Source organism: Poromitra crassiceps (genome assembly GCF_964638095.1).
Source record: "Poromitra crassiceps genome assembly, chromosome: 27".
Taxonomy (NCBI): domain Eukaryota; kingdom Metazoa; phylum Chordata; class Actinopteri; order Beryciformes; family Melamphaidae; genus Poromitra; species Poromitra crassiceps.
The window spans coordinates 11,114,990-11,175,937 of record NC_139650.1 but is presented as its reverse complement, the minus strand read 5'-3'; the positions used below and the strand labels follow the sequence as shown (position 1 = coordinate 11,175,937).

The following is a 60,948-nucleotide window of genomic DNA, read 5'->3' as shown; positions in this document are numbered from 1 at the left end:
TGAAATATTAGGGGAGGTCCGGACCTCCCCGTCCTCATAGCTAGCTACGGCCATGGGCCTAGTGGCTCTGCTCCTTCCAGAAACACTCAATGAAAGGCTGCCAGAGACCATTGGGGACGTTGAACATCCAAGGTGAACATTTAATTTAAAGAATTTGAAGGAATGGGAAGACTCAGCAAGCTATTTTCTTCTTCTATTCTCTCTCTCTCTCTCTCTCTCTCTCTCTCTCTCTCTCTCTCTCTCTATATATATATATTTTTTATATATAGTCTGGGGCCAACTGTATTTGGCACTTTATTAAATTGAAAGATTGAGCAGCCAATACACATAATTAATGCAGATATAGTATGGCAAATAAATTATCCAAATTCATGTCCTTTTACATAATTTCAGAAGAAATCACATCTCTTCTCACCCCACGGAGAAGGCAGATGTTATGCTGGGATCAGAGAACGCAACAGCCATACATCGGTGATACATCTTTGGTCTCCCTCAGAAATCCCTCCATAACTCCAACTGGTCCAGAACTCAGCCGCCCGCATCATCTCCAAAACCCCCTCTTTCCATCACATTAGCCCTGTCCTACAGCAACTCCACTGGCTCCCGGTTAAATTCCGCATAGATTTCAAAATCCTCCTGCATGTATTCAAGGCCATCCACAACCTCGCCCCTCCTTATCTGTCTGACCTCCTCCACACTGCCACCTCTACCTGCTCCCCTGAGATCCTCCTCCTCCATCCACCTCACTGTCCCTTCTGCCCGGCTCACCAGCATGGGGAGCAGAGCTTTCAGACGCTCTGCTCCCAAACTCTGGAACTCACTCCCACCTGACATCCGCAATATTGACTCCCTCCCCTCTGTTCAAATCCAGCCTCAAAACTCACCTCTTCAAGATTGCATACTCCCTGTCATTACAATGGTGTTTTCTTTGTTTACTGTTTAGTTTTTATCTTGTTTCTCTTGCACTCTTCTTTTATTTTATACTGTTTTGCTTTTATCTGTTGTTTTGCATCTGATTTTAACTCTGTAAAATAAATTATTATTATTATTATTATAGATGTTTTTGTGCTGATGGATGTACCTCTTGGCTTGCCTTTGTTCATGGTAGCAACATACTAGATGTTGTGAGCAGAGTGTGGAGTAGCCAACCTCATTCTGTAAATGCATGTAGCATTGAAACATGATTTCTTTTGAAAGCCTATTGTAAATCAGGGTCAAAAACGTTGATATGTGTTGGTGTGGTAGGTAAACATCAAGATACTCTATGATGTAAATTTGAAGGCAATTTATTGTTTGGAAGCAGATGATGTCATAGACTTTGTGACATCGTCAGTGACATCACAATTGCTCGAGTGTAACCAAAAACGTGACCAAAATCGCAGAACCCACTTAACTCCCTTTTATATAAAGGATATAACGTTTGTCAGTAAATAGTTCAGGAGGAAACGTTCGTGTCACTGTGTGAAAATGAAAATGTCCAGAAGCTGCACAGAGAAGGCTTGTCTCCGGAGATCCAACAGCTGAGGCAGAGCCTCTAGCCAGCAGCTCAACTGAACAGATGAAAACAGAAGCTGGTGGAGAAGACTGGAGTATCAGAACCAGCCAAGAACTTAGATCCAGCTAGTAGTTTACAACCAGCAGCTAGTGATGACAATAATTCAGACTCTTCTGAACCTGAGACTGAAGACCGTGATGAAGAATGGATGGAAACTAGTGAACCTCAGTCAGGTTTAGACTCACAGAGAAACAGTGAAGTTCTTCAGAAGAAACACTTGAATTGCTCAGTTTGAACAAACAAAAGATCACTGAGGTCCTCTCCCATTAGCTGCTCCTGTCGAAATGTGTAATTTAGAACGTTATATCTTCTGTAATGTGCTTTTGTCTTTGTATTTCCCCCCCGTTTTAATTGTTTTCCATGTTGTATGTATTGTCTTTATCACGCCCTGATGTGTGATTTTTGCTGCCTTCTTGGCCAAGTCAGCATTGTGAAAGAGATTTATATCTCAATTGCTTTTTATCTGGTTAAATAAACAGATGAAATAAATACAATTGTTACTAGTGTCCGAATCCTCAACTCTTAATTTGATTCACTAATATGAGTGAACCATTCTGAACACAGCTAATATGGGATAATATGCGATAAGATGTAGCCTATATAACCTGGTAGTGTATACAAAATATCAAATGTCTTCTTGTTTAGTTTTTAAATTATGCCTATAATACATTTTGTTAATACAGGGTAATGAGAGGAAAATGAACTGACCCAATATTGACCCCATGTCATTGACTCTATATATTGTATCCTCTCTCTCTCTCTCTCTCTCTCTCTCACACACACACACACACACACTCACACACAAACATTGAGGATGATTACACTCACCTGTGGCTTCGTTAAGATGCCTGCTGCTGTTCAACACTCATGCATGCATGTTTGAACAATAGGCAGTCAGTAGGCCCCAAGGCGTAGGCTAGTTCTAGTACCATGGGAGACCCTCTGTAGCTTGAGGGTTCCTATCACCTTTTTTACTCAATTGCCAATTTGACTATTGCAGTATTTGTCTAATGTGTAATCTATTCACCTGTGTACCTTTTATAGGGTATGATTAACCCTGTTAGCCAAAGGCAAAGCAAAATAAACAAGACTAACCTCCTGCAGTCGGGTCGATAGGATGCCTATAGATGCAGGCTTTTCAAGAGACAACCTTGTGCAACACTGAAGCATTTTAGGATTTCTTATTCACCCTGTTTGAATAAGACCCACAATCAATTTTGATTGATTAATTGATTGGTGGACAGGTGAGTCATTTCAGATTATTCCCTTATGCCTCTTAGGTCAGCCACACTTATTGCAGGGTTTGTTGTATGAAGCAAGTATTATTCTGTTTTGCAGAATTCTTGAGGATGAAGTTTGAGAATATTCTGGAGGAAGTTGGTGGTTTTGGGCCTTTTCAAATAGTCATCGTCATAATACTCTGCGTCCCTAAAATAGTTCTGCCGGGTCACTTCCTGCTGAATAACTTTATCGGTGCTGTGCCTCCTCACCGCTGTGACATCAGCAAACTGGACACTGGGGAACTTTTCAGAAATTTAACTTGGGAGGAGAAGCTGGCCGTCAGCCTTCCGCTACAAAAAGATGGGAGTCCAAAGTCCTGTGAGATGTTTGCAGAGCCGCAGTTCCAGCTCCTATCCAATGTTTCCAATGAAGCCTACAGTTCAGTGCCAGCCCAGAGCGGATGGGTTTATGCTAACTCCACCTTCAGGTCTACCTTGGCAACAGAGGTACAGTGAAATGACTGAGATATTGTATTAAGTGGTAAATTTTTTGTGCAAGTAGTAGTCAAATCTACAAATGTTAGCTTAATTAGTAACTAATAAAATCATAGTGAGGATAAAATTGGAATGATAATTAATCTTGACTCGCAACAAAAGATTTTGTTTTACTGGCTGCAGATATATGACATTTTCTTTTGATGTGTTAACAAACTCAAATGATATAGTCTAACAAATGATTGAAAAGTCATGGATGAGCTTTTTATAGATCAGCATATGAAAGTAACCAAAAAAGGCTAAAAAAAAGAAACCCAACTAATCTGAATCAAAAGTAATCCCATCACAGATAACATTTATTTTTCAAGGAAGGAAATTTAAGACAACTTGCTTTAAATGTCTGTCAGGTTTCTGGACCAAATAGCGACCAATATTACAACAACAAATAAGATATGTATTTGGTTTATTTATGCACTACCTGTTTTGGAACAAATATTTGCATGACAAGCTAAAAGAATAGCATTAACAAGATTCAATACTTCATTGCCATGTCAACAGAGTTGATAGGAATTTGCCTCAGTGCAGCTCTTAAAAACAGACATAACAAAGAAATAAGGACAGCAAAAACAGTTATCCCATTTATACATTCATACATAATATCGTTCGAACCGCTCTAAAGTGCATTCTGCTACGACATTTGTTTGAGGAGCATGTTGCTTTGTGCTGCTGCCGTCTACATTCAAAGTCAAAGTGCATGTCAAAAGTGCGTCAGAGTCCAAGGGTCGAACAGCCTGAGCCTCAGGATAAGTACTATTCCTGAGGTGAGATGTCCTATACACTTAAGAGACTGTAGTTTTTGTTTTGTTTCATATTACATGAAAAATGCAGCCCGTAAGTTAATTTTTCTTCTGTGCTGCTCTTCTTTCCTAGTGGGATCTTGTCTGTGATAGAAAAAGCATGAATAAAGCCACAGGCACAATCTTCTTTATTGGAGTGATGTTTGGTGCAATAGCTTTTGGAGCCATCAGTGATAAGTATGTGCGAGTCTCTTACAAACTGTAACATCACTTATATATATATATATGTGCGTATATATGTGTGTGTGTGTTCTGATATTTTTTTATGTTTTTTTAAATTCAATACTAATGAGGGTTCCAACTTCCAATCATGGAAGTTGGAAACCCTCATTACTTTTTTGCTTGCACCTGTGTTTACCCTGCCTTTTCGACACAAAATGGCCCCTGTGAAAAGGGTCTATTGCATAGATATGTCACTCACAAATCTCCATCTTCCTGTTGATTTATTGACCATTACTCTCTTCCAGGTTTGGCAGGAGAAGAGCTCTCTTGGCCTCTTACATGATGACACTTGTGTTTGCCTTCTCCAGCGCGTTCGCAAACTCCTACTCCCTGTTTGCAGCGTTGAGGTTCCTCACTGGTTTTGGAATTTCAGGATTCAACCTAACCATATACGTGCTCAGTAAGTAGCTTCACATGCCAAGCTACATTATGTTCCCCCACAATTACATCTCCTCCTGAGTCCTGAGCTATACTGTGTTCTCATAAGGACTCAAGTAGTCCCGTCAATGAACCTAAGCTTCGTCCACATTTGATTGATGGCCACCATTACCAATGAGCGATGTGACCGTGACACGAGTAAAATCTACATCTTTTGATACCGTTTCCCCCCCTTACTCCCCATCAAGGCATCGAGTGGGTCGACGTTCCCCATCGGTCACTCATAGGTGTGGGTGGTGGCCTGGCCTGGTCTATAGGTAACATGCTGCTGGCAGGTTTTGCCTATCTGGTGACTGACTGGCGGATGCTGACCATGACTGTGACCGCCCCCTTGGTTTTTGCAGTTTTGACTTGGTGGTAAGAGAAGCAACTTTCATAATCTCCGTGTAGCTTATAGGATGATTGACCAATGTCAATTCATATTTTGCCCTTTAGAGCATATTAGGCCTTAGCATTTCCTTTCAAAATGCTCTGTCCCAATTGGACTTTTTAAATGTCTTTTCTAATGAAGAAGCATGACGATAAAGCACATGATTTACTGCTAAGTTATGTCATCTTAAGCTCTCTGATGAAAAAATAGTTTGCTTTTTTGACAGATTCATTTAATGTAGTGTACAATTTTTCCAAAATCAGGATGTAGCAATTTGAAATGAAACTCCATTTGTAGGATTTTCTAAAAAAAGTAAAAAATACATAAATTAGTCTAGCTTGCAAGACTCTCCCAGTGAAGGGGCGGGGAGAGTCTGGCTGGGAACGCTTTCACTGTGGACTAGAGGGGAAAAAGGCTGTTTACAGCCATCCACCGAACGTACCATGCATGCTGGCTTTATTGCATAATCCACATCAATCGTTTTCAGCGTGTAGCAACGAGCTAGCGGATAGCACTGCTGCTGTTATTGTTTCAAAGACGGCATCGCAGGCATTTGAGCTCGACACGTACAGCAGCAGAGGCATACAGATTCGACACGGGGGCGTGGAAAGGAAATCCAAATATGGTCGCAGCCGCAGTCAGAGCCAATTGCACAGCTTGCAGGGAGCGGAATGGGATTTCCATCCGGCCCGACTGAAATCGTCTGCACCAATGGGAGAGCTTATCCCGCTTCAACCCAGGCAGACTATAAATAAATAAATAAATAAATAAATGAATAAATAAATAAATAAATAAATAAATAAATAAATAATGTCTGTCTGTGTCATTATATTGATTCATTGTAGGTGGATTCCAGAATCTGCCCGGTGGCTTTTAGCCAATGATCAAGTGGAACGGGCACAGTTTTACCTTGATAAATGTGCTCGATTCAACAAGAGACAAAGATTTTCCCCTAAATTGGAGGTAAGTTACAGTCTGAGAATTTACTTCATTTGAAGCAATATTTTCAATGCTATCAAGTTGGTTAGCTACTTAGCTTGGTAAGCCTGCAGAATGCCACATAATGGTTATGGTCTCATTTATGCGTATGGTCATTTTGTACTATGGGGAAGTAATCTTAATTGTAACTTACATACAATTCAGACTGTACTGTGACTTTGACTGTAATGAGATGTAGGCTACATATCTAACTTGATTTCTCTCCCAAAACACAGACATTGTCCAATATAGAGATCTTGGAAAACCAGGAGAAAAACTACTCTTACCTTGATCTGATCAAGACCCCAAAGATGAGAAAATTAGCTCTGCTGACTGGGATTGTGTGGTGCGTACCCCCCTCTAAAAACACCTATAAGCATAAATATACAATTACAAAATATACAAATACTATCACTCAATCAATCACTTCTGCTGGCTTCAAGGATATCCTAAGCTTCATTGTTCATGGTATTTGCTTGATAAATTAGAAAAACAATATGGTTTGTGTTCATTTGACCTCTACTGTAGGGTTTTAAATAGGCACTGACTGCACGAGTATCAAGAGTACAGCCAGGCTACAGGACAATGACGTGCATAGTGCAGTGGTTCCCAAACCTTTTCATGTCAAAGACCCCTAAACTGACACAAGTTACCACAGACCTATAGCCTGGTGTCCAGCCCCTACTAATCTCATTTGCATAGCGATTCATATGGGTCTGGACGTATATCTACTGGCAGTTAGTTTGCACAGATATCTGGGATGATACAGATACTACTATAAGATTGTTAGCTGACTAGCTAGCTTTGTGAACTTCTTTTGTTGCCCTGGAACCCCGTTAAGGACGCTTGGGGGGGTCCCCGGACCCCACTTTGATAACCACTGATATAGTGGATGTCCTGGTTTTTACAGCCGTCTTACTTTGCAGGTATGGGGTAACCTCAACATACTATGGAATCAGCATGAACATAACTGGATTTAGCTTGGACATCTACCTCACCCACTTCATCTATTCTGCCATTGAAGTGCCTGCCAAGATTATCACCTATTTCCTTGTCAACATCATTGGACGGAGAAAGTGCCAAGCAGGCACACTTTTATTTGCAGGAACCAGCATTGCTATAAACATCTTTGTTCCAGAAGGTTATATTACATGTCTTAAATTAAGCCTATTGTGTATTAAATCTGCCATCAATACTATGAAATCCTTCAGTGAATATGTGCTGTTTTGTGCCATACACACAAGTGGTAATTTTCGACATCTATCTTCATTATTTTCATTTAAAATTAATTGTAATGTTTTGATGGTCTAAACAAATCTTTACATCTTCTTTCTATATGTAACTATCTTGTAGGTTTGTGGCATGTTCGTTCTGTTGTGGCCATTCTTGGGAAAGGACTATCAGAAGCTTCCTTCACCACTATCTTCCTCTACACAACTGAACTTTACCCCACAGTTGTAAGGTCAGTCACTGAAGTCACTCATTTAATTTGGCACCATACATACACTAAATCCACCATCTAGATTTGTATTTAATTTTCGGCAAAGGATCCTCTGTTAAATTGTAGCCTAACTGGTTCAAGGAAAGGCAAGTTTATTTATACAGTATGGTACACAGTATACCAGTAGTATACAGTAAGTTTACAGTAAGTATACAGTAAGTTTACATTACAGCAACGAGGCAATTCAAAGTGTAGTGTACAGTATGTCACTTCCAACAGGTGTGTTGTGCCAAGTCCTATCTGGTCCACAGTCTTATGATGCTGGGACTAATGAAATAGATTTGCTGCATTATTCCATAGGAGTTTAATGTGAGACAGGCAGGGCTATCATGCAGATATTATATATATATATATATATAGATGTGTATATATAGGTGTGTGTGTGTGTGTGTGTACTGTATATATATATATCTATATATATATAGATATATATATATATATATATATATATAGATGTGTGTAATATTTGCAACGCTCATGTATGTTTGACATGGAACACCGTTGGTTAGAAAAACGGACTGCCTTTAAGCTATGACGTGATTGATTCCTGATAGAGTAAAACACTTCTTCCTAAAGTATATCATGGCAATTCCTCTGATTTACTGTTTTCCCAGGCAAAATGGGATGGGCTACACCAATTTCATGGGTCGTCTTGGTGTGTCAATAGCACCACTCGTTCTTCTGTTGGATGATGTGTGGAAACATCTTCCAGAGGTCATCATCTGCTCTCTTGCCATTATATCAGGCCTAGTGGCTCTGCTCCTTCCAGAAACACTCAATGAAAGGCTGCCAGAGACCATTGAGGACGTTGAACATCCAAGGTGAACATTTGATTTAAAGAATTTGAAGCTATTTTAGGTCATGTTAGTACTGGTTTGAATAGCTTGGCTTAAAGAACCTGTCTGTAATGAAAATATGCTGCTGGCTGTAATGAAACAGTCACCCCACAGTTGACATTGTTTACATTGGGCTGGATAAGAAAAGGAAAAACATTAATTGCTTGATTTAAATGTAAGCTAAACATTTTGAGGTTGCAAAAGTTATATTTGTATTGCGCGCATATATATGTAATGTGTGTGTCTCGTTTGACAAAAAATTAAAAATAAACCACTACCCGGTAACTAGATTGATTGACCAGCTAATACACAGAATGAATGCAGATATAGTATGGCAAATAAAATGATCCAAATTCATGTCCTTTTACATAATTTCAGAAGAAATCACATCTCTTCTCAGCCCATGGAGAAGACAGATGTTATGCTGGAAGAGCACACAACAGCCATACATCAGTGAGGAGATGTTTCTGTGCTGATGGATGTGCCATGGCTTGCCTTTGTGCATGGTAGCAACAGATACTAGATGATGTGAGCAGAGTGTGGAGTAGGCAGCCAACCTCATTCTGTGCATTTAGCATTGAGAGATGATTACTCATGGAGGAAACCCTATTGGACCCCCCCCCCAAAAAAAAACAACAACATTTATTTGATTTGATTTATTTATTTTTCACATGTAAAAAGAAATGCTGAAACTAAAGAAATAGTAATAGCAAAACATATTCAAAGCTCTGGATAGAGTCGGAGGGGAAGAACCAGAGAGCAAAGTGCTGGAGCTTTTTACACATTTATTGTGATGATCCTCCAGAGAGCGACAGCAGACAGCCTGTATTCCTGCCATTCTCCTGGCTAGCTTTTCTCTACTTGGTGTTAAATGTCAATAGTATACAGAGAAAATGTGTAGCAGGACTCTTATGAGGCTGACGGGCTCTTTCCAGAACACTTCTTCAGTTTCCTCATTAAAAACTCTCTCTCAACATTGTCTGTAAAACTCTATTTGTTGATGTTCCTAGATACTTAAAACAGCCAAGTGTGTCCACAGACTGCTTAGTTTTGTCAACATTGATTAGCAAGCAGCTGCATTTACTTATTACATATTTATTTTATGTTCCAACTTGGAAACCTGGGCAAAGTCATCAATCGTCCTTATAGAATAGAGCGACTAAAGCCATGTCATCAGCATATTGATAAAGCTTAACATTACTATCCTGCAGTTTTCTCCTTGGGTACACGGAATGACACCATGCATATAAGATGCCATACATTCTAAAGCCAGCAAACTGGAAATGGACAGGATTCCATTGTCAAGATGTATCTAGAGATGCTCCGCCTTGGCTACTGTTCTCTGGGAACAAACTTCAGCTTTATTGGCTGTTTGGGCTGGAACATCATATTCAACTCCAAAGGAATCTAAGGGGGGGGGATATATAAAATAAGTCACAATGATAAAATGTGTGTGTGTGTGTGTGTGTGTGTGTGTGTGTGTGTGTGTGCGCGTGCGCGTGCGTGCGTGCGTGCGTGCGTGCGTGCGTGCCGTTAGGCTTACCACAGTCTCTTTGCAGGTTTCCACATTGTAACGCTGCAGGAGATGGACCAGAACCATCTTCATGACCATGAGAGCAAAGCGCATCCCAACACAGTTACGAGGACCAAGTCCAAACGGCATGTACACATACGGGTTCACTTCCTCCCCACTGTCCTTACAGAACCTGCACAGACAGACAGACACAGACACAGACCACATGAACACACTATTAGACAGACACTCTTAAGTGGAAGTAACACTGGTGCAAGCAAGACATTAACGAGGGCCCCGGCACTGGATCACCTGAATGGATTGGAAGTTGGAAACCCTCATTCATGTTTTGCTTGCACCTGTGTTACGTCCTGCCTTGTACACACAAAATGGGTGAATTGGGTGGGAAGTGAAAAAGGAAAATGGGCTCCCATCCAAGGACTAACCAGAGTCAGCCCTGTATTAGCTTCCCCCAACAAGCCATGGATGTAATGCAGGAGCCTTCTAGAGGCCATCTCACTAAGCGTTACATGATGCCCTCAGCTGCGTTGTGGGAAAAACAATGCAGTATGTTGTATTGATACCTCTCTGGCCGGAAGACCTCAGGCTCACTCCAGTAGTGTGGGTCTTTGTGCAGCAGGTACACAGGGACTCCAACCAGGGTTCCTTCAGGGATGGTGATGCCGTTGATATGGACCGTTTTTTTGCACACCCTCTCGAGCCGAGGTGAAAGGGGAGTTAAACGCATCGATTCAGATATCACCGTGTCCAGGTACTCTAGGCCCATCAGACCCTCGTATGAAACGGGAGCCTAGAGGCAAATGGTAGAGTAGGCATCAAACACAAACCCAAGCAGATAAGTATAAAAACCTATCAAATAATATACTTGCTGTGCTACTGTATGTATAATATCGTTCAATTGTAAAAGCTGTTTGATGAACCTGGGACCAAGCTGAACTATTGATATTGCATTGTAAACTCTACAAAATACACACATTTGTCAACCAAGCTGAACTATTGATAATGTATTGTAAACTGTATAAAATACACACATTTGTCACAAGTCATTTGGACTGTCTACAAGGGGTTTAGGAAGAAATTCTCCAGATATACACTCAGATATGAGTAATTCTGCTAGCAAGCTGCAGTAATTAGTACCGGTACTTTGCATTCCTCCAACTAAGTAAATAATTTTGAGCCTGCACAATTCTCATTGACAGAGACACACACTTACATGAGTGTAGTTTGCCCTCTAGCGGTACTATACTGCCTAGACATTACATCGTTCACAACGCCACATGCACACACATAATATGAATGTATGTGTGTGCGTGCATATATATATATAGAGAGAGGGGGGGGGGGGGCTGAGGAGAGAGAGAGGAGAGGGAGAGAGAAGGGGGAGAGACTGAGGGGGGGGAGAGAGGGAGACATTGTGCACATGCCAATAGGGCAGGCAAGGCCACACAGCAGCCAAGCTGTGGATGTGAGCTACCAAAATTAATTTATTCGAAGAACAACTTTAATATTTATCATGCTTTATGGTCTAATTGTTCATGTATATTGTTTACAATTAGTACTTTGAAGAAGTTCACCTGACCTCTGACCATGTAACCACAGCTGTAACCCATCCTGCATGATTGCATTGTATTTGTATCATGTGACCTCAATGTATGTATTTAAGATGGCATCTCACAGTCCTTTTGCCAGTCTGATGAAGAGCTTTGATGCTCGAAATGTCACTTTTTGGGTGTTAAAATAAAAAACACTGAAACGGGAGTCCATGCAGTGTGCGGGCTTTTTATTCATTTTGTACTACTTGTTCACCTTGGAGCTCGGCACCTGCCCAATCTGGTTTTGGATGTGCGTGGTTTCTCTTTGATAACGTGAGCTGCAGGGCCAGCTCAGCGAGCCGCAGGACAGGATCGGCGAGGCCGTGCAGCGGGCGAGCCTAGGAATCGAGCGTGCGAGATGCCTAGTACTATAAAGAACCGAATTAACTTCAGCTATAGAAGGTGGCCCCATATAGATAGAGCAGGAACACAATGACACAAACAGCAGCAAATAACATGCAGAATTACTTCTCTTGGTAGGTTGGCATCTATTTCTTCCATCAAGGTCTGCAATGCGTCAGGGTTGATTGCCAGATTATAAAGGATATAGCTCAGAGTGACACTGGTGGTCTCATAGCCACCGAAGATGAACATAAAGGCCTGGGAAAGGATCTCATGATCAGTCATACCTGCAACACAAATAAAACAGTCAGTAAAGCAAAGGTAAAAAAAAAACCCATTTTGGACCAAATTCAACATGGCGGAAAAATGATGGGCAGAACTGGGAGTGGCCTATATGGATAGGAAAGGAATCCAGCAATCAAGGAATTGTGTTCCTATGATCTACAGTACAGACACTGAAGCTATAGCCTTTTAAATATTTCAAATTTTAATTTAAAGACCCCGTAAAGTAAAAAAAATATTTCTTTCTTCTTATTCCTACAGGTGGATGTTTGAGCTTCACTGCGCAGAATGATGTCTGTGCAGAGTTTGACACGAGGAGGCTGAAAGTGGACAGTTGACCAAACTTTGGAAGTCAATTATATGAAATACATTTGTCATTTGTATCTGTTGCCTGTTACTTGTATCTGTTGCCTGTTTTTGTTCCCTGTTGCTTGTCTCTTGTTCTCTGTTAAGCGTCTTTGGGTCTGGAAAAGCGCTATATAAAATAAATGAATTATTATTATTATGTTCCCTGTCTCCTTGCACGGTTCCTCTGTGGGAGGGACTAAGACGCAAGGAAAAGATGCAAGTGAGGTATGTCTCCGTTCTTCCACTGAAGCAAGACTGAAGCAAGATTCAAAATCATGAACATGATGATGATGATGAAAGTGTCATACCTTTACTTGGCTGCTCAGCATTTTGCATCTCTGGGATCTCGTTCTGAATCATCACCTGAAGGAAGTCTGCTCGACTCTAGATCGCACAGTCGGATTCATTCGAAGGTGTGAGTAAAGATCAGATTTTTGTGGCTGTAGCTTGCAATTCATTGCTTGTTCTGTCATGTCTATGCAGTTGGAATAGATGAAAAGCTTACGGATTCATCTGCACAATGCTGTTCTTTAAACCCCTTAATAATGTCGTAGAAGAAATCCACACTGGCTCGGGCGAGCATTTGATAGTCCAAGAGCTTAAACAGACGGCTCAGGAAGGGGAGAAAGACTGAAAGGAGAATAAAGTGTTATTTGAGTTTTTATCGACCAAATGCACATTTACTAGTGGTACCAAAATGCTGCCTTGAATAATCAAGAATACATACATAATACCATAAAAGGCCACATTCTGAAATTGAAAATCTTCTTGAGATGAACAATGAGAGGATCATCGGGATTGTTCACGGAGTCCGCGTCAACGCTGAAGGATGCGCTGGTCACCACATCTAAACTGTAGGGCGCCACGAACCTACGACAAAATGATTTGATGATCATTTCTTGACCTGACGAACAATGTCATCATACGGTTGTGTGTAACAGGCTGGCTACGTACACTTTAATATCGACAGATTCCTCCAAGTTTCTTTGTCCTAGGCTCCTAATGAGTCGGTTTGCACAGCGCTCTACAATGGGAAAGACCTGTAAAAAAAAAAGGGGGGGGGGGGGCGTTGTACTTTAACGTCACGTGTGATATTAAATTAAACATGTACTTTGCTACGATGAGGGTCTCCGCAATTTGTGTATGTACGTGCCAAAGTGATGCAGTTTTGTTGTCTATTGAGCTCCAGATACCGGTATGATGAGTACCTGTTTCATCCTGCCGCTGGTGAAGCACGGAGATACAGTACTGCGAATTCTTTTCCACTTTTCGTCTTTAACATTTGTAATTGCATCTGCCATAGGCCCTGCCAGGGCAATAAAATCCTCCTGTGAACATGAGTACAATGAAGGGTGAAAGACCACTGACTGAATGTTAGATTGCCAGTTCAGCCGACGAGCCAGCGGGGGGCGCTATGCCCGGAGCATGCTCAATTTCTAGTAACTATAAACAGAGCATTAAATAATTGTAACTCAGGCTTGGTTTAAACAGTGAAGACACAAAACGCACCCTGCGGTGATACTGATCCCTCTTCAAATTCCCATTTTGATAAATAGTATTTATGTAAAGCAATTGCGTGTAACTAGTCCCAAAACATCTGCTTCTCTAGTATCATCTTTAACTTGCGTGTCTTTTTAATTTCCTTCACCATCTATGTGTGCTGCACGTGACGTGACCCCCCCAACGTTTGTTTCTGGGCTGCATAAAAGTAACTATAAATGTATAAATGTAACTTGCACTCAAGCCGCAAATAAGCAGTGTATTACACAACAATAACTAAATAGCAAACACATTGTGACATTTTAGAAGAAAACAGATTATATTCTATATATTATTTTGCAAATATTCACGGTACTGAATATGATACCTTGCAATGTTTCAAATACCCTGCAATATGTATGTAATGTAATATCAGGACACTAGCCTAGTCCACAACACAAGCACACAGCACATACTTTACTGGCATGTGATGGCTCTCTTACCCTGCGGTTGGTAAACACTGAGTAGCACTCCTTCACCATAATGTCTTTAATCATCTCAGGGTCTGCCACGAATAAGACTGGTTTACGTCCCTCAAACACTCTGCACATAAAGACAAAGATGTCACAGAATAAAATATCACCCACTGATTAAAAAATAGAATGAGATGAAAAGATCTCAACTCAAAACACTGGATTTGGTTCGACATTGAACCTATTTTTCTGCCCTTGCATCCAGAGCTCTGTCAACCATTTCAGAGGAGAGAAAATGTCCTTCGGCTTTCTGTGGCGCAAATAACTCTTCACAGTCACACACATGCCATCATGTTTAATGATGGCCTATAAACTCCTAAGAACCAAGACATTGACCGGTGCAAGTAAACTCCCCGGCTCATTTTTGGGGGGGGAAAGAGAAAGAGAGAGCAGAAAGTCAGGGTAGTCGCGCCAAGGCAGCCAAGTAGGCCAAGCCGGGAAGCGCCAAGCTAAATTCTAATGTACCAAGATCGAAGGCCCGACCGAGTTGGGAGCGCCGGCCGCAAATAGCCGTTAGCCGCTAAAAGGTCGAAGGCCGGAAAAGTACAATAGCGAAGCGCCAAGGCGGCCAGGTAGGCTAAGCTGGGAAGCGCTATCGCGAGGTGCCCGACCGAGTTGGGAGCGCCAGCCGCAAATAGCTGTAAGTCGCTAAAAAGGTCGAAGGCAGGAAAAGTACAATCGTGAAGCGCCAAGGCGGCCAGGTAGGCTAAGCTGGGAAGCGCTATCGCGAGGTGCCCGACCGAGTTGGGAGCGCCAGCCGCAAATAGCTGTAAGTCGCTAAAAAGGTTGAAGGCAGGAAAAGCAAGATCGAAGGCCCGACCAAGTTGGGAGCGCCAGCCGCAAATAGCTGTAAGTCGCTAAAAAGGTCGAAGGCAGGAAAAGTACAATCGTGAAGCGCCAAGGCGGCCAGGTAGGCTAAGCTGGGAAGCGCTATCGCGAGGTGCCCGACCGAGTTGGGAGCGCCAGCCGCAAATAGCTCTAAGTCGCTAAAAAGGTCGAAGGCAGGAAAAGCAAGATCGAAGGCCCGACCAAGTTGGGAGCGCCAGCCGCAAATAGCTGTAAGTCGCTAAAAAAGGTCGAAGGCCGGAAAGTACGATCGCGAAGCGCCAAGGCGGCCAGGTAGGCCAAGCTGGGAAGCGCTATCGCGAGGTGCCCGACCGAGTTGGGAGCGCCAGCCGCAAATAGCTGTAAGTCGCTAAAAAGGTCGAAGGCCGGAATAGTGCAATCAACTACTGGCGCCTGCAGATCTCAATTAACCTCCGGTAATCAGATCTTCCTTTTGGGGGATCTCCTAGCCCATGCAGGCGCCCTCCTCTGCCTCAAGAGCAGCGCCACTGGCCAATGGAGTCAAGCGCCAAAGCATTTGCCATGCACGCCGATTGCTAAATAAAGTTTGTCTAATCCTACCAACTGGCCTCTCCTGATTGAAGTGAGGTCTCCAGACCATAGTTCAAGCAGAAGGCCACTCACGCGTAATCCGATCTCAACGTGGTCAAAAAATCCTAGTATGACGTCTGCTATGACGTCAAACATGACGTCAGTTAATCCTCATATATATAGCAAGGGTTCTACGTCACCTCTCTCTCTCTGGCCGATCATAGCAGCAGCAGCCCACGGCAGTCCATCTCCCTTGAAGCCGGCCTCCGAAGCGTTGTTTTGCCCCACCCACCTCCCCAGTCCACCACCAACGAGTCTTGACTCCCGATCCCCCACGGGGGGGGGATCTCCTAGCCCATGCAGGCGCCCTCCTCTGCCTCAAGAGCAGCGCCACTGGCCAATGGAGTCGGATTATAGTCTTCGTGACAGAAAGAACAGGACACCCGATGGATTAATGTTACATGGATGCGAGTTTTACTGCCGAGTGCGACTTTCTGCTTGACTGCATGTAACGTTAAACTTTTATCGTCCATGAATTCCTGGGAGTGCTTATTCTTTTCGTGAATGGATTATTTTACGTCGCTGGATTTGGAAGGGAAAGCAGGTTGCACTACATTTCAGCTGTTGCCGCCAGAATGAACCGTTCGCCCCATGGACCTTTCGGTCTGCCCAGAGTGCCCGAGATGCCACGGCGCTCCGGCTTCAGCGCTTCTCCAAGCCGCTTCCCGTCAATCACCGTGAATCTGCCCGGCGGCCTGGAGGTCAGTGCGACCAGGAAGTACGTGGCGTCTCGCGGCGGCCCCGCGGCCTGCATTTCCCCAGCGGCTCCCGGCTCTCGGGGCGGCTGCCTCTACTGGTCTTCGCCCGCGGCCTCTCGCACGTCCGCGCCGATCGGCCTCTCCCTCCGGCACGCTCGCACGCGTTCTTGGGCGTCCGCGGCGCGGCGCTTCGTCTTCTGCTCTCCTACCGGGGCCGTCGCAGTGGCGCGCGGGGGGCTATGCTGGCAGCCTGTGGTCCGGTCGCTTCGCCAACGTCTTCGTCAGACACCTCGGAAGGCAAGTACGCTCCGTGGCCGGTCCGGGACAGGGGACCGATGACTGAACTCGACATGCCAGGAATGGGAATATCCACGGGTAGAGAAGGCTTGTGGGTGCTGATTCGGTCTGCGGATCTGGTGCAAAACAACGCTTCGGAGGCCGGCTTCAAGGGAGATGGACTGCCGTGGGCTGCTGCTGCTATGATCGGCCAGAGAGAGAGAGGTGACGTAGAACCCTTGCTATATATATGAGGATTAACTGACGTCATGTTTGGCGTCATAGCAGACGTCATACTAGGATTTTTTGACCACGTTGAGATCGGATTACGCGTGAGTGGCCTTAATTCTGCTTGAACTATGGTCTGGAGACCTCACTTGTGATCTCAAATGTGATCTTAACAGAGATATGAGTTGATAAAGGTAACTTATTTCTCAAATTGATTGTCAGAGCTCTTGATCAAATGTATAAAACAGTATGCTTGGTGATTAGTTCGTTTTTTTTATGACCAATGAATTTACTGCAGTGCACTTTGAATTGATAAATTGGTTCTTGGCCTTTATAGCAGTAAAATTATATTAGCAGTGGAATGATCTTTAATTTAATTATAAGGACTTTTCCTTTTATAGTATATGACTGGATGACTCAAGGAACATCACCATCAGTAGTTCACCCAGAAGCCAGAATTAAGCGACAACTTACCCCCAGACGTCACCATACTTGCTTTGGCAATCATAGTCAAAGCGGAGTCCCTACAAGGAATTTCAGAAACAGTGTCAAAGGCTACAGTGACGTAAAACCAAACCAACAGTTATTAAGCTACATTGTAGATAACAGGGCCTTATAACGGGGACTGACTGTGTGTACAGTAAAAGGAATGTTTTCTTTCACTTTACGTCTCCATATCAGTTGAGTAAGGATGGACTTCTGTCCTAATGAGGAAAAACCTTATAATCCTAAACCAGAAAATCTTAACATCCTCAGATCTCAAAACATCCGCAGCCTTGGTGCAAATAATGCTCTTATTTTTGATGGATTTAAAAAAGAGGAAACATCATACAAACATCAGACATCTCTCCTCATCAGGGTGGTAAGAAGAAAGAACAATTGGGTAATAATTACAGGAGGAGGAAACACAGGTGGACCCTAAACACACTAGTGTGACTCTATGCCACATCTCAAAGTCAATGTCACCTCAATGTCAAAAATGAAACAGACCTCATCATGAAATAGCTGACATTTGGGATTAACGAGGCGCCTGTAATTGAACAGCTATACCTAACAAATGTGACTGTTTTAAAGTGAAGTGCTACTTCAAGTTGTGTGAGCCAGCCTAACTGACGGATGTGTCTCCCAATATTTTACTGTCCAACCGCGCACACAAACAGGCAACACTGATATTTGGGAGTAGAATATGGGGAGGAATTAAGGAGACCCAAAACAAATGAGATTTATGATCACTTACTTTGCGTACACTATGCAGTATATTTCCCACAAACGGTAGTGGTCTTGGTCCAGGAATTCCCAGCTTTTTGAAGAAGTTATATGGCCAAATGCCATACCTATATGACAAAAAGAAGGAATTACCCTTGTTGATGTATATATATATATATATATATATATATATATATATATATATATATATATATATATATGGCAGAAACACACTATCTCCAGTTAAATTATATGGACAATGAACCACAGGCTATGTATGTATGTATTGTGTACACACACACACACACACACACACACACACACACACACACACACACACACTAAACTTATAAAATACCAACGGAAAAGACGTAGGAGAGGTGGCATACTCGCCCGCCTAAGAAGGCGCGCCAACAAGCCCCCGTTACCCAGCGTCTTACTGGCAAATGTCCAATCTTTGGAGAATAAGCTATGTGAATTAAGAGCGCGAGCACAATTCCAAAAAGACATAGCGCGATGTAACGTTTTATGTCTGACTGAAACCTGGCTCACCCCTGATACAACGGATCATTCTATCACTCTACCAGGATTCAATGTATTCAGAGCAGACAGAGATGAACGATCCGGGAAAATGAAAGGCGGAGGCGTCTGTCTAATGATTAATGAAAACTGGTGTATAAACACCACAGACATTGGGAAACACTGCTCAGCAGATCTTGAATATGTAATGGTACAATGCGTGCCGTTCTGGAGTCCGAGGGAATTCACGTCAGTCACCATCATGGGTGTATACGTTCCTCCACAAGCGAACGTGACTGTCGCACTGAAAGAGCTGCAACGCGCCATCAGCGCACAGGAGACAAAACAACCCGAAATGGCCCTGGTGGTGACTGGGGATTTTAACAGGGCAAACCTGAGAGGTAGAATGCACACGTTGTACCAGCACATTCACTTCCCCACGCGAGGCAGTAACACACTGGACAAATGTTACTCAAATATCCGACATGGCTACAAAGCCGTCCCTCGCCCCCCCTTTCGGCAAATCGGACCACGCCTCCATTCTACTAGTACCCAGGTACCAACAAAAACTAAAAAAACAACCCCCAGCATTCCGAACCGCCCACTGCTGGTCAGACCAATCAGACGACATCCTGAGGGACTGCTTTGACCAAGTGGTGTGGGAGGAGTTCAAAGCCCTGGGTCAACAGCGACGTCAGGGCTGCCCTTCACGACAGGACCACCGCCTTCAGCTCTGGCACAACAGACCAATACAAGCAGGCACAATATGCCCTCCGGACCGCTATAAAAATAGCACGGAGAGATTATGGAAGGCAGCTGGAGTCAAAATTGGACACTAACAACCCCAAACACCTGTGGAGAGGGCTCCATGCTGCCACAGACTTCAAAGAGGTGAAACGACAGAACCCCAGCACGTCACCCACCCTACCGGACGAACTCAACGCATTCTACGCTAGGTTCGACCCCTCTGCCAGAGCGCCTCCCCTCCTCCCCTCCTCCTCTCCCACCCCTCTCCCCCTCTCCTCCCCCACATCACCCCCCCCTCCCTCCTCCTCCCCTCCCCACCCTCCTCTCCTCCCCCCCACCTCTCCCCCCCCCATCACCTCTCCTCCTCTCCCCCCCCCCCCCATCACCCCTCCCCCTCTCCGACCCCCCACCACCCCTCCTCCTCTCCCCCCCCCCTTCCTCCCCCCCACCCCTCAGCACCCCCACCCCCCCCCATTCCCACCTCCCCCCGGACCACGACCCGCTACAATTTGCATACCGCCCCAACAGGAGCACAGCGGATGCAGTAGCACACGTGCTCCACACCGCCCTGTCCCACCTGGAGGGGAAGGACACCTATGTAAGAATGCTGTTCGTGGACTACAGCTCAGCATTCAACACCATAGTACCCTCCAGGCTGGTACACAAACTCAAGGATCTGGGACTAAACACAGCAATGTGCGACTGGATCCTGGATTTCCTGACAGACCGCCGCCAGGTGGTGAGGGTGGGCAACCTCACCTCCTCACCACTGACCATCAGCATAGGAGCGCCCCAGGGGTGCGTCTCCAGCCCCTTCTGGTACGACCTCTACACCCACGACTGCGTGGCGACTCAAACTTCGAACACCATCGTGAAGTTTGCAGACGACACAGCGGTCGTGGGGCTGATCTCGGGGTGCGACGAGACGGCCTACAGAGAGGAGGTGGGGGCCCTGGAACAATGGTGCCAGGACAACCACCTCTCTCTGAACGTCTCCAAGACAAAGGAGATCATTGTAGACTACAGGAGGGGGGGGGGGGGGGGGCACACACCCCCCAATCACCATCAACGGCAGTGGTGGAAAGGGTGGACAGCTTCAAGTACCTGGGAGTCAACATCCACCAGGACCTGACTTGGGCCGGCCACACCGCCACTGTTGTCAAAAAGGCCCAACAGCGAATACATGGACTCAGGCGCCTGAAGAAATTTGGGCTAAGGCCAGAAATCCTCACGGACTTCTACAGAGGCACCATTGAAAGCCTGCTGACTGGCTGCTTCACCACCTGGTACGGGAACTGTACCACCATGGACCGCAGGGCGCTACGGAGAGTGAGACGCGTGGCCCAGCACGTAACAGGATGTGAGTTGCCAGATCTGCATGAACTGTATAAACAGCGGTGCCTCAGGAGGTCCCTGAAGATCATCAAAGACACAAACCATCCCCACAACAGCCTGTTCTCCCTGCAACCCTCAGAGAGAAGATACAGGGTTCCAAAAGCACGCACAAATCGCTTGAGGAACAGTTTCTTCCCGCAGGCCACGAGACTCCTTAACATACACAAATAGTGTAGTAGCCGTACTGTAGCTGCTACCATTACGTATGTCTAACGTTTAATTGTATGTTTAATAAGGAATATGCTATTTGCACCCGTATGTCAAATACGCCGAATTTAAAACGCAGAGTTTAATTGTATGTTTAATAAGGAATATGCTATTTGCACCTATATGTCAAATACGCCGAATTTAAAATGTTTAAGCACGGCTAAAGTATGCACAGGACATGTGCACCTATGTGCAGTGAATATGCCACTGTCTCTGACTTGTCTTATCACTATACTGCCTTATTGCTTGTTGTGTCTCTTGTTGTTTTTGCACTCATATGCCTACATTTGTACTATGTTGTAAACGGAGTCCACAGCACAAGAATTTCACACGTGATACTTGTACCATGGAGTGACAATAAAAATCTTGAATCTTGAACACACACACACACACACACACACACACACACACACACACACACACACACACACACACACACACACACACACACACACACACACATATATACATAGACAAACACATATGAAGTACATGCCCTAAAATGACTGTTTTGAAGCTCAATCTCCTTTATTTTCCATTATGAAAATGATGTGCTCAGTAGGTAACGTCTAACGTAACGGCTTGAGAGACAAATATGAATATGACAGATACAGTAAGACACAGCTTATAGTGAACAAAGATGAATGAAATAGACAACCTAGTAGCTTATGAGAAGTGTAAGAAACTGCCAATTAAAGTATGACTACTCACAACTTTGAGAAGTGTCAGAGAAACTGCCAATTAAATGATGAAATAAACTATACTCACACTAACAGTAGAGAGAGACAGAGAACCAGGAGAGTCCAGGTGGCTGCTGAAAAAAGAGACAAGAAAAACATTCTGGTTTTGGTGTTGTGCCGATCTTGAGGAAATCATTGAGAACAAGGCAAGCAGTTTCGTCTCAACACCCGGGGGTGGGAGGGGAGACCTGTGTTCTGTGAGCGAATATAAGAGCTAGCGAATATAAGAAGTTCCGGTGAGATTTTTCAAAAAATTTCAAAGTAAAAGAACGATTCTGCACAATTATAGAGCAGACAGGGGCGATTGAAAAATCATTATTTTCCACATTAAACTAATAAACTAAGCATTTAAATGAAGCTATATAATACAAATGATGTTTATGTATGACAATAACTGTTTCAATAACATTGAGAACGTTCTTCTCATTATCTTAATAGATAAAAGCTGTTCACTGGAGTGCATAGCCTTTACAAATTGGACACTGGACAGGTTTGTGTTCAAAGTGGGAGCTTGCCAAACATATACGCGCTCTGATAGACCTCCTCTGTGACATCACACTGTCAGCTAACCTGGGGAGGGGTAAAAACAACCATGCCAGGCCGTCAAACCCACCCAGAGCCCAGAGGTCACTCATATTGTCATTTCTGGACTATTATTGAACACTGTACACCCCTAGTGGCAGCACAAACGATGTATGCACGCGCTCTGATAGACCTCCTCTGTGACATCACACTGTCAGCTAACCTGGGGAGGGGTAAAAACAACCATGCCAGGCCGTCAAACCCATCCAGAGCCCAGAGGTCACTCATATTGTCATTTCTGGACTATTATTGAACACTGTACACCCCTAGTGGCAGCACAAACGATGTATGCACGCGCTCTGATAGACCTCCTCTGTGACATCACACTGTCAGCTAACCTGGGGAGGGGTAAAAACAACCATGCCAGGCCGTCAAACCCACCCAGAGCCCAGAGGTCACTCATATTGTCATTTCTGGACTATTATTGAACACTGTACACCCCTAGTGGCAGCACAAACGATGTATGCACGCGCTCTGATAGACCTCCTCTGTGACATCACAGTGTCAGCTAACCTGGGGAGGGGTAAAAACAACCATGCCAGGCCGTCAAACCCACCCAGAGCCCAGAGGTCACTCATATTGTCATTTCTGGACTATTATTGAACACTGTACACCCCTAGTGGCAGCACAAACGATGTATGCACGCGCTCTGATAGACCTCCTCTGTGACATCACACTGTCAGCTAACCTGGGGAGGGGTAAAAACAACCATGCCAGGCCGTCAAACCCACCCAGAGCCCAGAGGTCACTCATATTGTCATTTCTGGACTATTATTGAACACTGTACACCCCTAGTGGCAGCACAAACGATGTATGCACGCGCTCTGATAGACCTCCTCTGTGACATCACACTGTCAGCTAACCTGGGGAGGGGTAAAAACAACCATGCCAGGCCGTCAAACCCACCCAGAGCCCAGAGGTCACTCATATTGTCATTTCTGGACTATTATTGAACACTGTACACCCCTAGTGGCAGCACAAACGATGTATGCACGCGCTCTGATAGACCTCCTCTGTGACATCACACTGTCAGCTAACCTGGGGAGGGGTAAAAACAACCATGCCAGGCCGTCAAACCCACCCAGAGCCCAGAGGTCACTCATATTGTCATTTCTGGACTATTATTGAACACTGTACACCCCTAGTGGCAGCACAAACGATGTATGCACGCGCTCTGATAGACCTCCTCTGTGACATCACACTGTCAGCTAACCTGGGGAGGGGTAAAAACAACCATGCCAGGCCGTCAAACCCACCCAGAGCCCAGAGGTCACTCATATTGTCATTTCTGGACTATTATTGAACACTGTACACCCCTAGTGGCAGCACAAACGATGTATGCACGCGCTCTGATAGACCTCCTCTGTGACATCACACTGTCAGCTAACCTGGGGAGGGGTAAAAACAACCATGCCAGGCCGTCAAACCCACCCAGAAGCTATTGCCTATGTATATGCACAGAAAATATACATTTCTATTTGAAACAGAAAGATTTAATCAATTAAAAATAAATAGCACAGTCAAATGAATACAAAATAAAACAAACTCTGTTTTCTATATACCAACAGACAGGGTTGTGATAATGCAGTGCATACTCTGAATCATATTCCTGATCTGATTTGTTGAATTTTCTGATATGTACAATTTCACAAGTACCGGTATACAGATATTGTATTGATACTGTTTTGCTATGACACATGGTGTGGGCTATAGGCAGCCTATTAACTGAGTGACATGCAAAAGAGCATAATATATCAATAGACAGGGTTATGTGAATGAAGTGGATACTCAATGTATCACATTATTATACATAGAGTAATGCAAAAATACTGACATATCAATAATGAAAGAAACACATTACTGTAAAAGTTCAAAGCATCTGAATAAACAAAAGAGCAATTCAAAAATGTGCAAGGATCAGTCTACAGCAAAGATCCTATTAACTAATGAAAAATACATATGTCCAAAATATACAAAGACTTAAAAAAAAAAATCCAAAGTAAAAAGTAAACAAAGCCAAAATGACGTTCCCTCCTGGTGTCTTTTGAAAATGTCGGTTGGGGTCCCTTGCATCCTCCATTTGTGCCGTTCTCCTACAACATAGACACAACAGAGCCTTTTAGGTAGTTTGTCCAAGGTAAGCCAGTACATGCTTAAACTATGTACTCCGAGAAGTAACTTTCCCTCTGACAACTCATACATAAAACACTCTCGCTTTCCACTCTCGCTTTCGAAAGTGTTGAGGCTCACATCAAACAGAACGGCTTTGGAAAACAAACAAGTGAAAATACCACAGCTGTTGCCATCATTTTGTGGTATGAAGTTGGGACATCTGTGATAACATTCATATCTAAATGTGATACCCGTACTTCTACCGTGCAATGCAAAGTACTGTAAGGCTTCAGGTGTTGTTGGTACTCCAGGCATATGTCCTTATCCTCAACATCAAACCGACGGAGGGGGAAGTCCAGAACAAAGACCTATAAAACAAAAACAAAAATAAAATATATATAAATAATATATATATATATATATATATATATATATATATATATATATACCATGTATATTGATTGTTTAGACACTAGGATTTTCTTTTATTTCTGTATTTGATATGTACTATGTGCGGCGCAGGGACTACAGATGCAAATTAGCTCTTAGCTATCTCTGGTGCAATATGTTTATTGTGTACTGTCCCTGCTCAAATAAACAATAAAGAGATATATATATATATATATATATATAACAGTCTGCACAGAAAGAGACGTTATGTATGTGGTCACATTTCAGTAGATGTGATTGTATACCTTTGGCCACTTGTACAAAGCTGTGCGAAGAAGACCCTCGAACGCTTTGGCAGCATGGGTCGATTGTGAGACTTGACGTCAGGTTGTTGCTTGGTGCCAGGATGCAGACAACATCAGGTGGGCAAGGCAGGTCTCTAGCATGGCATATCTCCTTTCTGAGGTCATCAGCATCTCCAGATGGAGTTGACATGAAGCCAAACGTCAGCCTGCCGGATGGCATGTCCACAACACCATCGACCAGAGAGCGTAGGTGGGAGTCTCCAATCACCAGGACGAACTGTGCACAAAAAAAAACAGTCAAGACCCATTTTGAATGCAACGACACAGGGGTGTACAGTGTTCAATATTTGTCCAGAAATGACAATATGAGTGGCACACAACACATCATCACATCATTCAGGAGAGGATTTGTGACTCTTGCTGTTGACAACTGTATAAAGACATGTTATAATGACAATAACAATAATAACATTGAAACAACACATTGAAAGTAAGTTCAAGTCAGACCCATATTAGCATTTTTTAACTTTCAAATATTGAAATTGACTATTGTTAATTTTCCTAGCCATGCCTATGAGACCAAATATCCCACCTCTTTCTCCTTGATCACATCCTCCGATGGAATGAGTGTCCGATGACACTTGCCTGTGATCTTTGACCGTGGCCACTGCTGGACTTTGTGACGCTTTCCGTAAGATGCCATCACTGTGAAAAATAAGAAGAAATAAGAAGAAATATGAATATTTGAGTGGCCCCACTAACAAAAGTTGCTGCTGGAAACCTGCTTATTGATGATGGTCATTGGACGGTGTTATCGCCACACACACAAGAAACATTAGTAAAAAGTACAAAATGTCTATAAAGCATTATGAGCAAATTCATAAGGCTTTATAACAATAACAAGTCTTATAAAGCCTTATAAATGCATTATAATGCCTTGTGATAATGGCTTATAGACATGCCCTTCATAGAAAGTGTTACCGTAATGACATCTGAAACCTAAATGTTAATCTAAATGTAATATTTTTCTCTTTTCTGAAACAAAAATAAATAATGTATGTGCATAACCAATGGTTGCTATGTGTTAGAATGTGAGAAATATATAAACAAAAAAGTATTATTGTGTTTCACCTTTCTCCATAGCACAGAAATTAGACATTTGCTGTAGGCCAGTTTCTGACATGAGCAGAATATCTGTACTGTTAGCCAACATGCAAATTGAATGAAGAAATACCTGACACCAAAATATGCCAGTATGTTTGATAGATACAACAGATTTTGGCAATGGTAGTCACACACAAGAAAGCCACAAATGTCTTACCTTACTCCAGGAGATCTGACCTGAATGTGGCAAAGTAAACTCATTTTAAGCAAACTGGATGACACACCTTGTTCCTGTGAGGGCGAATCAGAGCTGGGCAATGCTAATTTGAATCATTTACAGGTCACTTCATCCCTGGCAGAGAAGACAAAAACAGCCCATCACTTATGTAGAGACAATAGTAGCCTAAATTAGGCAACTGTTGTCACCTGGTCACGGGGCCAGGTGTAGAAGAGGGGGTAATGTTATACTCCCTCTGATAAAGGTTACACTTTATAAGAACGTTCATCTACTATAAGCCATTTATAAGCAGTTAGTTAAAGGGAAATATTCCATAGATCAAATGAGAATAGTGTTTAAAAGTGTTTTAAAGTGTGTTAAATGTGGGTGATTGGAGTCAGTCTCATGCTCAGTGTTTGAGAGATGCCAGCCACCTATAATAGTGGCAACTATTCTGGATGTGTCTGGAAACAGCATAATTGTGGCTCTCACTAACCCAGTCAAGAGCTGCACTCGATATACGTCCAGTCTCAGGGCACATTGGCTTAAAAGCCTGCATATGAATTTATTTTAATGTTTCTTTATTTGACCAGTTGTTTTTTAAAGTGAAATGTATATTTTTTATGTTATTTGTGTGTATCTATGTATTTATGTATGTATGTTTTTTCTATGGACCATGAGTCTGCAATAAAGCAATCAATCAATCATCAGGTTTCTTTATTTTTTCCAAATATCTTTTATTGAATAGTCTTATGTACAAACAAGTGAACATAATACATAGATAGACGAGGCAGTGTCAGAGGGGAAGCCTATAGGCAGTCACTCAATAAGACTAAACACATGACTATGTATGACAGTCATAGCTTGCACTTCATGTACAGTGTCAGACACATACAAATACCTGGACAGTACAAACAAGTAGTTATTCAATCAAACAAACAAACCAAAGCGCACACCCACACACACACACACACACACACACACACACACACACACACACACACACACACACACACACACACACACACACACATACATACATACATACATACACACACACACACACACACACACACACACACACACACACACACACACACACACAGAGACAAAACCAAAAAGGTATTATATAAAAAAATATGAGAAACAGTCTGTACAGAAATTGCATAGGCCTATATACAGAATGGCAGAACTCACAATCTAGTTTAGAGTTAATTTAATGACGCACAGCAGTATAATACAGATGTTTCAGCCTAATGAGGCTTTCTTCTGGGAAGATCAGTTATATATGGTCAGTTATATTTCTTGATCAAATGAGAATAGTGTTTAAAAGTGTTTTAAAGTGTGTTAAATGTGGGTGATTGGAGTCAGTCGCATGCTCAGTGTTTGAGAGATGCCAGCCACCTATAATAGTGGCAACTATTCTAAGCTATTGGGATGAGCAATGATGGTATTAACATACATAGTGGCATTAATTAGGGAGAGTAAGCCGCAAGTGAATGCAGGTCAAAGTAGCACTAAGGCCACCGTTCTCACATCATGACCTTAAACATGGTCATGAGGCAGGTGAGAGGGGGAAGCTAACACTTTTTCATTTAAAGGAACACTCCGCCCATTTTCAACCAGCTTTGTATCATTAGAACATCAGTAGTATATCAGAAAACTGTAAACTGTTTTGAAGTCTGTCATCATTGGCTCTTCAGCCGAACACCTCAAATATGCCAGTCTGAGAACAGCTCCTCTTCTCTCTTTATGCTTTACTGGGTTTATGGTCCATGGCCTGTTGCCTGACTCAATGCTTTCTGTCTTATTAGTAGGAGAGAGAGAGCCAGCACACAAAAATGTCCTTTCGTTTAGTTTATTCCAGCTTGACACCAGGTACAGCACACACGCGGACGTTTCAGCCTAACGGCCTTCTTCAGCGTGTCAATTCTGTCTTATTAGTACCTGTTGTCAAGGACAAAAGTGGAAAAATAAGTAGCCTAGATAACTACAGGCCTATAGCTCTTGCTAGCATCCTATCTAAAGTCCTTGAATTAATTATCTTGGATAAAATCAATGAGTGTATCCACTCCACAGATAACCAGTTTGGTTTTAAAGCCAAACATGGCACTGACCTGTGTGTTTATGCACTGAAGGAGATTGTGAACAAATACAAAGGCCTGAAGTCATCTGTGTTTATATGTTTTATTGATGCTTCCAAAGCCTTTGATCGGGTTAACCACTGTAAACTATTTACAAAGTTGAGAGAAAGAGGTGTGCCTGGATACTTGGTAAGGATTCTAGTGTACTGGTATGCCAACCAAACTATGCAGGTGAAATGGGGAGATAGTGTATCTGGCCCATTTAGGGTAAGCAATGGGGTCAGGCAGGGAGGGATTTTGTCCCCTGTTCTGTTCAATCTTTATGTTGACGACCTGTCCAAGAGACTGAACGCCTGTAAGACTGGGTGCATGATTGGCGTTACATTGGTGAACCATCTGATGTACGCAGATGACTTGGCCGTCCTCAGCCCGAGTAGCGCTGGTCTTCAGCAGCTCCTTGCAATATGCACCGAGTATGGCTTGGAAAATGATATAAAATACAATGCGCACACACACACACACACACACACACACACACACACACACACACACACACACACACACACACACACACACACACACACACACACACACACACACACACACACACACACATATATATATCGTTTGTGCTGCCACTTTCGACACAGGGGTGTACAGTGTCCAATTTGTAAAGGCTAGCACTCCAGTGAACAGGTTTTATCCATTTACATACTGAGAAGAGCGTTCTCAATGTTATTAAAACAGTTGGTGTTAAACAGAAACATAATGTGTATTGTATACCTTCGTTTAGATGCTTTGTTTATTGTTTTAATCTGCCAACTAACCATTTTTCTATGAATTTTAAAAACATGATTACGCCGCTTTTACTCTGAAGGTAACCGGAGGTCTTATATTCGCTAGCTCCGCAAACCGGAAGTAAACCGGAAGTTTTATATTCGTTCATAGAACGGAGCTGGTCAACAAGCACACCACTTCTTTCTTCCCCTTTTGCTTCTTCTTCTTTTAGGTTTTATGGCAGTTGGCATCCATGTGTTGCATTACCGCCACCTACTGTATTATAAAAGCGTCACATTTCAAACTACTACAGTATGGCAATACTGTATCAAGAATGCCAGCTTCCAATTTGTCTTTTCATGTTTGGTTAGACCTTTTTCTTGAATCCGTGTATGACTGTCTGTTGAGGTCTTGAGTGCTGAGGTACATAAAAAACGTTGTTTGTTTTACGTGGGTGTCTTGCCTTCAGAAACGGTGGCACAGCTGATTCAAATAACATCCCACTGTGCCACCCTGACTGACAATATATTCACAAACCATTATGGAAAACAACACTGAGTGGATTATTAATGAACGACATCAGCGATCACCTGCCTGTCTTTTCAATTCATGAATGTGATTATAGGAAGAAGTTTAATTAAGGAAATAAAATACAAGAGAAGCAGAACTGACAAATCTATAGTTGCATTTAGAAATGATTTAATGATTTATAACTGGAATGGTGTATGTGAAGAATCTGACTTTGACAAAGGATAATAGGTTTATTTCTAGACATATTCAATTTCCATTAAAACAGTATAGCAACAAGGATATTTACGCACTAGTAGGGACAGCGATATGGAGACACTAGTAAAGACAGCGATATGGAGACATATGGAGACACTAGGACAGCGATATGGATACATTTGACCTTAATTATGATCGGTAAGCTGAAGTCATTCTGGAAACTGCGGGCAGCAAGTTCACCTGTTATTGCTTGGCAACTCCTGGTAGTGCACTCCTAAGGGAACTATTTTTTATTGGCGGAGACAAATAACACAGAAAGCATCTGTTGTCTCAAATTACTTTAAAATGTGATTATTTCTTGATGAATAGCTTTGTTTTAGGGATGTCAACGGTTAACCGTTAATCGATTAACCGTCGCTAACGTCGTTGTTCGGTTATTGCTGTCGGTCTATCAGTTAATATTTAAAAAAAAAAAAAAAAAAAAAAAATTTTTTTTTTTTTTTTTTTTTGGTCTATTTACTCAATGAGCTCATGCCCAAACAAGGCGTGTCTATTTAGATGCTGAAATGTTAATGCTTTTTGTGTTAGAATTTCTAACACAAAAAGCATTAACATTTCAGCATCTAAATAGACACGCCTTGTTTGGGCATGAGTTCATTGAGTAAATAGACACACACAAAAAAAAAAAAAAAAAAAAATCATTTTTTTTTTTTTTTTTTTTAATATTAAAAAATTATGAATTAACCGATAGGTTAATCGATTATTAGCGTCGGTTAATCGAAAGTGAAATTAACCGAAAATTGACATCCCTACTTTGTTTACATCTGTACAACTGTTGTATAAAAGCAATATCACACTCGAGGTCGTGCTGTTTGTACTCTAACATCGTCACGGCTGTGATTATCTTCGGCACTCAGGCTGCGCCCTCGTGCCTACGAACGAATCGTAGCCGTGACGATATCACTGTACAACAGCCCTCCCTCTCGTGTGATAGTGCTTAAAGGGACAGCTCACCCTAAAATCCAAAATGACATGTTTTTCCTCTTACATGTAGTGCTATTTATCCATCGACATCGTTTTGGTGTGAGTTGCTGAGTTTTGGAGATATCAGGCGTAGAGAGTTCTGCCTTTTCTACAATACAATGGAACTGGATTGCACTCGGCTTGTGCTGCTCAAAATGGCAAAAACATACATTTGAAAAACTCAACAGCAATGTCTCTTTCCAGAAATAATGACCCGGTTATCCAAGATAACACAGACCTAGTTGTGAGCAGTTTCATGTAGGAACTAACTACGTAGTAGGGCTGTGGCGATTCACTTATCTCCCGATTCGATACTATCACGATTCTTGGGTGCCGATTCGATTTATATTGCGATTCTTAAGTATTGCGATTCTACGATTATTGCGATTCGATATTACGATTTATTGCGATTTGTTTATTTTTTTCTTTTCTTTTTTCAGTTTGTTTGCTTTTTTACACTAGATTAGAACATGGGAAAAGTTGAATCATACACTAGAGACTGTATATTATATATCATGAGTAGGGCTGGGCGATATAGTTAAAAACAGGGGCGGACTGGGATCATAATTCAGGCCGGGCATTAGATACCAAGCAGGCCAGGCCGATATGGGCCAACGCGCGTGAAATTTGGGCCGTTTGAAGCCAGATTTGGGCCGTTTGAAGTCCAATTTTACAATGAGATGCACCCACTTTAACCCTGAAGTGTAATTATTACTTCAGACTAACTAATAAAGTAATAAAACCACTAGGGATGTCAATTTTCGGTTAATTTCACTTTCGATTAACCGACGCTAATAATCGATTAACCTATCGGTACCCTGCTAACCCGATAATCCTTAAACGTCTGCTGGTCCATGTACATGGACCTTGATATTAATTCTTATTTTTGATAGTCTTAATTAATTATTTTTTTATTTTTTATTGATTCTTATCCATTGGTAACTTCATCTCTCATACCTCATATCAACATTTCATGCTCACTGAATTTTAACCCCTCAAATGCCAGTTTACTGTATTTTCTGTACAATAAAATTTTCAGTAGAAAACACAAAATATTATTTTTTTCCCTTCCCATGAATGCCACCTGGTGGCGCTGTGGTGGGATTATCATAGCTATGGATTGATGACATTTTTGGCGGAGGAATTACTTTATCCCAGCTTCCATCTTTTGAGAATTGCAAATTTGCATTTTTTTAACTTTCATGGATCTTGATATTAGTACTTGTTTTTTATATTTATAAGTAAGTATTTTCTTATTTTTTATCGATCCATATCCGTTCCTGATTCCATTCCTCCCACCTCATATGCGTAGTTGAACATCCTGCTCAAAACACACGCTTGAGCGACACCATTTAGGCCATGAGTGAGGGAGCACAGAACTGGCCTCCATGGATGACGCTCTGACCGCCTCCGCCGCCCAAGGCGCTCCTTCGTGGGCATCGGATGTTACTGTGGCCCGCTGCGCCTCGCAGCTTTTGCCTGTCTCAACGCGGAAGTCATTGAAACCTCTTAGAACGGCAATGATCGCGACAAGATTACACATCTAGAGTCACTTTTTGATGCCGATTCCGAAAATGCTCGTCATGAGTCTCTATAACGAACGGGCGCGGAGATACGATGTAGTTTCAACTAAGGTAAGTTTTACAAAAAAAAACATGAAACTGCCCATTTTCGACTTCCAGCTATTTTCACAAGAAACGCAAATGAGCTTCATCCTATGGAATCAAATAAGGGCCAAGCTTCAAATAATTAGTTTGCACCGGAAAATCCGCGTTCCCAGGTCATATGACCATTTTTCCATGATTGATAACTGCAGGGTACTTTTCATGTAAATCTCCATGTAATTGGTTGCTGTGCTGTGCTGTGTGATGTGCTGGGGAAATAGCGGGGGGGGGCAAACACAATAGAAACTACAAATTTGATGTCTTGAGTCGAACTGAGAGGTGTAAGATCAGAAAAATAATTATTTTTGGGGAAAGTGGCTGGGAGTCGATTTTTTTTTTTTTTTTTTTTGCAAAATTAACATTGAAGTCAATGGGAAAACTATGCAATGGAATTGAAGCCTTGTAACTCAACCAAATGTTCAATAAACCCGAAGGTTAGATATTAAGGTCAAATTTCAAGGTATTTGGTACAGGATGCCCGCTGAAAAAAATTAAATACATTAATTTTGTAAGAATTTCCTGGAGGTCTCAAAAAGGCGGTTTTAATGGGAGTCAATGGGCGTGCCGGTGGACCCCAGCAGACGTTTAAGGAGTATTTGAGTTTCTGGGTGCCACGACGATGTTTTTCTAATTTTTTCAACGTGAATTACCATAATAAACCATAAAAACAACCTGTGCTTAATCTTACACTTTTCGCTCCAGGATTTTCCAAATTACACTTACGCGATTATTGCTTCGCACCGGCTGGGTGGACCAGCAGGGTACAAGGGTTTCATAATTTTTTAATATTAAAAAAAAAAAAAAAAAAAATTGTCTATTTACTCAATGAGCTCATGCCCAAACAAGGCGTGTCTATTTAGATGCTGAAATGTTAATGCTTTTTGTGTTAGAATTATGCCTTTATTTTTTGTTGGCTTTGCTGAAATTTATAAGTTTATTGCCACATTTTGATCAGGTAATCATTCCAAAATCATTCTGGCTCTTATATGGATGACATGGAAATATATTTTTGAGAGCTTTATTTCCTGTTTATGTAAACATTACAACAACAACAATCTGTTATTTCTTTTGATTTTTTCACATTAGGCCTACTGTCTTTTGCAGCATAAAAACTTAAACAAAATATAGCCTATTTCGATTTGCTGCCAACAATTGAACAAAATTTGAACAAAATAGTTGCATGATGCAAAACACTGTGCAAAATCTGCAAGGAAACTAAAAAAAAAAAAAAAAAAAAAAAAAAAAAATATTAACTCATTGAATGCCATGGACGTCCTTCGACGTCCAATTAAATAGTGACGTAGAATGCCACGGACGTCCTTCGACGTCCAATGCGTTTTTTGACGGTGGGACGTCGATCAAAGCCTTCCGCAGCTCCTGTACAACTATAGTAGCTATTGGAGGTGTATAACCTATTTTACGGACTCATTAGGTGGCGACAGTGCTTGCTCGGTGCAGTCCAGATTAGAGACAGGTCCGAGAAACAGCCTAAAAGCCGTGGATCAAAGACAACCCGATGCATGCTCCCAGAGCCATTTGCTCTGTCGCGGGAGCTGACATTGGCTCCGAACAGGAGTCAATCCGCGCTCACAACTGAGCCCCTCTGTCCCTGTCTGTCTGTCTGTCTGTCTGTATAGTTTCTCCAACCGATTAGCAGCCAGGAAAGCAGCCCCTGACGCCAAACCATTCAGCAATCCGGGTTGGCTCTTCCCTGCTGTGGCGCTGAGAGCCGACAGCAGCACACAAACGCACACTCCGAAAATATAATGGTTGCGTGAGGCTGTGTGCAGTGTGGGGAGGAGTTTACGGGGGGAGGGGGGGAGGGGGGTGGTGCACGCAGGGCATCACACAACAACTACGTCACTACATCAGAAAATATTATCTTCAGACTCAGTGAATGTGCTTGAAATGCTGCATTTCACAAAAGGCGGATTATCTCAGCTAATAATTTGAAAAGCCTGAAAACGCTGAAAACAACCTATCTTCTCCGGCTCATAACTAAAGAACGGAAAATGGTATCAATAAACTTTTTTTTGCTGATGATACAATAGAGCCAGCTCGTTCTTGTGCGTGTTCGGTGTTTACATAGTAATATCACACAATATTCTGTGGGCCTCGAGAAATCACTGAAAACGCTCTGAAAACTCTGGCACTGGGAGCATCCGTTCTCCAAAAGTGGCTGGCACTGAATGAGTTAACGACGTTAGCGACGGTTAATCGATTAACGGTTAACCGTTGACATCCCTAAAAACCACTAGTAAACCAGTAGGCGGCGCCTGGCCTGCTGTTCAGTGAGTGGCCTGACTGCAAGCACCCAAAAAAAAAAAAAAAAAAAAAAAAAAAAATTTAATTTGCGATTATCGATTCTGGAATAAAAAGATCGATCCAAAAAATCGTGACATTAAAAATCGCGATACTTAGGTGAATCGATTTTTTCCCCCACCCCTACTAACTAGTAGCTAGTGGGTGTAGTTCGGTCTAAAGAAAATAGTTCCTACATGAAACTGCATACAACAAGGTTTGTGGATTATCTTGAATAACCGGGTCATGATTTCTGTTAACACATTGAGTGCCAGCGACGCCATATGGCGTCATTAGAAATTTACCGTAGAGTGCCAGCGACGCCAGATGGCGTCAGTAACTCCAAATTGTTTTTTTGACGGGGGGGTGTCGATCTAAGCTTCTTACGTCGCCTCTAACAATATTGTAGCTATTGGAGGTCGATAACCTATTTTACAAACCCATTAGGTGGCGACAGCACTCTCCTGATCAGAGAAAAAGGAGCCAAACACACAGAAATAGTCACTGGGGAAAAGGAGGAAATCGCATCGCATCCGTCCGTATGCATCGACGTGCATGAAGCACAACGAGCACAACGCCAGCTGTGCCCCGAGCAGCAGCATCCGCTGTCACAACTGAGCACCTCCGTGTACGCTGCAACAGCACATTCGCATAATCAGCCTTATTATTCCGAACTGGAAGCATGCGAGCCCGTGACAAACACACACGGAACCAAAAGGCTGGATGTCGCGCACCATTCACTGTGTGTGCGCAGCAAACTCAGCAGAGACTGAGAGCCAACAGACACATAAGACACACCCAGGAGGCGTGTGCAGTTGAGGGGGGGGGGGGGGGGGGGAGCACGCAGAGCAGCATACACTTCACCCAGACAGACCCAGACATCAGAAAATTAGCTTCAGAGTCAGTGATGTGCTTGAAATGTTTAATTTCACAAAAGGCTCATTATCTCAGCTCGTAGAAAAAAAGGGGTGTTTTTGCTTCAATCAAGCTATCTTCTCCGGCTCATAACTAAAGAACGGAAAATGGGATCAATAAACTTTTTTTTGCAGGTGATAGAAGAGAGTCTCATCGTTATTTGTGCGTGTTCAGTGTTTACATAGTAATTATTAAAGAAATTATATGACTGTTTTAAAATGCATTGCGGCCTATGTGGCACAGCAAGCAACCTTTTGCCCAAGGGCCGTGGCACTCAAAGTGTTAAGAGACATATTGCTGTTGAGTTTTTCAAATGTATGTTTTTGTCACTTCGACCACCACAAGCCGAGTGCCATCCAGTTCCATTGTATTTGAGGGAAGGCAGAAATCTTTAGGGTTGATATCTCCAAAACTCAGGCAACTAACACAAAAACGATCTAGGTGGATAAATAGCACTACAGGTGAGAGGGAAAATATGTATTTTGGATTTTAGGGTGAGCTGTCCCTTTAAGTGAAGTTTGTCTTATACCCCGTCACACCATTATGGCTTCTCTCCAGTGTGAATGCATGAGGCTAGCCCGAACACTTTCTGTGAATGTGTTGTTGATGTTCTGCTAGGTCACTTGAGAGAGTGAACCTGCCCACACATTGGTCACAGGAGTACGGCTTCTCTCCAGTGTGAATGCGTTGATGTCTTGTTAGTTGACTTGATCGACTGAACATTCTCGGACATAGTTCACACCAGTATGGCTTCTCTCCAGTGTGAATGCGTTGATGTGTTTTTAGGTTCCTTGAGAGACTGAAGCTCCTCCCACATTGGTCACAGGTGAATGGCTTCTCTCCAGTGTGAATGCGTTGATGTGTTTTTAGGTTCCTTGAGAGACTGAAGCTCCTCCCACATTGGTCACAGGTGAATGGCTTCTCTCCAGTGTGAATGCGTTGATGTGTTTTTAGGTTCCTTGATTGGCTGAAGCTGCTTCCACATTGGTCACAGGAGAATGGCTTCTCTCCAGTGTGAATACGTTGATGTGTTTTTAGGTTCCTTGAGAGACTGAAGCTCCTCCCACATTGGTCACAGGAGAATGGCTTCTCTCCAGTGTGAATGCGTTTATGTGTCTTTAGGTCATGTGACTGACTGAAGCTCCTCCCACATTGGTCACAGGAGTACGGCTTCTCTCCAGTGTGAATGCGTTGATGTGTTTTTAGGTCACTTGAGTGACTGAAGCTCCTCCCACATTGGTCACAGGAGAATGGCTTCTCTCCAGTGTGAATGCGTTGATGTCTTGTTCTGTTAGTTAACCGACTGAAGCTCCTCCCACATTGGTCACAGGAGAATGGCTTCTCTCCAGTGTGAATGCGTTGATGTGTTTTTAGGTGACTTGAGTGGCTGAAGCTCCTCCCACATTGGTCACAGGAGAATGGCTTCTCTCCAGTGTGAATGCGTTGATGTTTATTTAGGTTAGTTAACTGACTGAAGCTCCTCCCACATTGGTCACAGGAGAATGGCTTCTCTCCAGTGTGAATGCGTTGATGTGTTTTTAGGAGACTTGAGTGGCTGAAGCTCCTCCCACATTGGTCACAGGAGAATGGCTTCTCTCCAGTGTGAATGCGTTGATGTGTTTTTAGGTGACTTGAGAGACTGAAGCTCCTCCCACATTGGTCACAGGAGAATGGCTTCTCTCCAGTGTGAATGCGTTGATGTGTTGTTAGGTCACTTGAGTGACTGAAGCTCCTCCCACATTGGTCACAGGAGAATGGCTTCTCTCCAGTGTGAATGCGTTGATGTGTTTTTAGGTCACCTGACTGACTGAAAGATGTCCCACACTGCAGAGAGCGGTGGCATTTTGGTCTGTTGGTGTCTCTCTGTTTCATGGAGAAAGATATAAAGGATATAAGTCATTACTATCTCTGACAAAGTATTTTATGATATGAAAGCATATGCTAACAGGCAAACATATCTTGTTGTATGTACTGTGTAACCAGTGTTCGGGGGAAACACATTACAAAAGTAACACATTACAGGTAATATATTACTTTTAGCAGTAACACAGCCTCTCATAACTGGAACAAACTCCCTGAACACATTAGATCTGCCCCTACTCTGCCTATTTTTAAATCCAAGCTAAAGACCTTTATGTTTACTCTTGCCTTTAACTGCTACTAAACTACTGCCTCTCTCCAGCCCGGCAGAATAAACCTGTATTCGGCCTGTAATTAAAAAAAAAAAAAATCCTGTACATTTCCAACAAATGGACTGTACATGTAATAATAATACTGAAGAATGCCTTGTAACTTATTTAAAACAGAAATAATGTTTCATGCTTGTTAATTTGAGTATATTCTGTGTTTTTTTTTATATATGCATTGCTTTGCTGCTTGTTTTTTCAATTATTTTTTTGTAAAGCACCTTGAATTGCCTTTGTGTATGAAAAGTGCTATATAAATAAATTTGACTTGACTTAATATAACACCAATATGATTTTGGTAATATTATACAAGTTACTATGTCAAGTAATGTGAGTTACAACTTGAAACTGAGCTGCTGTCAGCTCCTCGTTAGGGTGCATTGAGTTACATTATGATGCATTCATCTACTCAGTAAAGTCAAGTAGCCTATTGGGTGAAGGTCAATTATAACGTTATGACTTCACAAAAAAATATTAGAGGGAATTATGCCCTGTTTACTGTAACTTCCTACACTATAGATCGAAGCAGCTTATAATAATTAAAACGACTAATGCCAAGACTATTTTTTTATTTTGATCAAAGCACATATTTAAATAAAGATATACGGTAATAATTTCCTAATCAAATTGTGTTTTTTATGCAAATAACCACTATAGATGACAATAACAAAGTAAAAGGATAACATTGAGAACTGTTGACAGTTTATACTGACTTTAGGGCGGTTGAAAATGTTTTTCGGGACGGTGGTGTCGTTCTGCGCTTATTTTGGTGAAAGCAATGCAAAAGTAGTGTGATAAGTAACAAGTTACTCTACACAGACAATAATATTTTAAAGTAACTTATTACTTTCAAAAGAAAATAACTAGTATGTACATTTTGAATGTAACTTGCCCAACACTGTTTGTAACATATCAGAAAATTGCACATCATAAAATAAATGGCAGGTTATTTTATTTGATCCAGACCTGGACAACAGCAGCAGCTTTGCATTGTGAAATATCACATCATAAATGTAGGAAGAACCACGTCAACAGGCTAATGTTAGCAAAGTTAGCGAGGGAGAGAGAATACTTAGCAATCATTCTGACTTAACACATTGAGTGCCAGCGACGCCATATGGCGTCAATAACTCCAAATTCATATTTTGACGGGGGAATGTCGATCTAAGCCTCTTACATCGCCTCTTACAATATGGGAGCTATTGAATGTGTCTAACCTATTTTACAGAACCCTTAGGTGGCGACAGTGCCCTCCCGATTAGACAAGGGCCAGGAGAAAAGAGAGAAGAAGTCATGAGGAAACGGAAATCGCCATTGATATGCTTGAAGCATAACGTCGTTAGCTGTGCCTGTGAACAGCAGTCATCTGCTGTAGGGATGGGCGCGAGTACTCGGGTACTCGAGTGCTCGTTCATAACGTCAGTACTCGAGTAACGTTTGCGCTGTCCGGGTACTCGCCCCACTCCCCACCCCTTTAAAAATGGTCTAAATCTACGCATGCATCGTTATGTGGATCTGCCAGCATGAACTGCACGGGCGTCAAGTCAGCCACAATGTACAAGTACATCATCCGCTTTGTTGATTTCAAAATAAAAGGCTTATTGTAACGCAAGTTGTAACCTTATCTACTTTGAGTAATGCGTTACAGCCATAGTTTCACGCCATATAACATCACGAGTATTTTGATACAAGGTTTGCTGCTTCGTTCGTTGAAATACCCTTTTCTCCTCCAACGTGCATAAATAAGCTATTTACTTTGTTTTGTTTAAGTAACATTATTTTGAAAGTTTTAACCGGAAGTTTTCCAGCTCATCCCGAAAATGGTGGCTGAAGATATGCTCCCGAAGGAGACAGATGCACGCTTCTTCATAGCGCACGCCCGATAAAACTCATTCAAAACTTTGCAGTAGTTTACTGACTACACTGTCGTTTCCCATAACGTTAGTCACAAGAAATGTGGAGAAAGAATCGCTTTTTGGGAGACAATCGTTTCATGGTGATCACTATTTAGCTGCAGCTGTAACGTTAATCACACTGGTCAGTGGTCAGTTTTCACTTTTTGGCAGAACACCGGACCTTGTAATCCGTGGATTTACGTTAGTGTAAGTAAAATTGATGATACTGGACAATGGACATGTATTGGAATTGAGCCTTCGCTTGTTTCACAACAATATTGTCCGCTCCGAAGCGCTAATGCCATCCATCCAACCATCGGAGATGCTGTCTGAGGTAGGCTTTAGACGTTAGCTGAGCGTCACCTCACCTAATATCACAGTCAGTCAGTCCCTCTCCTCACATGCTCCAGGTAGCGCTTTCTCCATGCAAAAATGCAAACGTTATGTGTGAACAGCCCCACACACAGCAGATTACCCCTGCTCCGTCATTACCATAGTAATCACACAGACCCCCCGCCCCCCCCCCCCCCCCACGCAAGTACTCGAGTACTCGTTCATAATAGAAGGAGAGTACTCGAGTATTTAAATTGCTTAAAATGCCCATCCCTAATCTGCTGCCACAATTGAGCCCCATCCGTGTCCGCTGCGATAGTCCATCCATATGATTTAGTTGCCGACACGGCGACACCAGCGTCTTTATGAAAAGTTACATTATTCTCAGCTGGGAGCCGAGGACACGCTGTAAAAAAGCGGGGGGTGCAGGCAGCGGACTTTTCAGTGCAGATCAAACAGAGCAAACCGCAGCAGAACAGAGACACTCGACTCCTCCCACCACGGAGGAGGAGGAGGAGGGGGGTGCGGCACGCAGGGCACTAACAGCATACACCCATTGACAGTACACACACCCAGGCAGCAGCAGGCTCGATGTTTGTTCAACTCAAAGCAGAATTAATTCTGTCGCCTTTCTAACATAAAGATGTGATTATCTCAGAAACTAATTTCAGCATGCTCTTTTCGGTCGAAAACACTCTTTTTCAGAGGGGTGTATTTCCAAAATGGAATGGTTTATAAACACAGTTTTTTTTTTTTATGAAACAGAAGGGTTCAAAGTTTCATTGAGGCTATTGGTTGTCCATATAAGAGGAACACAAAAAATGATATGGCTATATTAAAATGCATTGCGGCCTATGTGGCACAGTACAGCACCTTTTGCCCAAGGGCCGTGGCACTCAAAGTGTTAAGTGCCTTTTAAACATGAAATCTGAATCATGTCAGGCTAGAGAGAGCAGGATATTTTCAGGTTTTGCCTTTCTAAACATGAGGGGTCTTTGTTAAGAAACAACTGGATATGAGCCGTTTTTTCTGCCAGTGGTCGAAAACAAGAAATGTGATAGGAAACAGCTTTAGCGAATTTGTAACCAAACTCCATTCAAAAACATGCCGTTTTAACAGAGCCCATTGACAACGAGGGGTGGCATTGTGCCAAAAATGAGGCAGTCAAAATAGTGGTCGCACCGTCATCAATCACTGCGGGTGATTTATTTTACAAGTGGCATTCAAGTCATATCTGACTAGTTTTAAATGTATTTCTCCCCACAAAAGTTTGATAGCCTATCAGTCAGAGTCAGTCAGCTCCTATCCACTCCGCAGTGTGGGCGCACAGTAGCTTCAGGGACGATGAAAATTAATTTGGGGATGGAGCCGTACGATAGCCTAAACACGCTCTGCTCGTTATGAACAGCGTTAAAAATGACATGCCACACACACACACTAAACAGACATGCGGGCACTGGCAGAGAGACAAACAGGCAGATAGAGCGGCACGCATCGCGCAAAAAGTGTCAGAATCTCGGCTGCTCTTTGTGATAGTTTGAGTTTCATTTGCTTCAGTCATCCTGCTGCCTCGTATTCTCAGGAGAGCGCGGTTCTGCTCCACTTTCACTTTCCTTCCCCCCTGCCTCTCTCTCACTGCTCAACGCTGTGTGTGTGTGTGTGGACGGATCTGCGGATAATGACCTGCCAGAGTTAAACAACAGCTCCTTTTGCGCTAATCTGGATCTTACACCGGCGAGCGAGGTGAATAAGATACGGACTCGCGGGAGTGCGCGTAGGCCGGCTAATTGTTGTTTAACATGCAGGCCAACCGGCTAGGAGCAGGTTATAATACGGGTTCCACCGCACGTTAAGAAGTGGCTATACAGTACAACATCCTATAAATAGGTGAGCTAACAGATTACATTTACCAACAGATTCTAATGTTCTCACCTCTTGTGAAGAAGTCATCTTTGTCTCTTGCTCTCTTCCTCCACCAGATCTCTTCCTGCCAATCAGCTGTGACATAATCAAACAGAGACTGTTGGTAAGACAGGAAACACAATGATGATCATAACAATGCTGTGAAATCAGTGTAGTGGAGTAGAAAGTACAATATTTCCTTCTGAAATTATAATTAGGAAGTATAAATTGATTTGTGTCCACATTCATGCCCAGGTTAATGTTAGGCCCAGAGCAGCCGCAGAGGAACCAGTCAGGAAGAGGTAGCCAGCCCTATCTGACTTATTTCCTGTGTTGAAATAGACTAGGCCTACAGCCTGTGTGTTGAAATAGACTAGGCCTACAGCCTGTGTGTTCAAATAGACTAGGCCTACAGCATGTGTGTTGAAATAGACTAGGCCTACAGCCTGTGTGTTGAAATAGACTAGGCCTACAGCCTGTGTGTTGAAATAGACTAGGCCTACAGCCTGTGTGTTGAAATAGACTAGGGCTACAGCCTGTGTGTTGAAATTAGGGCTGTGAATCTTCACTGGCCTCACGATTCGATTACGATTCAGAGGGCTACGATTCGATTACGATTATCGATGCATCTCGATGCATCTTAAAACGATGCATCACTTTTTTCCGCAATACATGATTTATTTTTTCTCACTTTCTTTTTTCTCACTGTGTGGCTACTTTTAAAATAAAAGTGCATTTGGAATTGCATTGTATTATGATCCACAATTAAAATAAACAACTGCATGTACTTCCATTATATTTTATTTGATTATATATATATATATATATATATATATATATATATATATATATATATATATATATATTTATATATTTTTTTTAACACATTCACTGCCAGACGTTTTTTTTTTACTGTAGTTAGCTTCTGCCAGAGGGGTTTTTTGAGGATTCTGGCTCATCTTTCAAGACCCGAGGATTCTTTTCTGCTAAGATTTTGTGAACACACAATATCTCAAAAGAACTAATAGAATGTGTGCTTTCTCTGTCTAAAAGAGTTAGTTTGTAGAGTTAGTAGTTATGTAAGCATTAGCAGTTGAATACAGCATGGTTTCAGCGTCAGAAAAATTATTCAGAGATAAACGGCTTTTTGTGAAATTCGATAGAACAGTCACTTTAACCATTCATTTTTGGCATCAGTAAGACGTCAGACATCTAAACAATAGTTTTGAACAGTAATTTCCTCCATAACAGCAGGAAACCCCCCTCTGCTTCCAACTCCTCCCTCCGTGGGCGTTCTTCTTGGCTGCAGCGGCCGTCACAAGCTTGTCACCAGTCTCACTGCTTTGCTGCTGCTGCTGCCTGTCTGCGCGGCCGCTGTTTGAGGAAGTCTGGATGGACTCGCTCGCTTCTTGGAGTTTTGGTTGAGAGCTTTGATGAAGCTTTTGCGATTCTAGTCATATTTATGCTGCGTGTTTCAAAGTGTGTTCCACCTGTAATCTATTATGCAAATTTGCAATCCCGCATCGCCAGCAATCAGCGCGAAAACGAAAGCGTTTTCCCCCATCCATTTTCATGAGAATGGCTGCTTTTTGCTTGCCTTCCTCTAGTCAGGAGAGCACTGTCGCCACTTAGTGGGTCGGTGGAATGGGTTGTAAACGTTCGGTGGCTCCAATAATTATATAAGAGATGTAAAAGGGTTAGATGCACATCCCACGGTCAAAAAAAAAAAATGCATTTTTTTGACGTATTAACACCTTGAGTGCCATGGACGAGATATCTCGTCTTACATAATCCACCCGTTGAGTGCCAAAGACGAGATATCTCGTCTTACATAAACATTTTTTTTTTTTGACGGTGGGACATCAATCAACCCCTTTTACGTCTTCTATATCAATATTGGAGGAAGAGAATGTGTATAATCTATTTTACCGACCACTAAGTGGCGACAGTTCTCCAGACAGAGAGAAAGCCACAGCCACGGGTCCGCTGGAAAGCCAGTCTAATTTTCGAGGAAATAGCTGGGCGAAAACTCTTTCGATTTCACACACACACACACACACACACACACACACACACACACACACACGCGCGCGCGCGCACGCACACACACACACTCGAGTACCTTTGCGCATAAATAAGACCAGAATCGCAAAAGCTTCTTCAAAGCTCTCAGCCGACACCTCAAGAAACGAACAGTTTTACAGTCCAGACTGCCGAGAGCGGCCGCGGAGCCTCCTCCCTCCGCAGCACAGACGGAGGGAGGAGTTTGGAGACACACACACACTCTCTCTCTCTCTCTCTCTCTCTAGTCCCGAGAGAGAGAGAGAGGAGAGAGAGAGAGAGAGAGAGAGAGAGAGGAGAGAGAGAGAGAGAGAGAGAGAGAGAGAGAGAGAGAGAACACAGAGTGGGAGACAGACACGCTGTGGGGGCAAAGAACGGACAGAGATCTCTTCCTCTCAGAGCCGCGGAGCAACGCGCAAACACACACACACACACACACACACACACACACACACACACACACACACACACACACACACACACACACACACACACACACACACACAATACAGTATACAGACTTGCCCAAGGGCACCCATAATCACAGGCACGTGAGGTGGTTCTAAAAATCCATTTATCTCCAAACTCTCTGAAAATCTCTGAAACCATGCTGTACTCAACGGCTAATATCTACATAACTACTAACTCTGCAAACTAACTCTTTTAGACAGAGAAAGCACACATTCTATTAGTTCTTTTTAGATGATTGGTGTTCACGAAGTCTTAACAGAAAATAATCCTCGGCTCTTGTAAAATGAGCCAGAATCCTCAAAAAAAACTCTGGCACAACTTACCTACAGGATTGAAAAAACGGCTGGCACTCAATGTGTTTGGGCTCGACGTTAACTTTTAAAAGTGGTTGCCGGAGGGGCAACCTGGCAAGAGCTTTTGGTTGCCCGAATAAAAATATGGTTGCCCAATTTTAGTCGCCTTATATTTTGAGTAATTAAGATACTATGCAGTCATAAGCCGGCTTAATAATGACGATGTGACAGAAAAGTAAGTATAATAGTCTATAGTATAGTATAATAGGCCTATTCAGTGTGCGCACCGGGTGTAGTAGTAGTAATAATGATAATAATAATAATAATAAATTTGTGTCATTTCGTTTTCTAAACAAATCTTATTTTTTGTTTTTATAATGCATTTGCACTGAAAGGATTTAACTAATATTTGTGAACTTTCATTTTCATATATTTTTTAACAGTTATTGTTCATATTGTGCTTAATTTATTAATTAAAAGCATTATTGATAATTAAGTAGCCTACCCTCCTCCAGGCCCAGCTCCAGACCCAAGTTACAGAGGGGGCCTGCCCCTAGCTTGGGGGGGCCAAGCTACCCAAGGGGGGTCCGGGGGGATTCTCCCCCGGAAGAAGATTTTGTACATTTTAAAGTAAAATTTGTCAACCTGGTGCATTTGAGAGCAAAATGAAGAGGCTAAATCTGTGAAGAACTACACACATCTCTAATGTGTTGTGACTTTACAAATAATTAGGCCTAAACAATTAATATTAAGTGTATTTACACATTGTGCACAAATTGCATTCATTGTGACAAATTTACAATAGTTAATATCCAGCCAGAATCATTGCAAATGGATGTTCAAAGTAACAGTTAGCAATAGCATTGAGTTAATCAATGCCTAATGACAGCCAGATTCCATGTTAAACTTTAAAACAGAAAAACAGAAAAACGTTTTTAGCAAAAAAAAAAAAAAAAAAAAAAGATTTTTTTTTTTTTTAATGGGGGGGGGGGGGGGGGCAGTTTGTTGAATGGGGGGGCCCGGCCCGGTCAGGCGGCCCGGTCAGGCCCGCCCCTAACGCCGGGCCTGCCCTCCTCATGTTCATTCAGGGATACTATGATGACAGTGGTTTGGGGCCCCCACTCTGATGTTGCATAGGGCCCCAGAAGGCCCAGAAGCGGCCCTGCAATCCCTCTCTCTCACCCCGTATGAGAGGCTGACAGGCCAGGGATGCAAATCATTCCTCAGCACATATACGCGGTGGTAAAACGTTTTTGAAGGATGTCCTGGTCGAGGTCTATGTTGTAGGCTTGTTGTAGGCTACATGCTTTGCAGTATAGCGTTATGCTGGAATTATGCTTGAAGTTTGGACTGTCGCACGGAAATGAGAGACTGAATCTTGACGAGGAAACGTGTGGAGCGTTTATACACTATGTGGGTATCTGCTCGCGGAAGTGAGCTGGAGTCTTGAAAACTCCACTTTGTCCGCCCAGCCGCGTCCACGTAGTTACACAATTCGGGGTGTGCACGGCCAGGCGAAAACCGTCTGCACAGCAGCCTTGTGGAGGGGCGCATCTGCTGATTTGACTCACTTTTCCGTGCGGACACTCGCCGATGCGGGGAGCGCACTTGTTGTAGGCTACATGCTTTGCAGTATAGCATTCGTTTTCCGTCCCGTTCAAAGACGCACTAGTATTTCACCTCAATGACAATTTCCTCGTCCTTTGTTTCTGTGCGGGGCTGCGGGCGGACGTGGTTCTTCTTGCGTCTTGCAGCCGCTGTGATTGTGTGCGAGCAGCCCCACCAGTCAGTACTCGTTAAACATACCGCACGTGCAGCATGCATCACGTAGGTTCCGACTGGTAATTAGTAACATCGTTTTGATTGTAACAGCAATAAAATGTCACATATATGTCACTCACAACAAGTATTAAAACATTTATTTGGTGTATATTTTGCTGTTTGCTGCTGTACATATTTTGTTGCATGTTAAATCGTGGTTGCCCCTGGGGCAACCAAAGACCAAGAAATGGTTGCCCCATGTTTTTTTTGGTTGCCCGGGGCAACCGGGCAGCCGTTAATGTCGAGCCCTGTGTTAATACGTCATTGGCAGTCAACCGTTGGATTATTTTTGACGGATTAATACGTCATTGGCAGTGAACGTGTTAATAATCGATTTTTGACATTTGTGAATCGATGCAGAATCGTGCACATCCGCATCGCGATGCATCTTATAATCGATTATTTTTGACACCCCTAGTTGAAATAGACTAGGCCTACAGCCTGTGTGTTGAAATAGACTAGGCCTACAGCCTGTGTGTTGAAATAGACTAGGCCTACAGCCTGTGTGTTGAAATAGACTAGGCCTACAGCCTGTGTTGAAATAGACTAGACCTAACAGCCTGTGTGTTGAAATAGACTAGGCCTACAGCTTGTGTGTTGAAATAGACTAGGCTTACAGCCTGTGTGTTGAAATAGACTAGGCCTACAGCCTGTGTGTTGAAATAGACTAGGCTGACAGCCTGTGTGTTGAAATAGACTAGGCCTACAGCCTGTGTGTTGAAATAGACTAGGCCTACAGCCTGTGTGTTGAAATAGACTAGAACTACAGCCTGTGTGTTGAAATAGACTAGGCCTACAGCCTGTGTGTTGAAATAGACTAGACCTACAGCCTGTGTGTTGAAATAGACTAGGCCTACAGCCTGTGTGTTGAAATAGACTAGGCCTACAGCCTGTGTGTTGAAATAGACTAGGCTGACAGCCTGTGTGTTGAAATAGACTAGACCTACAGCCTGTGTGTTGAAATAGACTAGGCCTACAGCCTGTGTGTTGAAATAGACTAGGCCTACAGCCTGTGTGTTGAAATAGACTAGGCCTACAGCCTGTGTGTTGAAATAGACTAGGCCTACAGCCTGTGTGTTGAAATAGACTAGGCTGACAGCCTGTGTGTTGAAATAGACTAGACCTACAGCCTGTGTGTTGAAATAGACTAGGCCTACAGCCTGTGTGTTGAAATAGACTAGGCCTACAGCCTGTGTGTTGAAATAGACTAGGCCTACAGCCTGTGTGTTGAAATAGACTAGACCTACAGCCTGTGTGTTGAAATAGACTAGGCCTACAGCCTGTGTGTTGAAATAGATTAGGCTGACAGCCTGTGTGTTGAAATAGACTAGACCTACAGCCTGTGTGTTGAAATAGACTAGGCCTACAGCCTGTGTGTTGAAATAGACTAGGCCTACAGCCTGTGTGTTGAAATAGACTAGGCCTACAGCCTGTGTGTTGAAATAGACTAGGCCTACAGCCTGTGTGTTGAAATAGACTAGGCTGACAGCCTGTGTGTTGAAATAGACTAGACCTACAGCCTGTGTGTTGAAATAGACTAGGCCTACAGCCTGTGTGTTGAAATAGACTAGGCCTACAGCCTGTGTGTTGAAATAGACTAGGCCTACAGCCTGTGTGTTGAAATAGACTAGGCCTACAGCCTGTGTGTTGAAATAGACTAGAATAGAATACTTATCAATCATTGTGACATACAGTACAACATCCTATAAATAGACGACCTAACAGATTAAATTGACCAACAGATTATAATGTTCTCACCTCTTGTGAAGAAGTCATTAGAGATCAGAAGAGATTAGAGGCGTTGCTTCTGGTAGCTGCTTGGTAACCTCGCGTCACCAGGCTCTTCTCGGCGAAGCTGCTTGGTCAGTACGAAATCCAACGTTGCCAGAGGAAGTTTGAGCATCCACAGGTGGCTCAAACCGCTATCTGGTGTGTCCGACTGTCCGTGATGATCCTCTGTAGGCAGGCGTAGCAGCAGCAGCGTATGTCTGCTGGGTTAACAGAGCGCTCCACGCTGATAGACGTCTTTAGCTAGCTTAGCTAACTAGCTTGCTAACAGTGCATTGACTGGAGAATAACTCTCAGTAACTTCTAGCCGAAGTCTACTATATATCCGCCAGTCTCACTTACAGTTTACACTCCCGATTAGTAGGTCACTAAACTGGTCAACGATAAGACTGTAGGAGGAAAAACGTGCGTTACGTTTTCTAAAAGTTTCTTAGATATCTGGCTGCTAGCAATTCACCATCATCTCATGTTGTTTTCTTTTTCCCTCTCTCCCGATCACTTCCTCCTTCCGTTCCACTGAACCATCACCCTCGCTCCGGATTGGCCATTCTTCTTCATAGGTAAGTAAACAAACTTTTATCATAACTCATACATATTCTGATAACAATGAATATTTCAACCATTTCAACATAATGCAATATAATACAACTGTTATTTTGGCAACATGAATATATTATTTCAAACGTACAACTGTACCCAAAATAACTTATTAAACCAAATCACTTTTTCAACTGGGTTACACTTACATTTAGCCACCCGCACAGATAGAAGTGACTAAGCAGAATGGAATGGAATGGGTGGTCAACAAGCGCATCGCTTCTTCTTCTTCTACTAGTGTTTTATGGCGGTTGGCAAACAACTTATGGTGCATCACCGCCACCTTCTGAAATGGAGTGTGGATCAGAATATCAGAATGCACATCACTTCTTCTTCCCCTTCGGCTGCTTCTTCTTCTTTTAGGTTTTATGGCGGCTGGCATCCATGTGTTGCATTACCGCCACCTACTGTATTATAAAAGCGTCACATTTCAAACTACTACAGTATGGCAATACTGTAACAAGAATGCCAGCGTCCCAGGGGCGGAGCGACCCTATCAGCCCAGAGGGGGCGAAGCTCTTAGGGGGGCCCCATCAAAAAAAAAAAAAAAAAAAAAAAAAAATTTTTTTTGAAGGCCAGGCCAGGCTGCAGGGCCGGTTCCAGAACAAGATGACTAGGGGTGCAACCTAGATAGGAAGGGGTGCAGATGCCCGGCCGGCCAAAGGCCGGCCGCCCGAAAAATTTGACATGTTATTTTACTAAAAATAATGCATTTGACCATCATTTCAAGTAGAATGATACCACCCAAGCAAGAATATTTCAAATGTTTCAAGTGCTTTACTGAAATATTTGGACCATATAATGATAATACAATTATCTCAACCTTAAAAGGTTACATATAGGTGCCAAAAAGCCATAAAATCACATCAAAGAACAAAGAAAAACAACAACTATAATTCAAGTTTAAACAGTAAGTGTGCAGCTGTAGCATTTATAAAAAAAAAAATTTTTTTTTTTTTTTTTACTTTTCAACTAAGCATGCAGACAAATAAGGGTGCAATGCATGCTTTTGCACCCCCGTAGAACCGGGCCTGCCAGGCCGCGAAGAAAAATGTGCCTTTTTTGCATGTTTGAATCGGTTTTAGCCATATTTAGTGGAATATCTCATTTTAAACACACCAATGTTATTGTCTATTGATTGAATTCCTCTCAGACTCACACCACTGACTTTATTAAATAAAGTCATTTTAAGTCACAACTGTAAAATAGCTGATAGCCCCTATATCCGAAAACACAATTTGTCACTCATTGAGCCAAGTAATATTATGTCCAAGAAAGACTACAGTGAAGCCACTTTACAGACAAGCTTGTTCTGAAGAAGAAAAATAAAAACACAGGTTGCCAGCCAGGTGGCCTGGCCTGCAAAAAAAAAAAAAAAAAATTTTTTTTTTTTTTCTTTTTTTTTTTTTTGATGGGCCCCCCTGACGAGTGGGCCCGTGGCGGCCGCACCCTCTGCCCCGGCGTACGCTCCGCTACTGCGAGCGTCCAATTTGTCTTTTCATGTTTGGTTAGACCTTTTTCTTGAATCCGTGTACGACTGTCTGTTTAGGTCTTGAGTGCTGAGGTACATAAAAAACGTTGTTTGTTTTACCTGGGTGTCTTGCCTTCAGAAACGGTGGCACAGCTGATTCAAATAACATCCCACTGTGCCACCCTGACTGACAATATATTCACAAACCATTATGGAAAACAACACTGAGTGGATTATTAATGAACGACATCAGCGATCACCTGCCTGTCTTTTCAATTCATGAATGTGATTATAGGAAGAAGAGGGAGTTTAATTAAGGAAATAAAATACAAGAGAAGCAGAACTGACAAATCTATAGTTACATTTAGAAATGATTTAATGATTTATAACTGGAATGGAGTATGTGAAGAATCTGACTTTGACAAAGGATAATAATGGTCTATTTCTAGACTATATGAGAAAAACTGTCCATTAAAACAGTATAGCAACAAGGACATTTACACACTAGTAGGGACAGCGATATGATACATATGGAGATACTAGTAGGGACAGTGATATGATACATATGGAGATACTAGTAGGGACAGTGATATGATACATATGGAGACACTAGTAGGGACAGTGATATGATACATATGGAGATACTAGTAGGGACAGTGATATGATACATATGGAGACACTAGTAGGGACAGTGATATGATACATATGGAGACACTAGTAGGGACAGTGATATGAGACATATGGAGACACTAGTAGGGACAGTGATATGATACATATGGAGACACTAGTAGGGACAGTGATATGATACATATGGAGACACTAGTAGGGACAGTGATATGAGACATATGGAGACACTAGTAGGGACAGTGATATAATACATATGGAGACACTAGTAGGGACAGCGATATGGAGACATATGGAGACACTAGTAGGGACAGTGATATGATACATATGGAGACACTAGTAGGGACAGTGATATGATACATATGGAGACACTAGTAGGGACAGTGATATGATACATATGGAGATACTAGTAGGGACAGTGATATGATACATATGGAGACACTAGTAGGGACAGTGATATGATACATATGGAGACACTAGTAGGGACAGTGATATGATACATATGGAGACACTAGTAGGGACAGTGATATGATACATATGGAGACACTAGTAGGGACAGTGATATGGAGACATATGGAGACACTAGTAGGGACAGTGATATGATACATATGGAGACACTAGTAGGGACAGTGATATGATACATATGGAGACACTAGTAGGGACAGTGATATGATACATATGGAGACACTAGTAGGGACAGTGATATGATACATATGGAGACACTAGTAGGGACAGTGATATGATACATATGGAGACACTAGTAGGGACAGTGATATGATACATATGGAGACACTAGTAGAGACAGTGATATGATACATATGGAGACACTAGTAGGGACAGTGATATGATACATATGGAGACACTAGTAGGGACAGTGATATGAGACATATGGAGACACTAGTAGGGACAGTGATATGATACATATGGAGACACTAGTAGGGACAGTGATATGATACATATGGAGACACTAGTAGGGACAGTGATATGATACATATGGAGACACTAGTAGGGACAGTGATATGATACATATGGAGACACTAGTAGGGACAGTGATATGATACATATGGAGACACTAGGACAGTGATATGGATACATTTGATCTTAATTATGATCGGTAAGCTGAAATCATTCGGGAAACTGCGGGCAGCAAGTTCACCTGTTATTGTTTGGCAACTCCTGGTAGTGCACTCCAGTCCTAAGGGAACTATTTTTTATTGGTGGAGACAAATAACAGACAGAAAGCATCTGTTGTCTCAAATGACTTTAAAATGTGATTATTTCTTGATGAATAGCTTTGTTTACATCTGTACAACTGTTGTATAAAAGCAATATCACACTCAAGGTCGTGCGGTTTGTACTCTTAATATCGTCACGGCTGTGATTATCTTCGGCACTCAGGCTGCGTCCTCGTGCCTACGAACGAATCGTAGCCGTGACGATATCACAGTACAACAGCCCTCCCTCTCGTTTGATAGTGCTTAAAGGGACAGCTCACCCTAAAATCCAAAATGACATGTTTTTCCTCTTACATATAGTGCTATTTATCCATCGACATCGCTTTGGTGTGAGTTGCTGAGTTTTGGAGATATCAGGCGTAGAGATTTCTGCCTTTTCTACAATACAATGGAACTGGATGGCACTCGGCTTGTGCTGCTCAAAACGGCAAAAACATACATTTGGAAAACTCAACAGCAATGTCTCTTTCCAGAAATAATGACCCGGTTACCCAAGATAACACAGACCTAGTTGTGAGCAGTTTCATGTAGGAACTAACTAGTAGCTAGTGGGTGTAGTTCGGTCTAAAGAAAATAGTTCCTACATGAAACTGCATACAACAAGGGTGGTGGATTATCTTGAATAACTGGGTCATGATTTCTGGAAGGAGACATATTGCTGTTGAGTTTTTCAAATGTATGTTTTTGTCACTTCGACCACCACAAGCCGAGTGCCATCCAGTTCCATTGTATTTGAGAGACGGCAGAAATCTTTAGGGTTGATGGGCCCTATTCTCCCACAAGCCTTCGGCGCTAAAACGGGCCTTAAACGCAAAAAAACGTGCCTTGCGCCTGTTTTGGGACGATATCAATATGGCTTTAGGCTGCCAAATGCGCTTTAGGCTGAATGGGCGTGGCGCAGTCCCAGAATGGGCCAAAGTGGGCGTGTCGGCGCTAACTACCGGCGTAGTGCTATCTTCGCACCTGGCCTACATTTAGCGCTTTGCGCCTTTGAAAACCAGGCCTATTCAGTGCGCCAGTGCACTTGTGCCTCTCCCCTGTCACCCTTCTCTGTCTCTCTCTGAAACCAGGCCTATTCAGTGCGCCAGTGCTCTTCTGCCTCTGAGTCACCCTTCTCTCTCTCTCTCTGACTCCCTCGCTCAAACAGACACAACACATAGCAGCACCCAGCTTCCCATAGGAAATAGCAGTTGTAAGTTTACTGCCTGTGAATGTCCACTCCCAGCATGCAATTGGGTCCTCCATTTCGCTACTAAATAGCAACCAAATGAGCCGAAATAGATATAAAAGGTAGATCTAAAATAATGTGTAATGGTAAGACAACCTGCAATTGTCGAACATTTCAATATTGGACCAAATAAAACATCGAAATGAAACACCACCCTATGTGAAACATATATGTCCTCTTGAGCCTATATATACCCCTTGTGGGTTTAACGTGATTTAGATAAGTGACAGCGGAACGCGCTTCTGTGATGTGCTATACTGTGATGTCCGCTCCAATAACTTGGCCCTACTTGACATTTAGTTTTACAATAAAAACACATTTATGCAATGACTTTACATAATGTAGGGTATATTTATGTGCATCGATCATTCTACCTGCAGCAGGGGAGAGAAAACGATATCTTTCTGGACAAACTTTCACCAATCTAATAGGCTATATTTTTCTAGCTGATGCATTTAGTACATTATTTTCACTTTGATCTTGCTATAGTGTAGCGTATTTACATGCTTGCAGTATTGAAACTGCAGTTAGATTGGTTTGAGAAGCATAATAATATGGAATAATAGCCTATAATGCAGTCAGACAGACAGACTGGATGAAGGGAGGGGGGGGGGGCAGAGCGTTTGGCTTTCGTCTGGTTTTGCGGGATCACTGGAATTGGAGCTAAAAAGGCAAGCGTGCGATTCGTTTATTGCAGTTATCCAATGAGCATGACGGTGCATAATTTTACGCTTAAAAGGCGTGGTTGTAATGGTTGAGGCTGCGTCTAGCGCCAGCACGACGATATCAAGTGCGCTGGTCCACGCCCACTGATTTGAGCTGCGCCAGGCGTTCGGCCTAGAAACAGCGCCGATGCAACGATAGGGACCGATATCTCCAAAACTCAGGCAACTAACACAAAACGATCTAGGTGGATAAATAGCACTACAGGTGAGAGGGAAAATATTTATTTTGGATTTTAGGGTGAGCTTTCCCTTTAAGTGAAGTTTGTCTTACAGCCCGTCACACCATTATGGCTTCTCTCCAGTGTGAATGCATGAGGCTAGCCTGAACACTTTCTGTGAATGTGTTGCTGATGTACTGCTAGGTCACTTGAGAGAGTGAAGCTGCCCTCACATTGGTCACAGGAGTACGGCTTCTCTCCAGTGTGAATGCGTTGATGTAATGTTAGGTGACTTGAGCGACTGAACCTTCTCGGACATAGTTCACACCAGTATGGCTTCTCTCCAGTGTGAATGCGTTGATGTCTTGTTAGTTGACTTGACTGACTGAACCTTCTTGGACATAGTTCACACCAGTATGGCTTCTCTCCAGTGTGAATACGTTGATGTATTTTTAGGGCATTTGAGTGACTGAAGCTGCTTCCACATTGGTCACAGGAGAATGGCTTCTCTCCAGTGTGAATGCGTTGATGTATTTTTAGGGCATTTGAGTGACTGAAGCTCCTCCCACATTGGTCACAGGAGAATGGCTTCTCTCCAGTGTGAATGCGTTGATGTGTTTTTAGGTCACTTGAGCGACTGAAGCTCCTCCCACATTGGTCACAGGAGAATGGCTTCTCTCCAGTGTGAATGCGTTGATGTGTTTTTAGGTGAGTTGAGTCGCTGAAGCTGCTTCCACATTGGTCACAGAAGAATGGCTTCTCTCCAGTGTGAATGCGTTGATGTGTTTTTAGGTGACTTGAGCGACTGAAGCTCCTCCCACATTGGTCACAGGAGAATGGCTTCTCTCCAGTGTGAATGCGTTGATGTGTTTTTAGGTGAGTTGAGTGGCTGAAGCTGCTCCCACATTGGTCACAGGAGAATGGCTTCTCTCCAGTGTGAATGCGTTGATGTGTTTTTAGGTCACTTGAGTAACTGAAGCTCCTCCCACATTGGTCACAGGAGAATGGCTTCTCTCCAGTGTGAATGCGTTGATGTGTTTTTAGGTCACCTGACTGACTGAAAGATGTCCCACACTGCAGAGAGCGGTTGCGTTTTGGTCTATTGGTGTCTCTCTGTTTCATGGAGAAAGATATAAAGGATATAAGTCATTACTATCTCTGACAAAGTATTTTATGATATGAAAGCATATGCTAACAGACAAACATATCTTGTTGTATGTACTGTGTAATCAGTGTTCGGGGGAAACACATTACAAAAGTAACACATTACAGGTAATATATTACTTTTAGCAGTAACACAGTAATATAACGCCAATAGGATTTTGGTAATATTATACCAGTTACTGTACTATGTCAAGTAATGTAAGTTACAACTTGAAACTGAGCTGCTGTCAGCTCTTCGTTAGGGTGCATTGAGCTACATTATGATGCATTCATCTACTCAATAAAGTAAAGTATTGGGTGAAGGTAAATTATAACGTTATGACTTCACAAAAGAATATTAGAGGGAATTATGCCCTGTTTACTGTAACTTCCTACACTATAGTTCTAAGCAGCTTATAATAATTAAAACTACCAATGCCAAGACTTTATTTTTTATTTTGATCAAAGCACATATTTAAATGAAGATATAATAATTTCCTAATCAAATTGTGTTTTTTATGCAAATAACTACTATAGATAACAATAACAAAGTGAAAGGATAACATTTAGAACTGTGGATGATTTACACTGACTTTAGGGTGGTTGACATTCTTTTTCGGGACGGTGGTGTCGTTCTGCGGTTATTTTGGTGAAAGCAACGCAAAAGTAGTGTGATAAGTAACATGTTACTCTCCACAGACAATAATATTGTAAAATAACGTATTACTTTCAAAAGAAAATAACTAGTATGTATTTTGAATGTAACTTCCCCAACACTGTTTGTAACATATCAGAAAATGTCACATGATAAAATAAATGGCAGGTTATGTTATTTGATCCAGACCTGCACAACAGCAGCAGCTTTGCATTGTGAAATATCTCATCATAAATGTAGGAAGAACCACGTCAACAGGCTAATGTTAGCAAAGTTAGCGAGGGAGAGAGAATACTTAGCAATCATTGTGACATACAGTACAACATCCTATAAATAGGTGAGCTAACAGATTACATTTACCAACAGATTCTAATGTTCTCACCTCTTGTGAAGAAGTCATCTTTGTCTCTTGCTCTCTTCCTCCACCAGATCTCTTCCTGCCAATCAGCTGTGACATAATCAAACAGAGACTGTTGGTAAGACAGGAAACACAATGATGATAATAACAATGCTGTGAAATCAGTGTAGTGGAGTAGAAAGTATAAATATTTCCTTCTGAAATTATAAGTAGGAAGTATAAATTGATTTGTGTCCACATTCATGCACAGGTTAATGTTAGGCCAAGAGCAGCCACAGAGGAACGAGCCAGGAAGAGCCAGGAGGAAGCCAGCCCTATCTGACTTATTTCCTGTGTTGAAATAGACTAGGCCTACAGCCTGTGTGTTGAAATAGACTAGGCCTACAGCCTGTGTGTTGAAATAGACTAAGCCTACAGCCTGTGTGTTGAAATAGAATAGGCCTACAGCCTGTGTGTTGAAATAGACTAGGCCTACAGCCTGTGTGTTGAAATAGACTAGGTCTACAGCCTGTGTGTTGAAATAGACTAGGCCTACAGTCTGTGTGTTGAAATAGACTAGGCCTAAATCCTGTGTGTTGAAATAGACTAGGCCTACAGCCTGTGTGTTGAAATGGACTAGGCCTACAGCCTGTGTGTTGAAATAGACTAGGCCTACAGCCTGTGTGTTGAAATAGACTAGGCCTACAGCCTGTGTGTTGAAATAGACTAGGCCTACAGCCTGTGTGTTGAAATAGACTAGGCCTACAGCCTGTGTGTTGAAATAGACGAGGCCTACAGCCTGTGTTGAAATAGACTAAGCCTACAGCCTGTGTATTGAAATAGACTAGGCCTAAAGCCTGTGTATTGAAATAGACTAGGCCTACAGCCTGTGTGTTGAAATAGACTAGGCCTACAGCCTGTGTTGAAATAGACTAGGCCTACAGCCTGTGTTGAAATAGACTAGGCCTACAGCCTATGTTGAAATAGACTAGGCCTACAGCCTGTGTGTTGAAATAGACTAGGCCTACAGCCTATGTTGAAATAGACTAGGCCTACAGCCTGTATTGAAATAGACTAGGCCTACAGCCTGTGTTGAAATAGACTAGGCCTACAGCCTGTGAAACACCGACTGTGTTTTGAATTGTAACTTCTCTAGATTATAAATAGTGCTGCACGATTAGGGGGAAAGGTGCGATTAGCGATTATGGTACAATATTGCGATTTGCGATTGTGATATTAATAAACAAATGGTATAGGGATGTGCCGGCATGAGTTTTTGACTGTATGATGACCTTGGACAAAAATACCACGGTTTCACATATCACAGACTAAAATACATGAAATATGTTACAATTTAAAATATATTAAAACTAAATAAATAAAACAATTTGAAATAAAATTATCTTTACAAAAAAATAAAAAAAAATGAGACATTTGCCTGTCCCAAACATGTAAAAAAGAAACACCAGAAAAATAGAAACGGCACTGTGTTACAGCACATGGCTCAGACTGCAAAGTTAGTTACATGTCTGTCCAGTAATACAGTGATACACCCCGTTTATTTCTTTTGTAGCGACAGATGGCCTTAAACGCCACACTCACGTGACGCTTCTTGAGAGAGAGGTAACGTGCATCTGCAGACTTTATCGACGGACCATGAAAGCGTCATGTGACAGGGTAGTTGAAGCCTGGAGGTGCTGCTGTTGGCAGCTGCGACAGTGTTTTGCTGCTATCAAACGTCCTTGTTAATCTCGCTATATTCTTCATCACAGCGGGTCATTACCCACTGTGCACTTAATCGTGCACTAGTTCTGCATAAGCACCTGCAGCTCTCTCCTTATTTTACTGACGTTCTCACTAATCAGATGGCTGTTTACATGCGTTTCTGAAGGGCTAGCTAGTTGTTAGCATAGCTCGCTGTTAGCGATCATGGATGTTCTCTCTCTGCCTCTCGGTAAGATATTATGTAACCGTGCTGCGCATAACATTACGTATTTGCGGGAGTGCATGGGAGAAGTCTCCCGCTAGTGTTGATGCCCAGTGTGATGGCAGAGAAACGTGTGTTTGCTGCGTCGCGTGTAACGTTAGTTTAGAGGAGGCTCACACACACACTCAAAAATATGTGAAAAAAGATTATAATCGCACACTTTTGCGGTTATGTAATCGCACGTGCTGCGATTGCGATTAGATTAATCATGCAGCACTAATTATAAATGATCTCACATGCTGACATGGCAGCCACTGCACTACAGCATGTCCACTACACTACAGCATGTCCACTACACTACTACAGCATGTCCTCTACACTACAGCATGTCCACTACACTACAGCATGTCCACTACACTACAGCATGTCCTCTACACTACAGCATGTCCACTACACTACAGCATGTCCACTACACTACAGCATGTCCTCTACACTACAGCATGTCCACTACACTACAGCATGTCCACTACACTACAGCATGTCCTCTACACTACAGCATGTCCACTACACTACAGCATGTCCACTACACTACAGCATGTCCACTACACTACAGCATGTCCTCTACACTACAGCATGTCCACTACACTACAGCATGTCCACTACACTATAGCATGTCCTCTACACTACAGCATGTCCTCTACACTACAGCATGTCCTCTACACTACAGCATGTCCACTACACTACAGCATGTCCACTACACATGTCCACTACACTACAGCATGTCCACTACACTACAGCATGTCCACTACACTACAGCATGTCCTCTACACTACAGCATGTCCACTATACTACAGCATGTTCAAGGGTTTTTATTGTCATTAGATGCTTTTGCATGAACAAGTTCGGCAAGAACACGACGAGACAACGTACACTATGTTGGTGACGCATTATTTACTGTCCTCTTCTCTTTCTGTTACAAGTAGGCCTATTGTTACCCTGCTAGTTACAAGTAGGCTTATTGTTACCCTGCTAGTTACAAGTAGGCCTATTGTTACCCTGCTAGCGACTGCTAGAGAGGACTGGTCGTGTTTGGGTATTTTAGCTCGCAGTAATTAACGTAATTCCCCAGACTCTGCTAAGGAAAATGCTATAGTGAATGATTCAAACAAGATGTCTCCAGAAAGATAAGAAGTTTGACTTGTGCTTTCAGCCATTAAACCGGGTGGAAACAGCACATGATCATTTGTAGCAGCAGTTGAAACAGAATTTTGATAGAATATTGGCAAAAAAGTGGTCAGGTTTGGTGCCGGTGGTGGCGCGAAAGCGGAGCGGCGGTTTGATTGGAAATGCGTCGTAGGTCCCCGGGTGCTAATGCTCAGTATGAGCGAGAAGCGCCCGGCTAGCAGGGTAACAAGTAGGCCTATTGTTATGTGTGCTTCTACAGAAAGAAAAGGATACATCAAATACAAGATTTAAATTGGTGTCATATACAGATGCAAATGACTCGGCATAGCAATGTAAATTAACTCTTATTACATATATGATTGAAATGTATATGACTTACATTTAGCCGCCCGCACAGATAGAAGTGACTAAAGGTGCGTTCACACCGACCTATTAAAGTGGCTCGTAGTGGACACAAACATCATTACATTGCGTAACGTTATAGCCCCCAGATGTCTGTCAATTCTTGTGCCTGTTGAATGCTGTTGACGAGCGATTTAAACACAGCGACAGAAGGATTCCAAAGGGTTGAATCGAGCGACAGAGAGAAAAATAAATATCTCGGTGTGAATATTGCCCCCATGGCCTAGTGGTGGCCAGGAGGGTGTGGTGACTGGTGAGGATAAATCCTGTCCTGTA

The 60,948-nt window shown here is 42.6% G+C and overlaps 2 protein-coding genes across 3 annotated transcripts; one reads left to right on the top strand and one right to left on the bottom strand.

Annotated features, from left to right (window-relative positions):
* Positions 1–2,904: 2,904 nt before the first annotated feature.
* Positions 2,905–8,461, top strand: LOC310799040 (solute carrier family 22 member 7-like; the record flags this gene model as incomplete). Its single annotated transcript, XM_083661608.1, has 9 exons — positions 2,905–3,282; positions 4,201–4,304; positions 4,595–4,749; positions 4,976–5,144; positions 6,003–6,120; positions 6,372–6,481; positions 7,062–7,276; positions 7,489–7,597; positions 8,251–8,461. 9 exons carry the CDS (start codon positions 2,905–2,907, stop codon positions 8,459–8,461), a joined length of 1,569 nt encoding a protein of 522 aa, XP_083517734.1.
* Positions 8,462–9,685: 1,224 nt separating this feature from the next.
* Positions 9,686–48,983, bottom strand: LOC310799009 (cytochrome P450 3A30-like). Of its 2 annotated transcripts, XM_083661581.1 has the most exons (15): positions 48,956–48,983; positions 42,582–42,647; positions 22,064–22,109; positions 18,459–18,555; positions 17,696–17,745; positions 14,553–14,652; positions 13,779–13,898; positions 13,525–13,610; positions 13,298–13,440; positions 13,076–13,200; positions 12,879–12,954; positions 12,067–12,227; positions 10,570–10,796; positions 10,016–10,178; positions 9,686–9,879 (listed from the first exon to the last, which is right to left on the bottom strand). In XM_083661581.1, exons 6-15 carry the CDS (start codon positions 14,604–14,606, stop codon positions 9,805–9,807), a joined length of 1,230 nt encoding a protein of 409 aa, XP_083517707.1. In that variant the 5' UTR covers positions 14,607–14,652; positions 17,696–17,745; positions 18,459–18,555; positions 22,064–22,109; positions 42,582–42,647; positions 48,956–48,983; the 3' UTR covers positions 9,686–9,804. The 2 variants fall into 2 exon arrangements, with proteins under 2 accessions (XP_083517707.1, XP_083517706.1); XM_083661580.1 differs by lacking the exons at positions 42,582–42,647; positions 48,956–48,983 and having other exon boundaries at positions 22,064–22,194.
* Between the last annotated feature and the right edge of the window lie 11,965 nt (positions 48,984–60,948).

Bases quoted from the DNA above. Each gene is read 5' to 3' on its own strand.
- LOC310799009 (XM_083661580.1), bottom strand. From the start codon at position 22,134: ATGTTTTTCTTGTCTCTTTTTTCAGCAGCCACCTGGACTCTCCTGGTT. The intron at 18,556-22,063 runs GTGAGTATAGTT...TTTGTCATATAG, and splicing joins TGTCTCTCTCTACTGTTAGT to GTATGGCATTTGGCCATATA. The intron at 12,955-13,075 runs GTAAGCTTTTCA...TGTGCGATCTAG, and splicing joins AGCATTGTGCAGATGAATCC to AGTCGAGCAGACTTCCTTCA.